The sequence below is a fragment of the Sceloporus occidentalis genome, unplaced genomic scaffold (assembly GCF_023333645.1).
Source record: "Sceloporus occidentalis isolate IW3139 unplaced genomic scaffold, rSceOcc1.0.p SCAF_56, whole genome shotgun sequence".
Classification (NCBI taxonomy): Eukaryota; Metazoa; Chordata; class Lepidosauria; order Squamata; family Phrynosomatidae; genus Sceloporus; species Sceloporus occidentalis.
The window spans coordinates 4,547,498-4,619,586 of record NW_028317036.1 but is presented as its reverse complement, the minus strand read 5'-3'; the positions used below and the strand labels follow the sequence as shown (position 1 = coordinate 4,619,586).

At 42.9% G+C, this 72,089-nt stretch overlaps 1 protein-coding gene across 1 annotated transcript; it reads left to right on the top strand.

Annotated features, from left to right (window-relative positions):
- The first annotated feature begins 24,422 nt into the window (after positions 1 to 24,422).
- Positions 24,423 to 69,935, top strand: LOC149287846 (formin-1-like). The gene is made up of 8 exons (XM_089492438.1): positions 24,423 to 26,196; positions 35,280 to 36,649; positions 37,206 to 37,323; positions 48,787 to 48,832; positions 53,371 to 53,389; positions 56,710 to 57,437; positions 57,753 to 57,897; positions 69,915 to 69,935. The coding sequence occupies exons 1-8, from the start codon at positions 24,423 to 24,425 to the stop codon at positions 69,933 to 69,935; spliced, it is 4,221 nt and encodes a 1,406-aa protein (XP_089348564.1).
- Positions 69,936 to 72,089: the final 2,154 nt, after the last annotated feature.

Below are 72,089 nucleotides of genomic sequence, written 5' to 3'. Positions count from 1 at the left end.
ATTGTGTCCCTATGAGCCCAGGCTGTGCATTTTATGAAAATAACATCAATTTTGCATAGGTGTCACATTATTCTGCCTCATTGCCGGGACTGGAAACCTGTGGACACCGATGAATACAGGAAACTTAAATGAAGCTGCATTCGCCATGCACAGGGAGGCGATAAATCTCTACTGCCCACAGAAACCTGTGAGTGGTGTTCACGGAACCGCAAAAGGTTTAAATGTAACCGAAAGTGGTATATCTGCTCCCATAAGGTCCTCCTAACTGGCTGACTCGCTCCCACTCCTTCCCATAGTGACTGCGAGCCGCGGCCGCGCTTCTAATGAATGACCGCGGCCGGGGCCGGACTGGGAATGAAAAGCAGTCCTGGAAACATTTGAAGACCAGCACCATATTTTAGTTTATCTCGCGGTGAAGCTCATGTACCCGCACGCACCCCTAATACATACCCGAGTCACACTATTTGCCATACAAATAACTATAAACCATTGTTTTTATCACATTATTTGTATTAAAATGCCAGAAAGCAAAAGTTCCATTTTATTCAGTGATCACATTATTCTTCACGATATTCTTGTAAGAAACTTTTAGTTCTTTATTAATTCATTTAAACTATTTTTTAATATTTAATAAAAGCTATGATTGAGAAATGTTTTTTCTTGTTTTTATTTGCCAGCCTGCCCCCCCCCCAGTTATGCACATCTGCCCCAGGCTTGCCACTCTGCCCCCCAAAATGCCTTATACCCCCTATATGCCACTATGCCTCCATAATATGCCTTGTACACTCCTATATGCCACTCTGCCCCATGATATGCCTTAACCCCCTATATGCCACTCTGCATCCAGAAATGCCTTATACCCCCTATTTGCCACTCTGCTTCCAGAAATGCCTTATACCCCTATATGCCACTCTGGCACATCATGGGACAGAGTGGCATATAGGGGGATATAAGGCATTTCTGGAAACAGAGTGGCATATAGGGGGTTAAAAGGCATTTCTAGAGGCAGAGTGGCATAAAGGGGGTTAAAAGGCATATTATGAGGCCCTCTGCGGCCCTCTGCCCCTACTTTGCCTATAGGTGGCGCCGGCCCTGCCTAGACAGGGACACGGATGTGGCCTCAGAATACCAGGGGCTGCTGCGGGTCATCCCCTCCTGCTCTGCCTCCGGAACAATATCAGGAACTGAGGCAACAGATTCAAGGGTCACTATGGGAGGTGGCCCTCCAGGAGGCTATTATATGCCGAGGTCAGTGTATTCCAAGCTTCAGACAAAGGATTAGAGACCAGCGGGACCGATGGATGACATTCCTGGGATAGCAACCCCAGGAGCAATGGGTATCCGAATTGGACAAGCTGGTACAACAGGAGGTAGAGCTGGACAACCGATATCAGGCTCTGCAGCGGATTCACAGCAAGCATATTTGGGGACTGTGACAGAATGGTCTCCAGCAGAGCCAGCCTTAAGTGTTCTGGAGCCCTGTGCGGACTATTCCTCTGGCACCCCCTTCTCACTACCACCCGTCGCTTCTCACTATCCCCCTTTCTACCCCTTCTCACTATCCCCCCCTCTGCCCGTTCTCACTACCCCTCCTCTATCCCTCCCTCTAAAGTTCACAAGTACATCAGAGACATGCGCTGGTCTGCAAGTCAAGATAAAGCCACATATGAGCTAGAGTTATGCCAATAGATGGATAATTTACAATAGAATTTTTCGATAATATTGCATTGGATTAAAAAAATAAAATGCACAAGCCATGCATACTAAACATACCTACAAATCCAGCTATTTCCTTAAATATCCAGAACATTGCAAAACAATAGGCTTTATGTTTCGAAGGAAAAGACTCTAAATTGATCTTCTGCTGATCTCTGCTCGTACACTGGGAGACGTGTTCTGTGGTCTCATATCAAGCCTAGCTTGTAATTAAATTTACAGCAGCCATTTTCTTGCTAAAAATAAAATAGTTGAAGCACTGGGGGGTTTTACAATCTCTGGGTCAGGAGCATGGAGGCAATTTCTTTCATGTTACATTATGATTTAACAATATCTGCACATTTTACTTTTCTGCTGATATCTATAGAGATATTATTGAAACTATTGTCCCAGTGCCAGCACCAAAAGCACACATCACAGAGTTATTCACCCTGGATAACCCACTGAAGGGTTGAGCCGTTAGACAGCAAACCAGGGACTCTGATAATCCCTGTAATATGGAGGCTCAGGTATATGTAAATATTGAAGGAACTGAGTATAGGTAGCAAGGCACTCGCTGGAAGGACAGATAACTGTAGATAAGAGATACTACAAGTAGTTGCAGTACCTAACCTAACCAAAGAGCCACTGCACTGCGCTCCACTTCAGAGCATCACAAGAAGATCACAATGGGTCCATGCAACCGTGTGTACAGGGGAGGGCTGGCAGCATAAGGCCTGGGGGGCAAGTCTAGTCAAGTGGCCCATTCCGCCATCAAAGCAGCTGCGAGCGACATTGAAAGCGGCCACCGTCCGGCAGTCACTCCACCAGCGCCTAATGAAATTAAAGGGGCCGGCGTGCACCGTGCCGCCCAATGGCCATGCCTCAGCTCTTCATCCCACCCCTTTTAAGACGTGGGGCGAAGAGCACAGCCATTGGGTCTGACTGCCGCACGATGCAGGGGCGTACCTAGAGTATTTGGCACCTGTGGCAGATCCTGTATGTGGCACCCCCCCACACACAATTTAAAACTCCAAAGTTTCTAAGGTTAGGCAAACATTGACAGGGGTACAGCATAATTGTTATCATTATATACTTAGGGATTATGCGGTACCACCGTCAATGTGTGCCTATACATTGTGCCAGACACTGACAATACTGCAGTACAACCCCTATCACTATATACTAAGCCAAACATTGATGTGGTGTAGGCCTACCACTTTAGTGACTGGCATAGTATATGGTAGGGATGCACTGAAATGAAAATTCTGGACTGAAAGTGAAAATTCAGCATTCACTTGGCCAAAACCAGAAAAAAAAAAGTAACACCAAAATTAGACAAAAAAAATCAATAACAATATTAATATATATACATTATATATACATTATATATATATATATACACACATACATATATATAACAACAATCACAATCCTATCATGCTCAGGTTCTAGCATGTGCTGGCTGACTTAGCATGATAGGAGTGTGATTGCTGTTTGCAATTATATATATATATATATATATATATTAATACTGTTATTGAATTATTCTGTCCAATAAAAGTGTTAACACACCAAAGTTGGACTAAAAAAATAATTGATGACAGCAATCACACTCCTATCATGCCTAGGCAGCCACTACATGCTGGAATATGGGCATGAAAGGAATGTGATTACAGCCTCCCTATGCCATGCTATCCCCCCACACTTACACATCCATGCTATCGGAAACCAACATTCAGCATAACACCCATCACTCTCACACACTCACTAATCCACTCTCCCTGAATCTTGTCCTACCTTTCCTCTGTCACCGTCACTTTTCCTCCTCCTCTTCGTTCTTCCTCTTCTTCTGGGTCCTGTCCTTCCGGTGCACTGAGCGCGGAAGCCGGTGGGCGAGGCTTCAGTGTTGTGCGCGCATCGTTTCTGGAGGCGTGCCGGCACCCCTCAGATAAGCGGCAGCCGGGGCGGACCGCCCCCCCTCGCCAGGTACGCCACTGGCACGACGGCCGCATTCAATCCCGCTCGCAGCCGCTTAGCTTTGAACTTTGCGGCTGCGTTGAATGCTCGTCTGCCGTCCGTCCGGCCCGGATTTAGGGCGGCCTGGGGGGCAATTGCCCCCCTGCCCAGCCCGCCCCTGCGTGTGTATTTTGTAGGGCTGAAACAACGAATCGATAAAATCGATAATAATCGATAACGGAAATCGTTGTCGACGATTTCCGTTATCGATTAATCGAGTGATCGATTAGTTGTTGGAGCGCTCGGCTCCTTTTACTTACCTCCGCGAGCGTTCCCCGCTTCCGCTTCCGCTTCCGCTACACGCTCCGCCTTCTCTTAGTTGCGTGTGGCTCCGTTCGCACAGAGCGGTTCGCTCTGTGCGAACGGAGCCACTCGCACAGAGCGAACCGCTCTGTGCGAACAGAGCCACTCGCACAGAGCGAATCGCTCTGTGCGAGTGGCTCCGTTCGCACAGAGCGGTTCGCTCTGTGCGAGTGGCTCCTTTCGCACAGAGCGGTTCGCTCTGTGCGAGTGGCTCCATTCGCACAGAGCGATTCGCGGGGCTGGGGGTGGGGTTTCAGGGGATGCAGGGCAGAGTGGGGGTGGGGGGGCAGGCCAGGGTAGGAGACTGAGTGCAGGGCAGAGTGGGGGTGGGAGTGCAGGGCAGAGTGGGGGTGGGGATGCAGGGCAGGGTGTGAGTGTGGGGGCAGGGCAGGAGACTGGGTGCAGGGCAGAGTGGGGGTGGGGGTGCAGGGCAGAGTTGGAGACTGGGTGCAGGGCAGAGTGTGAGTGTGGGTGCAGGGCAGAGTGGGTGCAGGGTGTGAGTGTGGGGGCAGGGCAGAATGTGGGGGCAGGGCTGGGTGCAGGGCAGAGTTGGAGACTGGGTGCAGGGGCACAGTGCAAAGTGCTGGGTGCAAAGTGCCAGGGCTGGGTGCAAAGTTCTGGGTGCAGAGTGCTGGGTGCAGAGTGCTGGGTGCAAAGTGCCAGGGCTGGGTGCAAAGTGCCGGGTGCAAAGTGCCAGGGCTGGGTGCAAAGTTCTGGGTGCAAAGTGCCAGGGCTGGGTGCAAAGTGCTGGGTGAAAAGTGCCAGGGCTGGGGCAAAGTACTGAGTGCTGGGTGCAAAGTGCCAGGGCTGGGGCAAAGTACTGAGTGCTGGGTGCAAAGTGCCAGGGCTGGGGCAAAGTACTGAGTGCTGGGTGCAAAGTGCCAGGGCTGGGTGCAAAGTGCCGGGTGCAAAGTGCTGGGTGCAAAGTGCCAGGGCTGGGGCAAAGTTTCTTGAACAGTAATAGTCCACCTCTTTTCAGAATGTTTGGGGTTATTTTGTTTCATAAATATTGTGTTTGGGTTTTTGTACTTTGAAAATATTGTTTTTTTATTACATCATAACAAAATAAGAATGTTAATGTAAATTTTAAGTTGTTTTTTTAACATCCAGTTCATTAAATTATTTTAAATAAACAAAAAATTAGCATATTGGTTTTTTTTATCCGATTAATCGATTAATCGAAAAAATAATCGGCCAACTAATCGATTATTAAAATAATCGTTAGTTGCAGCCCTAGTATTTTGTATGAACTGGGTCGACATAAAATGCAAGCTCATGTTCAAATGATGGTCCCCCACTTCACTATGTTACCCAATAAGATGTCTTCCGCCAACATATGTTTTCACTAACCCCATCCATTTGTTTTCTGAGCACACTGTGACTGGTAGATAAACCACCAGGGCGCCATAATGAGTGTTTTTGTCTTGGTATGCTATTGTGGAAGAATAGGACTGTATTTCCCTCAGTTATTAACTATGCAATATAGTAATATGACAGCCTATATGCAAGTATTGCAAGAAGGCTTAATGTGGTATATCAACATGTGTTTGATTCTATTCCAGACCCAGATGTAAGCAATTCCACGCATGATTTTCAACCTGGTGATTGGGTCGTGATAAAGAAACACACAAGATAAGAAGTAGTTGTGAGGTGGCTGCATCCGGACGGGAAAATAGTGGTGAAGATGTAATACAAAGGCCTGCAGGAGTAACTAGTACTCCTGAACATATTCCGTCCAGAGGTCATCTTACTCACAAAAGGGGGGACTGAATACAGGATGACCTATGTCCTATATTTTGTTCTTCTAAAAAGTACTGTGACAGAATGAGCTGTCATACAGGGGTCCAAGGTAGTCAGAGATGGCTCCAGCCTGGCTGCCAAACAGGCAGGAACTCCATTGTTAAACTAATCCCATTAACAGGATGGCTACCAGGGGGATATTCAGTAGCTAAAGGGGATTAAAGGTTGGGTTGTCTACCTGTTTATCAATGTTAATTTATATTAATGAAGTTCTGTGGCTATATCAGTCTATGTTTTACAACAATAAACTGTTCATTCCTGCTGTACTCAGTTCAAGGTAGTTGTGTCTACTTATTGGGTACACATAGCAGGGTTCCAAGGTGCGCATGCTGGCTGGTGCTGGAAGTGATTCCGGGGACAACAGGAGGATACATGTGGGTGATCTCTGGTAGTTACTACAGCTCTCTTGGTGAACCCGTTACAAGTACGTTTCCACAGAATACTGACAAGACTAGTGTGTTTGGGTACTAAGTACAAGGTTTTTCTGGATATGTCAACAAGTGATCATCACCACCCCTCTTGGCTATAAACATGTTTACTAATAAGGGTACTGATTTAAGTATTATGACTGGTTTAGAATAGGGCATTATTTCCTACTTAATTGATAAATGATCACATATATATATACATATATATATATATATATATATATATATATATATACACACACACATATATATATATAATGAGTCATAATAAACAGGAATTTTATTTTACATACACTCTTGTCTGTGTGCCGGATTTCTCTACAATTTGGAACCCCAAGGTACAGGAGTACTCGGAAGTTCTCCGACACTATCATCAACTGTGCAACACGTGTTAATATAATAATTTTGCTGTTCCACTACTACTTTAATTAAAAAACAAATACACATATAATTAACACTTCGATAAAACCATGACCCTGGTTTAAACCTTTCAGACTATGGAATCTTAAACAATATTATAAATAGAAAAATATGTTTTGAAAAGTTAAGTGTGGTTATTTTCCAATCAGCAAGCAATCTTTCTTTAATATACTGTTCACTCATTTTTCTTTCTCCCGTCATACTGAGGCCTCTGAGGTCATAGGGAGCCGGCTACTTAGCCGTGTGGAAAAGGACAGGACTGGCAGCGTGTCACGGGCATGAGGAGACAAAAGAAACCATAAAATGGTTTTTGATTGCAAGTGATTAGTAAATGATGGGCTTGTTTTTAAAGAGGGCACTACTCTCTCTCATCCATTGACAAATCCTGTCACTTCACTGAACTCACACGCTCAATTTAACCGTGCAAACACGGCCTTAGCATGACAATCATTATATGTCTTTTCAAATGAATGGGAGTCATTCAGTAAAAACTTTTCCAAAGATAGTTTGCTATTATGCAAAGGTAAAGCTACAAGTGGTCAATTACTGGAACCACAAAAATGCCACAGACTGAATGAACCTCTTCTCTTTATTCGCCGTATTTTTTTATTATGTAATGAACATACCGCTCTGGCATGGAGCCTGCCAATTACATACATTAATGGTCAGCACAACAGGCTGTCGCTGTAAGATTTTTCAACATACCAATTGATGTGAAGAAGCCACTAACAGCAAAAGTAATCCTACTACCATTAATGACAATTTACAAGGTAGAACAATTATCCAACATTGTGCAAATTTCCAGCCAAAGTAACATTAAGCCAGTGTAAATATTGCCAATGGCATTTTTATCTTGACCAACATTAGGAAGGTATATATAGTACATATAAACCAAGGAAATAAACGTAGTGGCTTTAGAACATAATAGATATCCAACTTTTACCATATTAAATACTGGGAAATACATCTTTTCATACTACTGCTATAAGATATTTTAGGGCTTTTTTCTCACTTTTTACCATGCTAAGGAAAACAAAGGCTATAATATTAGCACTATTAATGTTGTGGCAAGATTAAAAATCAACAAAGCTACCTATCACTCAACCAGCAGTCCTAGCAATGTTGTAATGTTCAATGACACCAATCTATTAATCTAGTAATCTTGTTTTTAAAAAAACAGGTTCTGTGACTTTTCTCACATTTTCCAACACAAGCGTAACTTTGGAGATACTTAACATTAAAGTAAAGCTTATGTGACTTTCGACACTGCAACAACTGGCATTGAAGAAAAAAAAGCATGAGGTTATATCTGCTGTAAAAAAAATGACCACTTTTATTTGTCTCTAAATAGAGGTTATTCCAAACCAGAGCATGGAATTCCTACAGGCTACAGAAGTAAAGCTGATTATGCATCGGAAAGCAGATGACATTGCATTCTGAAAGATTAGGCTTTGCCTTCACTATGTGTCCTACTTTGCCATCCAACCGTGCAAGACCATGACCGCTTTCTTCTTATGTATAAGTAACATTTACAGTGATTAACCAAGTGCCGCCGCTATCAATAAACACAAGACAGCTGAACCTCCATTCAATTCACCAGAAACAAAACAAAATGCATGATGTGTACTTTCAGTTATAACGAATATGGGAATTCGTTGTACCCTTAATGCCTGTGTCTTTAAACAAAAACATATTCACAGAATTAGTACCTTGTGTAGTAGATTCATCTTGCCGGTTGTCCTCCCTGTTCCCCATAGTGGATCACCACGACCGCTTGAATTAGCTTTACTTTGTCACCCGGTCTTCATCCTTCTTGACAGCATCCTTGAAAGAGACCAAATTGTTGTAAGTAACTTTAAATCGCAGTCTCCTCCAATATACAAACAAATTATATGGATATGTAGTTTATGGATATGCATATATAACCTGCATATTGTGTTTTGTTGCTTTGTTCCAAACACAAAACTCTTGTCCTTTATAGTCTTCATAATTATATTGTATTCTACACCTGGTATTTTATAGTTCTTCTGATCAAGTTCCTCTACGTTTATTTGAATCTAAAAGTTACTATTGTACGCTGATATTGCATACCAATAGCTCAAGACTTATTCACGTTATAACTTGACTTGGTGAGTAATAATATAGTACTACATTTTCAAACAAATATTCAGCATGCATGTGAAAGAACAGTATGCATAATGAACTTTAAGTTTAGATAAATGAAGAGGAGGCAAGTTTCTCCGAATACCTCTTATGAAAAAGGGATTTTAATTGTCTAACCTGTAAATTGCTTGGCTTAAAGGAGGAGTGTGTTATCTGGCCCAAAATAAACAGTTTAATCTGTAATTAAGTTCTTATTACAGATCTGTGAGGAGTCAGTTGTATTATTTTTTATTAACTTAATTATCTTATTATATAGTACTTGTAATATGCACAATCCCCAAACTATCATCCATTTTCTTCAACCTGTATATTATCACATACCTGACAATTCTTCAGGTTAAGTCTTCTGCTTACTGGTTCTTCAAAATTACTAAAAAATAACAAGAGTGTATTGACATATAAACGTATAATAAAATATAATACATCTAACACCACAAGATGTTTTGATTATAAGAATGCAATGTTTTGATATACAATTTCTTAAGGTAAACAAATACATCTTCAGGAATTGGTTGTTTTGGTTTTTCAACGCAAAGCAATTGCATAATCCGGCTTTGAAGAAACACAAAAACCCCTAAAAATAAAATGTGATTTGTTCTGACATTGCGGGCCACCGCATCGAAATGACTGGAATTGGAATTTGAACGGGGTGGGTAATGGCCCAAGGCAAGCTCTGCTAATCATGTCTGTCAAGTGGGCTGAACCGGGGAGGAGATAGGGTACAGAACTAGGGCAAATAATGGAAAATAATATGAGGAGACGGGGTAAAGAACTAGGGCAAATAATGGCAAGGAGTATGAGGAGGCGGGGTAAAGAACTAGGGCAAATATGAGGAGATGGGGTAAAGAACTAGGGCAAATATGAGGAGATGGGGTAAAGAACTAGGGTAAATATGAGGAGACAGGGTACAGCACTAGGGCAAATAATGGCAAGGAGTATGAGGGGGTGGGGTACAGCACTGGGGCAAATAATGGCAAATATGAGGAGACGGGGTAGAGAACTAGGGCAAAAAAAATTGTAAAGGTTTTTAGGAGATGGGGTACAGGACTCTGGAAAATAATGGCAGAGTTTAGGGTGATTACAACTTTGCAAGAGAAAATGAACTATATTCGTGCTTTGAAGAAACACAAAAAACCTTAAAAATAAAATGTGATTTGTTCTGACATTGCGGGCCACCACATCCAAATGACTGTTGGAATTTGAACGGGGCGGGTAATGGCCTAAGGCAAGCTCTGCTCATCATGTCTGCCAAGTGGGCTGAAGCGGGGAGGATATGGGGTACAGAACTAGGGCAAATAATGGAAAATAATATGAGGAGACGGGGTACAGCACTAGGGCAAATAATGGCAAGGAGTATGAGGGGATGGGGTACAGCACTGGGGCAAATACTGGCAAATATGAGGAGACGGGGTAGAGAACTAGGGCAAAAAAATTGTAAAGGTTTTTAGGAGATGGGGTACAGGACTCTGGAAAATAATGGCAGAGTTTAGGGTGATTACAACTTTGCAAGAGAAAATGAACTATATTCGTGCTTTGAAGAAACACAAAAAACCTTAAAAATAAAATCCGATTTGTTCTGACATTGCGGGTCACCGCATCCAAATGACTGTTGGAATTTGAACGGGGCGGGTAATGGCCTAAGGCAAGCTCTGCTCATCATGTCTGCCAAGTGGGCTGAAGCGGGGAGGATATGGGGTACAGAACTAGGGCAAATAATGGAAAATAATATGAGGAGACGGGGTAAAGAACTAGGGCAAATAATGGCAAGGAGTATGAAGGGATGGGGTACAGCACTGGGGCAAATACTGGCAAATATGAGGAGACGGGGTAGAGAACTAGGGCAAAAAAATTGTAAAGGTTTTTAGGAGATGGGGTACAGGACTCTGGAAAATAATGGCAGAGTTTAGGGTGATTACAACTTTGCAAGAGAAAATGAACTATATTCGTGCTTTGAAGAAACACAAAAAACCTTAAAAATAAAATCCGATTTGTTCTGACATTGCGGGTCACCGCATCCAAATGACTGTTGGAATTTGAACGGGGCGGGTAATGGCCTAAGGCAAGCTCTGCTCATCATGTCTGCCAAGTGGGCTGAAGCGGGGAGGATATGGGGTACAGAACTAGGGCAAATAATGAAAAATAATATGAGGAGACGGGTAAAGAACTAGGGCAAATAATAGCAAGGGGTATGAGGAGGCAGGATAAAGAACTAGGGCAAATATGAGGAGATGGGTACAGACCTAGGGCAAATATGAGAAGATGGGGTACAGACCTAAGGCAAATAATGGAAAATATAAGGAGATGGGGTAGAGGACTAGGGCAAAGAAATGTAAAGATTTTTAGGAGATGGGGTACAGGACTCTGGAAAATAATGGCAGAGTTTAGGGTGATTACAGGTTTACAAACAATTTTGCAAGAGAAAGTGAACTATATTTCGTTTTTAAACTACAAGGAATTCTTGCAATTTCAGAGAGGTCACTGCACACACTTTATCGCCTTAATATACATACCTGTTCTCTTAGTACATACAGACACTACCTCTCCTACCTAATGTAATTTGCAAACTGCGTCACAACTATTCCCTGGCTCCCCTGCCTTTTATCGCTTCGGCTTTTACCTCATGAACGCTTCTGCCCCCTGATTGGCTGATTACGCTAGAATGGGATCCGGGCAGAAGGGAGGCTGATGCTGCGTGAGGGGAGCTGCAGACACAGGCAGGGAGTGGAGGGGTCCGGGGGGCGGGTAGCTAGAGATGGGGATGTAGAGAGGGCAAAAAAGAGTATGGTGGGGAGAGGGCAGAGCAAATAGTATAGGAATATGTTGGGTCCTGGGTGGAGAGAGAGAGAGAGATGAGATACAAGGGATAGTGGAGTGAGGTGCCAAGCAGTAGAGTGACTGGTGAAGGGAGGGAGGGAGTGTCAGGGCAGGAGAGAGTGCTGAGTGCTGGTGAGAGAGTAACTGAGAGCTTTGCACGAGCATCAGAAACAGGAGAACACGAGAGGGATAGAGGAAAAGAGGAGAGAGGAAGATAAACAGAAGAGAGAAGGGTGCAGGAGGAGCAGCAAGCACTGGCATGGTGAGCAGTCATATATGTACATGATATATACATTAATGAGGGCAATGTTGGCACCCAGTGCATGTGCTTATGTCCAGTGTCCTGCCACACAGCTAATGTTATGGGATTTGGGGAAAGCACTATATAGAAAGTGGAATTAGACACTTGTTCTCTATATATATGTTTTATAAAATCTATAGGAGCCTGCCTCAGGCTTATAGATCACCTACCAGGGGCTGTGTGAGGTTTGAGATTAACATTGAAATGATGCAGAGAGGAGGCAGCCGACAATACTCTGCATTCTATAGAATGAATGGGACTGCATAGGGGATGGGACTGCTGTGGCAGATATAGGGTTATATTATGATGTTGCTTTGTGCTGTATATTGTAGGATAACTAGAGCTCTTCATTATGTAAAGTTTTCCACAAAAAATTCTGTAATTCAGATAGATTTTCTGTCTTTTGTAATCTAGGGTCGTTACCCAAGGTATAAATTACCTGGCGTAATGTAAGATGCTTTGTAGTATAAAGTGTTTTATTTACCGTCATTCTTCCACATTGTAAGATTATGTCCCATTCACAATTCTTTTGGCCACAATGTTTATTTGGTATGTTACAGAAATAAAAAAGCAGTCACTAGAAGGTTGTTGCCATAAAAAATAAAACAAACAAACAACAAAAATCAAAACAGAAAAAGCCTCCTAAAAGTTTGGGTGGTTTTTATACGATTATAGATGTGATTTTTCTATGATTAAACCCGCAGGCGAATCTATACATTGCAGATTTACACTCCGCATACTGGAGAGTGCAATCAGTGGAACAGCACCTTAAGGAAGCAGAATTGAATTCATGCAATAGGCAAATGTGTACGTTAATAATCAGATCTATAGATTAACCTGTTGTGGGATGTATCAGACTCGGTAATACGGTTTGTGTAGGGGTGCGTGGTGTTCCTCGTCATTACTGAAGCCTGTGGGGGCTACGAATCAGCCCATGGAAAGGCTTTACAAATAAGCACTGTGCAAAAACACATGATTCGGAGTAGAGACGCGTGTCTAATCAAGAGAGCGAGGTCCTAAAATGCACAAAACATCTGCTATAATGTATTGGTGGTTTCTTCTGCCTATTCATTTCACATCAATGTATCGCTGAATACACCTTTAAAGGTATAAAGCCCCGCATTACGATACTGGGAAACCTTGTTTATGGAACTGATGCCAAACGTTTTGATCCTTGGAGACAGACCCATGTAGGGTGTAATATTGTAAATCCATGAACGCAGAACAATAGGATAGGCTTTGTTTTGCAGGGAGTTGGCAGATCTTACCATTGTTACTATTATGTATTTATTGTTTTATATAGCGCCATCCTATCCTGTAGCGCTGTACAGCGGGTAGACAGGACATTGCAAGTAATATATAACAACAGTTTGACTTACAGAAACAACAGTTGAGGAGGGATGTTGTCACCGTTTATTATTATATAAATTATTAGTTTGTTGTGTGGCTTTACAGTCCCTTCAGTAACTTATTTAATCATCCATTTTATTTATTTATTTATTTTAGAATGCGAGACTTTTGGCAGTCTGCTGAGAACTCCAAATCCTATTATGGTGAGGCAACAAATAGTAGCAATTTGGTCTCACACTTTCTAACAAACTAGAACACAATGAATTCCTTTAAAGGGGGCATCCAACGCATATAATGACCCAGTGTCCTTTTTTTAATAGTTTTTTCCTCCTTGCAGATGTTTGGAGGGATCCTGCAGAATCCTCCTCGGTGCATTTGCTTGTTTTTAACCCCCGGCTCCTAGGCTGGCAGGAGATGTGTTCAGCCAAACACATCTTTTGCTTCCCAAAGCATACATGCGCGGCACTCCCCACCAGCAGCGGAGACTTGCAGAACAGTTCAAAGGGGTCAAAAGACGCACCGTGTGAACGTTCTGCATTGGTTTCAGTGAGAGTGCTTCCCGACCATCGACGATAGCGGGCGAAATTGGGACTATGAAGGGTGAAGCCTGCTGCTGCTTGTACTAAAGGCAAGTCAATTTCTGCCCCTAAAATACATTATTAATTTGATGGGGTCGCAGTGGGACACAAGAAGTGTCTTTATGCTATAGTTGATTGTGTTGACTTGTCCGAGTGCATTTTCTGTGATGTTGGTTTGTGTATTATTGCTTCTTAACCTAGATATACAAAAGATGAGAGTTGGTACCGTGTTAGCCCTAGAATTACGGGAGTGTGAAAGATTCCCTTATTGGCTAACTGAGTAAATATGATATATGCAAGCTTTCAAGACCTCTCAGGTCCCTTCATCAGGCATGTTATCAAGGCAAGTCTGGCTTGGGGACAAGTACACCAAAGCAGGGCCTGGGCCACAATGAATGGTCACCTGCTTGTATGATATGTGTATGTATGTCCCCATACTATAGTCGGAATTGCATATTCCCTGCAGTGCTACGAATGTGGATGTACGCACACTTACATAAATAATACTTAAGACTTACAGTTTACCCATTGTACAGCGCTACAGAACTTGATGGCGCTATATAAAACAAGAAATAATAATAATTCAAATGAAGTAAATGGACATTCAGCTGGCTTACTTGCAAGCAGCTGCAAGTTCCGGTGACATACACCGCAGTGCATGCGCAGGCAGCAGAGAGGCAGACGGGCCTCACTTTTTCTATAAAATGAACTCTTGCATCAACGTGCATGCAGTAAATCGTCACGTAAAAGAAAGAGACCGGGACTTTTAGTGTCTCTCAGACAGATAATGATAAAATAGATAAAGATTTGTTTCCGCACGCTCGGTGCGTCTGGATTTTATATCTCAATGTGACTCATTTGCTGCCTCACATTATTTATTCCGTATCTTGCTTTAATACCGTTGATTCATTATCATCCTTTGCAATCTGCAGGAAAGTGAGAAAAGTAACAAGTGGTTATCACGCCGTAAGAATCTACTCGTGAAATTAAAAAATTGGTTGGTTGGTTGCTATGACAGGTCCTGGTTCTTCAACCATTAATAGTAATAATAATACCTTATATAGGGAATACCATACAATTAAGTGATGGAAGGGGCAGTAATATGCATGATTTACCAGGCAACACAAGCACTCCATAGATAGATCAGAAAGCTTTATATAAGTTCACCAAATAGTACATCGCTTTCCAATACCTCGGTCCTAAGACTTACAATTCTGAACCCTCACTATCCCGGCTCTAATCAACAAGCAAGTTCTAGCTCCTTACTCATACCTCCTTTCAAATGCTTTCAGTTCTTTTGCATTGAGAGTCCTGGATTCCTAGTCGCAGGCACTTAAATAGTCAGCGAATACCCCATGTCGTCGTCGTTGTTGTTCTAAAGCAAGATCAATCTCCGTAAAGAGCTTCTTGGAAAGGGCTCCTTTTGAAACGATTCACTGAATACGTGTTACATTTATGAGTCATACACTTGGACTTTCTTGCCAAAAAGCCATCCTTTTTCTCCTGGTTAATACGTTTTCAGATCCCTTATTGATGGCCCTACATGGCTCATATCATGCGGCACAGAGCTCTTCATGGTATAAATAATGCTTTCTCATATACGCAATCGAGGTAGTATGGAGCGAGGAGCATATACGATAGCAGATGTATCAGTCTTTGAGTGTTATGTAACACACACACACAGTCACATATCGGTAAAAACTAGGCACAGCAGATGGGCTTTCCAAACAGCTGGGGACTTCTATAACCATTTATTAAGTGGGGGGGTAAGCTGCCATTAAAAATCACATAAATAAGCTTCATTTAATTTAGTTTTATACCACGGGTAGAGCTGGGTGAATTCCAGCATCCAGGACAAAGTGGCTCTTAAAATATTAGTAATGGAGACAGTGGCAACTCTAGAAACAATATATAGGGGGGGCACACAAGATACCACAGTCAAACTGGGGGGGGGGCATTAATAATTTCCAAAAGTAATGTGCTATGGAATTATTCTTTTGTTATTGGGCTAAAATAATACTTGATCATTCAACATGGGAAGCCTGAAGCCACAATTGAGTCCGACTAATCCTTGAAATAAATATTATAACGCAATAAATAACTTTTCCACTAAATGATTTCAGGGCCTTGAACGTTTTGTCCCCTGAAGTCACTACAACTTCAGGAGGGCATTTTATCTCTGGATAAATATAAATTAAATAATTCCTACTGTAAGTTAAGTGCCAGGAAACAGATGACCAAACACACACACCAACACAGGCTCTGCCACACCGACACCCAGACACACACACCAGGACAGGCTCTGCCACACCGACAACCAAACACACACACCAGGACAGGCTCTGCCACACTGACAACTGAACACACACACCAGGACAGGCTCTGTCACACCGACACCCAGACACACACACCAGGACAGGCTCTGTGACACAGACACACACACCAGGACAGGCTCTGCCACTCCGACAACCAAACACACACACACACACACACACCAGGACAGGCTCTACCACACAGACACACACACAACAGGACAGGCTCTGTCACACCGACACACACACCAGGACAGGCTCTGCCACACCGACACCCAGACACACACACCAGGACAGGCTCTGTCACACCGACACCCAGACAAACACCAGGACAGGCTCTGTGACACAGACACACACATCAGGACAGGCTCTGTCACACCGACACCCAGACACACACACCAGGACAGGCTCTGTCACACCGACACCCAGACACACACACCAGGACAGGCTCTGTCACACCGACACCCAGACACACACACCAGGACAGGCTCTGTCACACCGACACCCAGACACACACACCAGGACAGGCTCTGCCACACCAACAACCAAACACACACACCAGGACAGGCTCTGCCACACCCACATCCAAACACACACACAAACCAGGACAGGCTCTGACACACTGACAACCGAACACACACACCAGGACAGGCTCTGCCACACCAACACCCAAACACACACCAGGACAGGCTCTGCCACACCAACACCTATACACACACACTGAGGACAGGCTCTGCCACACCAACACCTATACACACACACCGAGGACAGGCTCTGCTCCACTGATAACCAAAAACACACAAACAGCAGGACACAATCTACGTCACAGACGTCTACATCAGGATGGATTTTTCACACTGCATTGTCGTTTATACCCCCCCTTAGTGTTTTTGCCCCCTGTGTATTGATGCCCCTGCTGCCCATATATATTAACATTAGCCCCAGTTGCCGATAGCAGGTATAGATCAACACATTAACACACAAACCAAGCTTTGCATGTATAGATCAACTGAAATTCACTTGTGATCTCAAATAAACAGAATCAGACATACAAATCCTGTATTTGCAGGTATACAATAGTATATGAAACGTAGCATTGCAGGTATAGATCAAATAAATACATGGAAACAGCATTGCAGGTATTAATCAACTGAATAAGACATATTAACCCTGTATTTGCAGGTATACATAAATAATGTATGGAAACATAGCATAGCAGATATGGATCTACAGAATAACACACAACCCCAGCTTTGCAGGTATAGATCAATTGGAATTCACAAAAAAACACGTAATTAAAAGGTATATTTAAAACCCCCTAAATTACAGGCGTAGATCACAGGTTGCATACCCCAAAGCCAGCCCTGGCATCCACACTGCAATCACACTCCTATCATACCCAGGCAACCAGTAAATGCTGGTACCTAGGCATGATGGGACTGTGCTCGCTGTGGTTGCTGTTAGCAATCACACTCCTATCATGCCAAGTTTGCCAGTACATGCTGGTACAGGGTGGCTGTAAGTGATGTGTAGACCCCATACTGCTGGCAGCATCAATACACAAGGGGGGCAGCTAGCTAGGTTTCAGCATGTACTGGCTGACTTGGCATGGTAGGAGTGTGATTGCTAACAGCAATCACAGTCCCATCATGCCTAGGTTCCAGCATTTACTGGTCGGATGTGTAAGTGCTGGAACCTAGGCATGATGGGACTGTGATTGCTGTTAGCAATCACACTCCTATCATGCCAAGTCAGCCAGTACATGCTCGAGGTGCGACCCGCACCTCAAGGTCTCGCGGGCCGCATGTTGGACGCCCCTGCCTTATCACTTTCTAACCCCCTCTCCCTCCCTTATCACTTTCTAACCCCTCTCCCTACTCACTATCTACCCTCCCCCTTTGTAGTTCTCTCACCTTTAAGTCCAGCGACGGGAGCACGAGGCCTCTGTTTTCGTTCTCTGCTGCGGTGGCCGCTGCTTCACTGCTGAGCACCGAAATATGACGTCATATTTCGGCACTCAGGATGAAATGCCGGCACCGCGACGGAGGTAAAGGCCTCGTGGAGGAGAATGGGGGGCGCCGAGCGGTTGCTAGGCGCCCCTCTCTCTCCTCCACATAAAAAAAAAAAAAAAGACGGGATTTAAAGTGGCATTGCGACTTTTTTCCAAATTCGGCAGGGGGGGCAAGGATTAACCTAGGGGGGGAAATTGCCCCCCTGTAGCGACGCCACTGAATGGAGATTAAAAGGTATGCTTTTTATATTAGTCTGTAGACATGTCCCGTTGTGGCACACAAAACACTGTTTTGGCTTCTAATACCGACTGCCTGACTCATAGCTTATACATCAAGCTTAATCCCACCTTGAGTACGGATGCATTTCTTGAAAGGCATAGTATTTTTTATTTGCCGATATGATATTTGACTACTTCAACATTACCGTTTAAAAAAAAAAAAAAAATAGTTTAGATGGCTCCCAAAAGTATATAAATACTTTTCTGATGACTACAGGTTGAAAAACATATATCATTAGGTGTATACCATGGAAGATGCAAACTCAGGATATACATCTCCCTATTAAGTTACACTGTGTAAAATTTCCCACTGAAACTCTCCAAAATCTTGTGGAAATCCTCCCCAGAAGAGTGGAAGCTGTTATATCTGCAAAGAGGGGACCAACTACATATTAATGTCTATATATTTAGAATGTGATGACATCAAAGTCTCTGTTGGTGTAATGGTCAGGTGTCCCAATACTTGTGTCCACGATTAGATGGATTGGGATCATTGTTGATCAGCAATATACATATTTCTGCATAATTGATTTAGATTATGCATTACAATGATAAAGGCAAAATGTACCCCAACATGAATCTTAAATGGTTATCAATATCAACTCTTTATTCACTGTATCTTTGCTGCTGGAAAATACTTGCTTATAGAATGGATCCAATACTGCGCTGTAAATGTAGCAATTAGTTTTGCCCGCTTGCCTGAAATTGTTACATTTGACAGCATTAAACATTACAGAATTTTGCAACAGATGTGCAAATATATATTTAAATCTTGATGTTTTATGCATACACATTCAAATCCTTTCTGCGTTATAATATGCAGAGAATTAATCGTAGGATTTCTGTGTTAATCCTCTTCTTAAACACTCTGCCTCTTATGCTCACATCACTCATCTTGCGTTGCCTACACTTTAGGAGAAACGATTTGGCTAAGCATACATCAGCAGACTGACATCGCCAATTTATACTTCAATCAGCTTAATGTTTAAAAAGGTCAGATTAATGAGTAGTGTGGTCGGAAGCCCTGCCAGTACATGCACAGAATTACTAGGATCTGCATTAGTCTATGGTATCTGCATTATTCTTAATATATAGCGCTATCATATTCTGAGGCGTTGTACAATATTCTTCATAAAGGTCATTCAATGAAGACCGTGTTCAGTTAGCCAGTCTTAGTTAATCAGGCAGAAGGCCGGGTAACCTTTACCTCTTCCGTCAGGAGGTCTATCAGTTTTGTGGTTCATTGGGCTGTGGCATAACAAGACAGAAAGAGTAATATTACCTTTTCATCATACCCCTTAACTTTGTTAATAGCAATTTTTGTAATATATTCATAGTTTATCAGATTTCATAAGAATCAGCAAAATGTTATATTATCTAAAAAAAAATAAAAAAAAAAATCCAAGGAACCACAACCCCTAAACATGTTGCTTATCTTCTGGGAATCTAGTGCTTGTATTGTGGATTTGTTCGAGATCTTTAACGTGATTTGTGTGTAGTAGTAGTAGTTATTGTCCAACTAAATGTCTTCTTCTCTGGGTACTTGAGACAGTTTGATTATCATCCAGATGGGTTGAGCATCAGTCTAGTCTTCCAGTTCGACGTGGCTGTCGATTAAAGTGCTCTTTATTGACCCAACTAGTCCTAGTTCTTTAAAGAGGACTTCAAGGATTGTCTTATGACATCATACATGCTCCTGGATTGCAGAAGCCAGCTCTGATTGATTTGCTTTATACTGATAAAATAAAGCAGCAGTAATCATTCAAAATAAGATACTTCTATCAAAGAATTGTCCCCAACCAGTTTGAGAAGGCAGCTTGTACTTTAGAAGCTGCTGTAGTGGCTGACAAAGTAATTTATCAAGATTTATCTAGTTAAGAACCCTTCTACCATTTATGAATCACACAGGACAATCCTCTCCGCAGGAGCAATGAGAGATCAGGCTGCCAGCCCCTGGGCCTAGCTGATTGATATCACCAAATCCAAATGGATGGAAGGACTTTCCTATGCGGCGGGAAGCGTGGTTCTGTTTGCATGCAACTTGACAAGCAGGTCCCAGAATCTGGCCCTTAAATTGCTTTATGCTGCTCTATTGGTTGACTGGACCTTCCTAGTATTAGGAGGTGGACTGAAAAATACATGCCGAGGATACTAACTGTACTGGGTAGTTCTGTAACATCCAAATGAAACACGTTGAACATGCCTTATGTTTCTAGTGTTAAATAAAGCTAGAAGATGCCTTCTTTCAGACAGATGCTTGGATTGTCAACATTCTGTTAAAACAGTGGGAAAGAACCTAGTTATTTTAGGATCAAAGAACGTATTTGTTCTGAATACTTGCCTTTGGAGAAATATGAAACATCCCTGTGTCTGAATGAAACATGGATTGTTTTACAAGAGATGAATAATTAATGATGCAATATGTGCATGATCTCAAATGACCAAAAGAAAAATAATAAAAAAAAAAAAAATCAGTAGGCCTTGAATGTTTGAAATGCTAATTATAATTAATGACAAGTATAGGTCGCAGTTATTTTTTGTGAAACATTAGAATATCAAACAGGGGTATTGGTTGAAGATTCGGGGCAGATCCAATAAAAAGTCATTGCAGACAAGGATTTTTCTGTATTAATGTGGAACAGCAGGCTTTTTTCTTTCCTGCTAGAAACATACGGCAGGACAACACGTTACATATGATGGTGAGCAACATATTATATATGCGTGTGTCCTGGAGAAATGATTGGTGTGATCACCAATTGTGTGATTTAAACACACACAGGGATTTACATGGATTAAAATAGTTATATGTGTATTGAAACATGCAAGCAATTGCGACAAACAGGATTTGTTAGTATGTGGAATTACCTCTGAAATCCTGTGCTAGACGCAGAGATCGGATGGCAAAGGCTTCAAGTGATATCATGGATTTAACCGCTTGTGGGCAGTGAAGCTGCAGAGAATCAGATTAGCAGAGTCTGGGCAGGAGGCTATAATGCATTTATAAACCAAGGTACATTTCATTTGCCTGTGCCTAATGTAATAAGAGGTAAGGATGGCCTGTAATTATTATTAGATTTTTTTTAATGCCCCCCCCCCCACAACTCCCGGTGTCCTTATTTCACCCGGTTCTCATGCTGCAGATTAGAATCCGAAGATTATGCCCCCCTCGCCAGCTCACTACCTCTCTCTAGCTCTGCCGCTGCTGCATTGTCTCATACATTAGCTGTAGGTCATATTCACTCAGAATTACTGCCAATATCCAGCCCAGACACACCACAAAGTGCCCCGTGCTTACAGATACCCCACCCAAACAAAGCAGCCAGTGTGAGGGCTGTCAGCTTCTTAATCTTGCGGTTATTCTTTTCTTACCATCATAGTTAATGGTCGACAAAAGGACATCACTCCTGGCTTTTTTTCCTCATACAAGCATTCTCTACATGGCAGCAATGGTGAGTGAGGAGAGCATAATTCTATGTGTGATGTTGGTGTGTGTTGTATGTTACTGCTGAGATATTAATCCTTTCGGCTGTCTTAGCATGCAACATGTTGCTATTTTATGTAACATTATCATGTTTGCCGCTGTTGTAAGTAAGAATCTCCCAGCAGCGCAGGTTTTCAGGATCTCCTCAGACGAGCAAAAGTCGTCCAATCCGTGCCTGTCAGGCCGGTGCCTGTTTAGGAATCACCTGTGCTCACCCAGGTCACAGAGAAAACATGTACTGTTTGGGAAATGCCATACCGGGGCTGAGAAACGTATGATGTAGATGGACTGGGATAGAAGTCAACAGAGAAATCACATTAGTGTTTACTTACTGTTTTGTACTATATGGTCTTGAAAGGAAGGTTGTTTGTCAGAAAGGCGATACAGATCTTTCATCCTACAGTCTACATAATCTTTCTCATTAACTCATAATCTTCCTTCGGCTATAATATCCACAGGGTTGTCTGTGGAGTTTATTCACTAAAGGGAGAGCTGTCAGGAAAGTTTGCAGGAGGCTTGTGGTTTTAGTTCTCTTGCTTTATTATACAGGACCAGAACTGGCAGGTTTCTTCTTCAGTATGGGCTGTAATGTAGAAGTCAATGGGGGAATTTAACTATACATTATACAGGGCCAGTCAAGTTCACCCTGCAGCAGGAGCTCGCTGGAGTTGGACATTTATACTGTGTGATGAAGTGAAGGGCTTGAATCACAACTCTTTTTTAGCGAATAGGCCCTTGTGTCTCGTGAAATTGTGGATTTGTTTATTATATAGCGTTGTACGTCTCTGAAAATGACTGAGCTGTGAACGGGGTAACTCATGAACATAACCCTCATAACCAGATTATTGTATTGATTTCAGCACAACCCTGCAGAAGTAATGTCATGATAAACGCGGTCTCTTTTTGGCACAGCCACTGTTCCACCTATTTCTTTACCCAAAGTTAGTTTCATGCAACGCATCCCAGACCTCAAAATGAATCGGCACAACAGTGCTGCATCCATTACCAGCGTTTTGTTTAAGGCAGTCGGGTAACAAGTTCAACCATGCCACCCAAGATTTCAAATGGCCAAACAGACTTTTGTTGGGTGGGGGGTGGAACATCATCCAAAAATGTAATGTGTCATTGTGACTTACTTATAGCTAAAGTCCTACAGCGGGACTGTTCCGCCCAAAAAAAGAAAAAAGGGGCGACTTGAGAGATATTACTGGTGGCATTACTGGTGGAATAGATCCCCTGTTGACTCACATTCCCAGTGAAAATACAGATTTATTTATTTTTTAGTGACATTGTTGCAGAGTTAGTTTTTCAAATCAAAACACTTTAAAAGGGACAGTTAAATGTCCCCGACACCCCCAACTATAGAAGAATGCATACTAAAGCACCCCGTGTGAGTACTTTAATTCTCGCCTTCTGGGGGGGGCAGAGCTGCTCCAGCGGCTACCCTGCTCCTCCGTAGACTGACATGCATACAGTGGTGAAGCCAGAGCCAGTGCTGGGGTTCACTGGAGGTAAGTATACCACATACAGAATCCCCTATGCATTTGTAAAATGGGACAACTTTAAAATATAAAGGGGCCACAGATATCAAATGCATTAAAGTGCACATGATGACTGGGAGTGTCCCTTTAACAATTTGTGTCAAATGTTGCCCCATCACAGTCTGTAATGTCATAACTGTAGGTCTGCTGGTGAAAGATTCTGGTGCTTTATAAACATACAGTTATATACAGGTTTGCAGCATTATGGTTTCACGCTGCATTATTAAGGGCCAAGCTGCTGCGACGGCCCCCTCTTTCATCTCTGATTTATCTTTGCGTTGAGTGAACTTTGCACAGAAGCTTACTGGATTGAGCTTCTAGGTTAGTGAACAAATCCCATCCATCCTATAATTGAATACCAATCATCTCGTAGACTGCAAAAGAAATATACGAGATGGAAACCATAGACAAAACATATCTCCTTATAGTAATTCTGGTGCAAAGTGGTAAAAGTGGAGTAAACAGTCCGGGCCTTGGATATTATCCAAAACCCAAGCCCATAACCCAAAATGGTATTTTAAATCTGGAAAGCGTACATAGCATTTGCAAATTATTTAGAGCCAGTTAACTATTCTTCTGTGATGTAACAAATCTACTAACTTGAACCAAATCGTTATTAACAGGTATTGTCGCAGTCTGAAGAACACAAGCCCCCCATTCTTGGTTTGGGAATACTTAATAGTGCAAAGAATACTTTGCTAGCATTTGATTTCAACGTCCTGATGTCTTCATTGTGAATTAAAGTATTTGAAATTTCTGCAAGAATATTTGGCGTGCTGAAAGCCTAATGATTTCATTTTCTTGCTCTAACAGGCTGCAGTATGATGGTTCTTAGTCAGATGACTCTCCGCCTGGTTATCACATGCTGTGTCATGAAGCACAGAAACATTGACCACATTTAAATCCTGGAATAATTAGAGGCGTATAATGGAGAGCACACACTCTGTCCTCCAATTGCACAAACCCATTATGGAGCTTTGCTACGTCAGCTTCTACCTTCCTGGGGGTAGTGTCAGGGGATTCACATACAAGCGCTGTGTAACTCGAGACAAAGCCAGAACATGTTTTGATAGCTGTTATCGGATCAAGGAGGAGACAGAGGCTGCAGAGCACAGGGATCCACCTTACGAAAGCTTTACAGAGGCCTTAAAGGAAACCACAACCCAAAACATCCTTACAGAACTGTATAAGCTCACGGCTGCTAAAAACAGGTTGTTGGTCCATCTACTTCAAGCCTCCAGGAATCCAAAACTCATAATGGGTAATCAGGAAGGCAAATTTCAAGACCTGCCTCCAGGTTCTAGCATCCCGGAGGAAGATGTTTCTGGCCGTATGGATTTCCACGAGTCGTGGTCTGCTTCAAATGAGAAAAAGGTTTCCTCGTCTAAGGTTAAAAAGAACAGGAGATTCAGTAGGAGGAAGGAAAGTATAGAAGACTTTGTGCAGAAGAAGACTAAGTGGAAAGGGGGTCCGGAGGCTGGAGTGATGCATACGAGAGACAAAGCATTCGCAGCAAGGCCATCTCTGACCAACTCTGTAGACTCCTTGTCACGCCCGAGACTGCAGTCTGTAGAGAACAAGGAGAGTTACACAACGGGTTCCTCAATAAACAGTATGCAGGGTAAGCTTTGTGAAAGCTCTGGGATGCTGGGTACTGAATCAGCGATGGGCAGCTCGCTTTCTGTGTATGATAATGATGTATTTGATGATTTTTCTCTGCTGCCTCATAGCGACAGCCTTCTGGGTGATCTGCAGGGAGTCATGAAGATCATGCAGGAACAGAACAGTGCCCCCATGATTCAGGGCAGTAAAGCAGAAAGAAGATGCACAGAGTATAATAACAGTGACGAACCGGGTAGCAGGAGGGGCTCAAGGACCGTCGTAGCTAAAGTTCAGGATATCAGCCCCTGTGTTCAGAGAGTTGTCACCTCATTCAGTTACCCAGAACATAGCGTTGATGATGCGAGGTGTGAAAATGTCACCACTGTGGTATCTGCTGTACCAAATGAGTTTATCTCTCAAGCAGATGTGCTTAAGCTTTGTGATCCTCCTGACAGAGATCCGCAATCCTTAAGAGGCAGTGAGACAGACCAGGAGGTGGACAGGGCAAGTGAGAGACACCTGGTCCTACCGCTTAATGATGATGCATTGGTGTCGCATGGATTTGTCAACAAAAGTCTCATAAGAGTTCTGCAAAGTGACAGTGTGGAGGAGACTGAATATTGGTTGGGACAACTGGATCACAAAGGAGACAGAGCTGCTGTGTGCCCCAACCTGCTGAAACAAGCAACCAAATCTTTAAATCCAGCAAAGTTTGTCCACCAGAGTACCAACATTAAAGCAGGGGAAAAGCACCCCGCAACCCTTTCTTTTACCTGTGATGTACGTAATGAATCCAGCCAGCCAAGTAATATCAAACGAAATTCTATTTCCCCGTCTCCTTTATCTTCCCGCCTTCCAAGCCCGCAGTTTCATCACAGGATTCTGCCGTTATCCACCAAGCTGTCTGAGGACATCACAGACTTACCCCAAAGGGACATACAATGGGATACCCCATGTGACAAAAGCTCTTCACGTCGGGCCTTGGGGACTAAAACTAAAGATCCTACCTGGTCAGAGTATTTAGCTTCTGATGAGCAAAGGCAAAACCAGTCTACAACTGTGAAATACAGCACCTTACAACCTGATCTACCTCCTCCAGGTTAGTAATTTTGTATTTTATAACATAAATCAGATGTCTTTCTAAACGTTATCCTTCTACCTCAAAGGTGCCTTCCGATGAGTGACAAACCAACTCATCGTAGGCATTTCATCATCATCTTGAGAATTTTTGTACCCCTTGATCTGCATCATGGAACCCATTTTTAAGCTTTCTAAATTAGCAGTGGGGCAGTACTTGTAAGTTAACCTGTCCCTGAGCCATATATATAATATATTTCTCTACCGAACAAGCAAGGACTCAATTCCCTGGGGGTAGTCTCTCTGGGTAGAGAAAAAGGTTTGTAGGTTTAAGCAGCTCTGAAATATAGACACATATTCAGTACCTGTATCAACCTGATTCTATGATTCAGTTGTTGGCAAGAAAAAGTATCACTGAGTAACCTGTGTTGCTACATCAAAAAGGGTACATTAACCCCTCAGCGCCCAGTCATCACTCTTGTTAAGACAATGTACATTTTATCAGAGAATTATCTTAAAATGTCACATCTTATAATGGATGTAATGCTTTGTAAATCCTGCATTGTATTGTTCAGGGCATTACGCACCTATGTAATGTTGTAATATACGTATTAAAACCCAAGCTTATGTGGGTACATATCCCTGCATGATTTATTTCCCCTTCAATTTTATATTTGTTCTGGATAGTTGTTGATTTGCTTATGTATCCTTTGTAAAGGTAAGGTTTATAGAGACATTTTTTTTTTTTATTAAGATAGATGTTTGTGTCAGATCTTGCCACAAAATTTTTTAATTTTAAGTTAAATACTCTTGCAACAGTCAAATATCTGGAAAAACAAAAAGCACAACCTTTAGCCAGTTTTGGTTACTTTTTAAAGCTTGGAAATTCCTCTTTAAGCATTTACATGTTTCAGGAACAAATTCACTCATTGGGCGTGAATGGTTTGGCTTATTGCCCAATTGGTACCCATTTTCATACATGAACTGTGAGCACTTCTTTAACCACAACCTATATTGTTTCAGATATCAAAGTAATAAAGTCCATGAAGAGATGGATGTGTAGGGTTTGGCTCTCACTGAGTATTGAAGCCTTTTTGTTCCATTAAGCCCTCCAGTTTGGCTGTTTAGAAAAGTTTTAGGTTTCAAGAGGGTTCTCATGGAATCTGTAACAGGCCAGGAATGGTATGGTTAAAGTGGGGCTATCACCTTTCTCAGGGATACCCTGGGACACATTGAGGTAGCGTGATCACATAAAGCAAAATAACGTGATCCTGCAATAAAAGCGATGCTATTCTCACAGAGCGCCAGAAAGTAAACTGCTAGTAGGGTAAACAATGATGAAGGGAGGGGAGTATTTATGAATGAATGTATGTTAATTATAATGAGTGTAAGTGTGTGTGAGCATGTATACGTTGTGATCCTGCACCCACACAGGGTACCAAACAGCACGGTCCTCTAGGGTATTAACACCACATCTCAGTTAGGTAATCAACCACGATTTATTTGTAGTCCACGTATGCAGCTATATACAGAATTTCATAGTACACAAATTCCCTACAAACAAAAGCCTAGCTCGTCTGAGCGCTTACTAACATAGAACTCCCTCGCTACTCAGGGTCTAAAACTAAACAAAACGTAATCCCACCAACCTTTTTGATGGTCTCTCTTGTGCAAAGCAAGCCCTGCTGCTTCCAAACAAACTCTCTCTCCTCTCCCTCTGTCCAACAGGTCAGGCTTTACTGCAGTCAGTGCAGCTCATTACTTGCAGCTGACCAGTGCATTGGAGTCAGCCTAAACTCCTGGCCTGGATCCTGTGTCAGTCCAGGTGCATGTAAACTGCGGGGTGGAGCACCAGCCTGCCCTATATGTCATATAAAACCCTACAAAATCGAGGGGGAATGTATACCCCTTCCACAACAACACCCCGCACCTTGCTACAACGTGTACAAACAGAGAAATTTGTTAGATTGTATGTTAATGTAAGTTTGTGTTGCGTGAATGTTTATACGTATGTGTACCAGTGTGTATGGGGGGGGGGGCAAGGGGCCCATGGGCCAGAAGGTGTCAGCTCTCCTCTGTAGATAAATATTGATGTATCTATATATGAAAACCCACCTTATATACATCCCATAGGACCAGCTATCTTCACTTCTCAGTCTGCATATTTATCCCTCTCCGTTATTGTACTGTTGTTCTTAAGATAGTTGCTGATCGGTTCAGACAGCCTTTCTAAGGTGAGGAAGAAGGGAACCTTAATGAGTGCATTTTGCAATTGTTACCATATATCGAACCATAACTTCCCTTTTTTTGCGTACCCACACAAATTACAATTTCTTTTTTTTAAAGATGTACTGTATGTTCATAGATATGTTCTCAATACAGTACAGTCTCTCCTGCCATGTGAAATACTGCCAGTCAGGTCCAGTGAACATTTCAGGGGGTACTAACGTGACCACCCAGTGACTGTGAACAGAAAGCCCCCCAAGAGCTGTCTAAGGAGTGGTAAAGGTTGGTCTGGGCCTGCTACAATGTAAGCTGTTAACTTTATATGTACACAAAACTTATACTTCACTAACTGCCTATTTCAACATTTAAATTCACTTTTAATTGCTTTTTAAATGAGCCTCTTCTTACTCAACTTCTCCATTCTGCTGTTTCTGCTGACAATTATGTTTTACTTGGTATCGCTACAGCCCAAATATTATTTCTTCATGGCTTTTCCACAGGAAGTTTTTGACCTTAAAAAAAAACAACCTTTACCACTCCTTAGACAGCTCTTGAATGTTTTCAATGGCTATTCCTACACACCCCGGCCACTGGGGACAGAAGACTTGGAAGCCTGGTTTCTGTTATTTCTTTTTTGTTAAATCATTTTTTAATTAATCAAATTATATCAAGAATAAAATGGAAAAGTGATTTTTCTTAATGCACTTTGAGAGGAGTCGGGAATTTCAGTCCCTGTGATGATCAGAATGTTCCAAAGTGAGGAAAGCAGTGGCCTAAGCCATAAAACTAAATGCCATTTTTGTTATCCAGACCTGTATGCTTTATTGGTGACTCTAGAATAGAAAGAAATCCTTTATGGAAAAGAAGGTACAACTACAAGGTATGGCCTTTTTTGGTCTGGCTCCCAGATATAGAGTATAAATAGTGTGTGCACAAGTTATATCATAGAAAGTTTATTTTATAAAGAGTTCATGGGGCAACATAGACACTCTGTAGCAGTAGATCGATACACATCTGCTCAAAACTTTAAGCACCGGAAGTAAAGTGTATCCAGTGATGGACTGGCGGTGATGGACTGGCGGTGATGTGGCGGCCCTAGCACTTCAAGGCTGAAGGCCGGCTGATGACGTAAGTGCGTTCCGTGGCTTAATATAACTGCTCCCTTACTTGGAACATTATGCCCATTATATCTCCATTTGTGCTGAGAAGATAAATATGGGAACAGCTGCCCCAAGCAAATTGATAAGCTAAGCTTCTTTTCTCACCTCTCATGATACACTTCTCATTTAGAAATTTAGATCAGAAATGATGCTACCATCATCATAGGTAAAGAGTGTGCTCAGGAGTCCCCTCATTGAATGTAGTGGGGTTAAGGTACAAATCCCTCAAGTTAGATCACAAAGAGTAACGTTTTTAGAAACAAGCTTGTGATCATTAGTATTGTGTTCCTTAGCTGTATTGCATTTGAATGTTTACTTGCTGCTTTCCCATTAAGGTTTTCTGTAATTTTACTCCTGAACTTCATTATGTCTTGCAAATATTTAAAAAATAGAGTCCATTTTTTGGTGTTTTAGTCTTAAAGAGGTAGCCATGCCCCCTTTTTGTCCTCTCAGACGTAAAAAAAAAAACAACTAGTGTTGTCTTTGCCAAATGTTGCGCAGATTTCCTCCTTAGACTTGGGTGTGAAGGGAGCCCAAGGTTGAGAGCTTGCCCTAGGCCCCATTAGATATAAAGATCCAGGATTACGAAATGTTTAGGAACCTTAATACCTAATTTAACGAATTCCAGGAAATGCATCATGTGACTGATCTTTCTAAAGAACTTTGTAGGCCAGCTTGGTCCACCTGCTCAGGTTCACCCCTCACCTGGTGGTTTCAGTGACCTCTTTGTCAAGAGGTTCTATTTTGTGAAGCATTTTTCTATGTTGAATGTGTGATATGGGTGAAGCTAGTTGAGGTTGTGGCTCTGGTGGTCCCACCTGGTTTGCCTGCTCTTAGATCACAACTGAATAATGCCTTGATCTCCAGAAGGTCTTCATACCTCCTTTGAAGAGACGAACCACACAAACTCAACACTTGGAAACAAAATAGGAAACCTATACTGCTGCCAGTGAAAGCACTAAACATAAGATTATAGCGTTTGTGTTTGTTTATGCTACAGCTTAAATATTTAAGATTATAGCTAAAAATTCCCCTTTGGCGTTTAGTTATTGAGCAGCACAAAAATATGAATGATTGTTGTGTATTTTGCGCTAATGGATCTGGGTCATAGTAGGGGTCAGCAGCCGTCTTCATGCAGGTTCCTGCCTTTCTTGAAGATACATCCTCATTGTTTCCATCCTGCTGCGTTCAATTTGTCATCCTGTACCCAGTATTACATAACCGGCGCCTGTGGATGGCCAGGCGTTCTTCTGCGCAGGTCCTCCTGTCAGTTCTGATTACTTTTGGTCACTGGCCTTCTGTGTTTACTCCTGCAATGAATTCTCTACAATGCCTTTACTCCCACAATAATTTTTTATCTTGGATTTTTACAAAGCTCAGTGGGCTTCACCTCTGTACTAAAGCAAATTACTGCTTGTAAGTAACATTCTAAGTTTCGTGTTGTTCTTCAGACGATAATCCGTAAGCAAGACAATAATTCTCGAGATTTGTTTTATAGTACTGAAATATGAAGCACCGGCTTTAAAAGAAGCCGCTGTGCTTTGTGCCAAGTGCTTCCCTGAGATTTAAATTGCCAACCACCGCCTCTTCCAGGACTTGAAACAAGTCGGGTCTCCAGAAGGCTGTGTAGTGAAGTGTTACAGACCTCTCAATCGTGTGAAGATGCTGTAATTTGAGTGACAACCAGCAGGGGCAGTGTTGGTGGGAATTCGCATGAGTCCGGAAGGCTGCCACCAAGTGGCCCTGTGATGCAATACAAAGGATCCTACATTCCACTCCGAATATGCGTGGTCTTATCTGTAAGGTTGGCCTTACTTGTAAGGAAGTTGAATTTAAACGTTTCTATATGGATTCAATGATGCTATTGAGTTATCTGTTTAAATATATCTGGTAATGTCCCTTCGATTTATTTTACAGTGTTATGTAGAACAGACACCAGTTACTTCTTTATACACTGAAGAAAGGAGCTCACTGTTCCAAATGTTAGTAATCTAACTCTGTTATGGATTGATCGCGGGTTATTTTAATTTCATTAAAATTCCTGTATTCCGTGCTCAGGTTCTGTCTTTCTTTTCGTCTCCAGATTAGCTCCACATTTATATATTTCTTTGCACCAGGGGACACATATTGCCTTAATATCCACAGATAGTTTTTTTGAGATATAAGAATCATGTCTATGATGCACTGCATGAAATGTAATAGGTCAGATGGGTTTTGTAGAACATATGCCCAAATCACAAAACATCTGCATTTTATACTAATCTTGTGCTGGTCCATATTATACACTTATTTATTGCCTGGAAATATTTAACTTATAGGATAAAAATCAGCCAGTGGTGTTTTAATTTCCGTTGCTTGGAAAAACATAGGAGGGCTCTTTGCCCTTTGGATAAAGGATTCTCCTCGTTAAATCCAGAACCACAGTCTCTTTCTTTGCTTCGCAAAATTATGCCTTCTACCCAACCCTCTTAGATTTCCATGTAACGTACAATTTGTCAAACTGATATCCGTTCACTGTTACCCAAATAACCTGTACAGATATGGTAGCCATTTTTAAAAGAGCTTGATGAGATGGACTTCAACGGTGCAGCTCCAGCGAAGGGAACAGCAATGTAACTTGTCTCCTAGAAGAAATATTTAATACTCTTCAAGAAAAATATGCTGTCGCTATCCATAAACATTAATAAAGGTATAATTGTGTTTCACGCAAAAAGTTTCCCTTTTGAGCTGTTGAAGACCTCTACTTGTCTCTTAACGCCATTGCCTGATCTTGTAGCTCCATGATCCATGGTTTGGTACAGAGCCTAAATATGTAAGCATTTTATGTATACAGACTTTACAAGGTGGCAGTACTTTACACATACTACTCGATGAGTGGGCAGAAATAGTAGGGGTACCAAAGGCTGGGCTGTTTGATGGAGGTCCGCCATGGCAATGGGTGCATCTCCTTGCATCACTTCGGTTACGGCACTATCGTGTCTAGAGAAAAGTAAACATGGGTTTTGTACAGCCTTGTCTTTTGGGCCCTGCATAGTGTATAATTTGGTCTATAAGAAAACTTTGGAAAAAATCTACATATTCCAGAATATATAATTAGAATACAATTGTAAAGGAAGCTGTTACAGTTCCCCAGTATAGCCCAGAAACCATAGTTTATACCAAATGGGACCTTTACAGCCACTAGTTCTGATCCACATGAGTCTCGTGAAGTACAGAGGTCAACACCCGGCCACGCCAGATGCTAATTTTTCTTGAAAGCAAATGTGAAGTACTTTGGAACATTGCTGAATTTTTAAAAGATTCCCCCTCTTCATCCTTGGGTTGATTAGTGAATTATAGTAATGTATCCACTGTTTGCATATGTTTAATTACAATGTTTTTTGTGCAGGAGGAGGGGTGACACAGAGAGATACTTTGGCTACATCTCCTGGTTTCCAATCTTGTGTCAATGAAGACATCTCCTGTGTGGGCGATACTAGGCCCGTTACAAACCGGGACAAGCCGGGGAAACCTGATAGGAACGCGCTGCATCTTAGTCTGGAGATACTGGTGAGTGTGCTTTTAGCATTATCCTTTGTCAAGTTGTGTGCCAAACATAAACCACCATTTTTAACACATAAAGAAGTTCATTAGAAGTAATATGAGAGATATATAGAGGCAAGAAGGTATGCATCCACTGAGATCTGTCTAGCACAAAAGGGGAGAGAGCACTAATAGTTTAGGAGCCGGGATACCCTGATAAATGTATGGCGGACGCTTACTCCCTTCACCACGCTTGGCTGGCAAGTTGCTACCTTGATCACCTACGTTCACAGAGGAATCCCCATGATTTTCTTGCAATGGGTGATTACCCAAACTGGGTTCAAGTACTTAAAATTAGTTTATTTTAATGGCATTAAAATAAAGTATGAAGGACAATCTATATCTAAAGAGTTGTTTTTCATAAGAGCTACACACTACGTCTACTTACAGGAAAAGAATGCAGCTCAGCATAACCCATATCTGGATAGCTACAGTTGCAATAAGAGCAACTGGTCATTGCTGCAGAATATGATGAAGATATATAAATTGATAAATAATAATAAAGTTGATGTATGTAGAAGGGCAATATGAGTTTACATAATATATATATTATAAATATAATATATATAATAATATAATATATAATAGAAAATAAACAGAACCAAACCCCTCTGCACTATGTTACACCATTCATATGCGTAAACTATGCCCTTTGGATAGACCATCTCTGAAGGTCGTAATGCATTAGCTACACAGCCAGAAATTCAGAAGTGATACGTGCTGACAAGCTGCATCCGTGGGCATTTAATAGGTTTATGAAACAGTGAATCACCATAGGTGGCGTATGCTGTTCAAAGAGAGGGACTAACACCATCCCCTATAGTTTACCCTTTTTAATCACTTTACTTGTTAATGGTTTAGCATAATTTTATGCACAACAATCTTGGCTTTGAATTCCTTTACAGTTCTTTTTCCACGGGAAGTTTCTTCCTTGTATCTTCCACCCTCTCTGTATTGTAGTTATTATTTTTTTTTTTATTTGTATTTTTTTAATTATTATTTTTTTTTGTACTTTCCCTGATATTTTCAAATTGTATAGAATATTGCTGTGCGCATTTTAAGTATCACACTCTTCAACGCAGCCCAGCTGGAAACTATCACAAATATTTACACAAGTGACAAGGCTCCAGCGTCTCATTGATATGAGGTGTCCGGCTGATTCCCGGTCAAAGAGGTTCTCGTCTGTTTGCCTTCCCTCCTTTCACAGGCAGTGGGAGTGGAAAAAAAGCCTGCTGTGCATACCTGTTACCTGAAAGCAGGAAGGTAGGGTAATTTGAAACCAGCCCTTTTCATGCCGTCTCTGGACGGTGACATTTGCATTCTTTAGAAAAGCTTCCACAACGCGGAAGAGAACGATTTCACCCTGTTTTCAGCTGAAAGGATCCGTCTGGCTGTCTGCAAAGCAAAGACGTCATTTTTAGCACTGCTGGTTTTGCGGTAAAGGTTTTTTTTTTCTTCTTTCTCATCCCGCTCTGCTAAAGACATGCTGGCTTCATCTGCAAAGTTTGGATTTCACCGGGAGAGACCTGAGAAAGACCTGAGGCTAGAGTGACACAGGAAATCTTTTCAGAGTTGTCATGCCGGCTTGGTGCTCACAAAGACGTTGTTATTTGCGTGTAATTAAAACTGCCAAGCGACCGCAGAGACTGCTTTACAAGCAGGAAGCAGGAATCCAAAGGTCTCCGCTGCAGAGTTTCCAAAAGGAATAACAGACTTTCTACCTCTGTGTCTTTTCATTCTACAAAAACAGATTTGGGATGACTTGGTTGCCGAGGCTAACTTGTACAAAGGATATGTTCTGAACTGTCTTGGTGTTTTTTTTGCCTGAAAAGAATGAATATTTAATTTAACTTAAGTTTTTTTGTTTGGTCAAAGTGTAAGTTTCAGTTTATTTAACAACACGGTGGAAAATCCAGTTTTATTTTCTTTTGGTTCTTGCATTGTTGTAAATACTGTAGCCCCTAGGTCCAGCTCACCTAATACGGTTACAGGACATAGTTATTTGGGGATATGGAACTAAAAGCCAATGTTCCCACAGAGTCCCAGGCTCCAGCGGTGGCGTCGGCAGCTGCACACAATGAGGCTGCTCCATCTCTGCTAGGCAAATTTTCCATAAAGTCATTTTTTGGATTTGCAGCAAAGCCTAAAGAGGAAAATGCAGTCCTGAAAGCATTCAGATCCACCGGGAACAAACCAGAGGTGCAATCAGACACCCTCGCCTTTTCCCAGGAGTCAAGCAACACCGAGTTTGAAGCACAGCGTGACACATCAGAAGGAGGAGCTAATTCTTGTGAAAGCTTAAAAGAAGTGGCAACCATTAGAGATGAACAAACGAAGCAGGTAGAGCATTCAGAGTTGATAGAGGTTCGGGATACGGATGATTTACCCAGTGAAAAAGAAATAGATTCTCAAGTCTCCATGAAACAAGTTAAACCTGCTACAAGTGAGAAGGTCCACAGAGTACCACATCCTCCGATGGATAATCTGGGTGGGACTGAAGTCCAGGTTTTACAAGAGCAAAATGATGAAAAGAAAGGAGTACACGCGCAGCGTCTGGAAGCCTCAGATATTCACAAGGATGCAGAGACGGCTTCACGTATCATATATGACACCACGGACTCAGATGTTTGCATGAAGGAAATCTACGACCAGGATGGTATGCTTGTGCGTGGAACTCTTGTACATACAACCAGTGATACGGATTCTGACAGCGAGAGTCCTGAAGAAGTCACAGGAAAACAAACAACAAAGACCCCAGAGTCCCAGGATTATTCTGAATCTCATGTACCACTTAATAGTGTCCCCATCCAGGAGCCAGGAACCCAAGAGCCGGGTAATGAGGACTTTGTAGAAAGGGACAAAGATAACATGTCAACACTGGATAAGGATACAAACTGTCCTGATGTCACAAGCAATCCAGAACCTGGTAAAGACTCTCTACTTTCAGACACCCAGGACGAAAAGCCTTTCCAACTGCCCGCTATATTTAGCGGCCTTCGCATACATAAGAAGGGAGCTCCTGTACAGGAGAATGAAACGGTCACGGTAAAGGCAGGGGACACCGACCTGGCGATGTTAAAGCTGTCCCAGCCAGTGCAGAAGGCAAAGTTGCCTGTGGGTTCGCCGGTCAGAAAGCAGGAGCCAAAGAAGACGGCAGAACCCAAATCCAGCTCGAAGTTCATGGAACAGCTCTCCCAGCTGCTGAATTTTGATCTCCCAAAGCAAGATGAAAAGGAGGTAGACATACCCTCAGAGCAAAGCCAAGAAGAATGTGTGGAGCAGAGCACTGAGGTCATCACAGAAAAATCCCCAGAGCCTGTACCCCAGGATTCTGCCCTGGATGCCTTTAGATCTTTTTTCACCGGGCCTTCCAAAAAGGTTGCAAAGCAAGAGTCCCCTGACTTGGAGACTGTGAAGCGGAAACAAAAGAGCGAGAAGGAGTCTCTGAAGGCCATATTTGACAAAACCAGGCATAATGATGGTGATGACTCCTCTGATAAGAAAAATGTAAGCTTTCTATACCCCCCATCAGAACAATTGTATGTGTAAATGTGCTTGTGATGACCTCAAAATACATTATTCAGCTTCTGTAAGGTCAATGTGAGCCTTTTAGCCGCCTTCATTTTCCTAATTTTGGTGAATGTCATTCTGGAACTTTTTAGCTGTCTCGATACATCTGGACAGTGGAGTGATTAAATACTTTTCACTTTAAAAAGAAAGACCATAGCAGATTAGTTGAGTTACATCTTAAGCACTGGCAAATGTTATTAATTTGAACATTTTTTCACAATTGTTTACTTGCACTAACAATGAGGTTTTATATTGCAAAGAAGACATTTTTTTGTACAAAACTGCGTTCTAAAGTTAGTAAAAAAAACCCAAAAAACATCCACCTATTGTTGTGTCATTAAATATAGACTTGCCTGGAAACTAGAATTCCATAACACGATAGTTGGGTATAGTGCTGCATTTCTAAAGCAATGTTGGAGCCGAAATATAATTGCGATGGATCCTCTAAACCATCTTAATATGGTATATGAAACGATATCTTTTATTATTGCAGCCCGACCATAGCCCATCTGATCCAGAAGACAGGACTCCAGGGAGACTTCAGGCTGTGTGGCCACCCCCAAAACCCAAGGATGAGGAGGAGAAAGTTGGTTTGAAGTACACTGAAGCAGGTAGGGGAGCATCGGTGAGAATTGCATTTGTTGCTGTTTGGTACAGAAGCTTTTTACGCCAAACTGGCGGATGGCTGATCCACAATTCCTTTTGTGTTTCTACTATAAATTTAGAGATGCTGCTTGAGATATTGAGGTTTATTCATAATAGCTTAAGGTGCAGGTGAGTTGAAACATTTCATCTCACTGGGGTTGGCCTTTTGTAATGCAGCATTAAATTGGTAACGATGACTGATTAAATGGTTTGACTCGCCTGCAATTTGTGATTTGCTGACTAAATTGCTAGGTGTCCTTTGTTCATTTTGGTTTTAAAATGTGTTGAAAGGTAAGTCCCTTGCATGGCAAGACATATGTAGCTTGTATTCGGAGGAGATTGGAAGTTATTGGGAGGGTGCATGTGTCATAAAGTCTACGTGGTACACGGTCTGGGTTTTTTGGGCACTTGGAAGTAAAAGTACCTTAGCATATTAAGAGGACATGCAGGGGGGCAATTGCCTCCTGGACTGGCCCAAGTTAAAGATCTTGGGCCACTACCTGAAGCTTTTCTGGGAGTTTTATAGCCACCAGGCTGTATAAAGTAGAAAAGACTTTAGATGGCGTTCATGTGATGACTCCACGGACAGGATGGAATAGTTTAATCGAGCATGTTGCCTACTAGACTGTTTTCTGCCACTTTATTAGTAGTGCACTTGGTTGCCCACGGGCTGAATGTTGCCAGACCGCCCGTGAGGACGAGAGACGTGTTCTGTTAGGTGAATGTGCTCTTGGTGTTTAGGAACGGGCAGTGTGATTCAGTTACAGGTATGCTAGGTGGAGTTGTAATGTTTGTGTACAGTACCTGATATCTGTTTACTAGGAAGAGGTAGGATTAATGCGTCACTTTACTTGTTTTAGCAGGAAGTTGGGAGGTTCATCACTGGCTGGTTTGCATTACAAGGAAGAATAATTAGTGTTTGTGTATGTATAAGGAGATAACAAGTCTTTGTTGTGCGTTGGTGGGAAGCGCGACACTCTTGTTTCTGCATTAAGTAGCGCTGTCTGATATGTTCTCCAACGTCTATGGATTACGAGCAGATTACGCAGATGACGTTTGTACGCTGCATTCAGAAACAGTGAGAGTTGGTACCATGTTGGCCGTAGAAACACAGGAGACGAGTAGAGTCAAGTTGATACCTTTATTGGGTACCTAGTCTTGAATTCAGGTTTGGTATGTATTTATGTAGGGCAGATAACCAAACCTTATCACCGCGTATAGTCTTTGCTCCAAGTATCTGTAAAACATTTTGTCAATTATTGTGCCAAACAGGCCACTGGGGTGCAGAACTCTTTATTAACCTTGAGAGAGTCAATGGATACATCTACCAAATAAAAAGACGCCATGATCCTTGGCATACCATCGTTATTGGAAAGGATAGCTGTTGATTATAGGAGTTGGAGTCTGATTTAACCATTTAGTATCCATTCAGTAGGATAAGAAGTGTCTCCGATGAGCATCTCAGGGCAATTTATTCATCATATGCGAATATATTTGTTGCAGACATGCATATTAAGGCAGTGGAACCAGTTTTTCCACATAATGATAGTTTGTTAGCTGATTCATAAATACTTCGTCACACCGTACTCTTATGTTAAACACACCCAGCTCCCAGTTAATACACATTACCTAATTTCTAAATTAGTTACTGTGTTTAAAGCGGATGTGAGAGGTGTGAGCTGTGTCAAAAGGAGATTATTTCCTTTAATAGGAATCCAAATAGCTAGCAAGCTGCGGCTTCTAAAAGTTCCTGACCTTTTATAATACTACTTGTAGCCGAGCCATGATTTAACATAGATTGTTAAGCCCCTGATCTGCTAATCAGCCAGGTGGGGGAGCTTTGAGTATGGGATTTCGGGGACGCAGAGGGTATGGCCTTCATTGACAGATAAATGTTCCTGTACATTGACCTGTTGATTTATTGTGTTAAAAGTCATCTGTGCAAGCATGAAACACTATCAGAATCTGCACGTGCACAGAATGCACGCTTCAATTAGTTACGTTAACTTCCTTTCCCCCTCTAGCTTATCTCCTATCCCCTGCTGCCGAGTGACCTTGCCCATTCACTGCACCCCAAACCCTGGATTCACCAACCTTGTCCAGGTCCTGGTGCTTCTCCTCTGAGTCCTGCTCTGGTTTGTAGTGGCATGTTGGAGGGGAAGGAGCGTTGAAAGGCATAGAGCTGTGAGCTTGGGGTTTTAAAGTGTTAACCAGCCAGGAACTCCAAAGTTTTACAGTCTACAGTGTCTGCTCAAAAAAATCTCCAGGTGCTCACATCAGCGGCTCAAAGCAATCTGTATTCCAAGGAAAAAGGGGAGGCACTCCGGAGTTACTTTCCCATTCATAAAGTATTTATTTCTTTAAGTATGAAGCCCAAGGAAACACTGAACGCATTCTCTGTACCACCTCCTCCAGTACAGCAGTGCAGAAGTACGTAAACACCAGCAGACACCCACTAGCAGCATCTGCAGCACTCGTTCATCCCCAGACTCTTTATGGTCCTGTAAGGACTCTCCCCGGGACCATGGACAGTTTCAGATGAGAAGTGAAGCCTCCATGTGAGTTGCTTACATCATGTTTATAGAAAGGGCAGGTTGTGGCAGAACATTGTGTAGGAAGTTCTAGAATCTTGGAATAAAAAGGTGTTAAAGTGTGCACGCAACGTGGCATGATGTGTCACCATTGTAAAGTTAGTGTCCATTACCCATTTGTCTAATTGCATTAGCGTTCTAAGTCTGTCCCTGGCATTTTAGGTTCAGCGCCACTAAAAGCATGGGCTCTTTTTTCAAATATTTCAAGCCAACCTTTTAAAATTTTAGTCCAATGCAGAACCAGGTATAAGACTAAGGAGTCTATTCCAGTGCGCCAACCTGGCCTGAGAAATCATTTAAGAAAAATAAAATTCACTTTGGGTAATCTTGTTTGGCATTTGTCCAACTCTGCCCTTGTCGGTGATTCACTGTATTTTGCAGCCTCGGACCCTAGCTAGTCCACGCTAAATTTATGGAAACTGGAGGACCACGTGTTATGACCCCAGGAGAGGAGTCTGCAGCTAGCATAACTTGCAAATTACAACCTGTGAACTATGATTAGTACAAGATAGCATGGCTTGGTTTCCATCAAACTATTACGTCTCCTTCATCCCTACCAATAATTTAATTTACACGGTTGTGTGATTACCTCTAATTTGCTTCATGAGAGCAGAAAAATGTTCAGTGTTCAAGCAGTGAATGTTATATTCAGCACTTTAGAAGGTGCATTCACATCTAAATACTCTTCCCCTTACCTTACCTGGTAGACTAGAGGCCTTAGTGCCTCTGTTGCCCCAGATACGCATGCCCCATGCCTCTTCTGCTGTATTTAGCCTGAGCATCCTGTGCACAGGGATATAAAGTCCGACACTCTGTCCCGGAAGCAGTGGCGTCTCCAGGTTTCATATTTAGGGGGGCACATGGGGGGCCAGGGACCAAAGTAGGGGGGCCAATTATAAAACGGTACATATACACTATATATATATATATATATATATATATACACACACACGTTAGACGTGCATTTTTAACTACATAATATGCACTTATCTCTTTGAAGTAAAGACTGTGATTAAAATATGATTTCAAAATAACAGCTAAAGTGACAGTTATTTTTCATTCTTTAATATTAGCCCCTGCTGACAATATATATAAATATTAGACCCTGCTGCAGATATATAGAAATATTACACCCTGCTTCCGATATATATTAATATTAACCCCTGCTGCGGATATATATTAATATTAGCCCCTGCTGCGGATACATACTTATATTATACCCTGCTGCCGATATACATAGAAATTATACCCTGCTGCCAACATATATTAATATTAGCCCCTACTGCCGATATATAGTATTAGTCCCTGCAGCCAATATATATAAATATTAGCCCCTGCAGCCAATATTTATTGATAATAGGCCCTGCAGCCAATATATATTAATATTAGCCCCTGCTGCCGATATATATAAACATTAGTCCCAGCTTCCGATATATATTAATATTAGCCCCTGCAGCCAATATATATTAATATTAGACCCTGCTGCCAATATATTTGCCACACTGACTGCAGATCAGGGGAAGACAGTGAGAGTCAGTGCAGTGTTCCCTCCTTCTGACTGCACCGTGACATTGAGAAGTCCTCTCCCCTGTAATCATCCCCAGAGTCCCTTTGTCCCCTCATTCACTAAACCATAGCGCTCTTTTACTACACCCTGTAGTTCAGGTATAGATCAAATAAACAACACATGGAAACAGCACATGCAACTGAATGAGATTAAAAAAAAACTTGTATTTGCAGGTATACATAAATAATGTATGGAAACATAGCATTGCAGGTATAAACCAACAGAACACACAAACCCAGCATTGCAGGTATATATCAACTGGAAATCACATGTACACTCAGCACTGAAGGTTTAGATCAAATAATCAACAGCACTCCAGGTATTGATCAACTGAATAAGACATGCAAATCCTATATTTGCAGGTAAACATTAATAATGTATGGAAATATAGCCGATACAGATCAACAGAATGACACAAAACCCAGCTTTGCAGATATAAATCAATTGGAAATTACATATAAACTCTGCATTAAAGGTATAGATAAAACCCCTTAAATTACAGGCATAGATCACTGGTCACACACCCCAAAGCCAACCCTGGTGTCCACACTGCCCACATAGAACCTGACCAGCACCTAAGTTACACATTATGTCAACTTTGTCCCCAAACAGCTGAACGTACGCCGTTTTTGTCCCATAAAGACCTCTCCCTCCCAATCTATCCTATCTACCCCCTCTCCCTCCCAATCTATCCTATCTACCCCCTCTCCCTCCCAATCTATCCTATCTACCCCCTCTCCCTCCCTATCTACCACATCTGCCTCTCTATCTACCACATCTGCCTCCCAATCTATCCTATGTACCCCCCTCTCCCTCCCAATCTATCCTATCTACCCCCTCTCCCTCCCAATCAATCCTAACTATCCCCTCTCCCTCCCAATGTATCCCATCCACCCCCATCTCCCTCCCAATCTACCCCCTCCTCCCTCCCAATCTATCCTTATCTACCCCCTCCTCCCTCCCAATCTATCCTTATCTACCCCTTCTCACTTCCTATCTACCTCTTCTGACTCTCTAACCCCCTCCTAACTTTCTAACCCCCCCTTTGAAGTTCACTTACCTTGGGCTTGTCCAGCGGTGAGATCGCGAGGTCTCTGTATCCCTGGTTCTGCCGGCTTCACTGCTGGGCGCCGGATATGACGACATATACCGGCGCTCGGCTTGAAATGCCGGCACTGCGAACCAGGAAGAGGCCTCGCGGTCGCGGAGAAGAGTGAGAGGCGCCGAACGGTTGCTGAGAACTTATTCCTCAGCAACCGCTCGGCGCCTCTCACTCTCTCCTCCGGGTCTATTAAAAAAAAAGAAAAAAAAAGACGGTGTTTCAATTGGGGGGGCACACCGGGGGGCACAGCATGATGTAGGGGGGGCCATGGCCCCCTCTGGCCCCCCCCTGCCGACGCCACTGCCCGGAAGGCCGTGGGCCGACCAGATGGAGATGTTCTCCCCAACGGCTCTGGTGTCTAAGCTGTAGCGGTACTTGGGTGTGATGCGCTTGCCTTAACTCGCCCGTATGTTTTGTCTCTACAGGGACATATCCTACCATAGATAAAAGCTGGAAACATAGTCTTGCCTTCCCCTCTGTAAACTCATGGCTACATCATGCATGTCATGGAAACCATGTTCTGCCTGGGATTATCTCCAACCAAGAGGTCACAGTATATAAACCAAGCATTGCCTGAGCCCTGATAATGTACAGATCATCCAGTATACAACGGATCTTATCTTCCAAAACATAAACTGTACCTACTGCCCATTGTGACAGGACCGACCTGTACCCCGACTGGGTACGCCCGCCGAACGTTGCTTCCTTCGCCCCATGGCCACCGGGGCACCAGAGACTAACCCCTTCGCTGTCTGTGGCTAGCCGAAACTGAGCTACACAGGGTGGCTATCGTCCTGAAAAGGACAATACGCGATCATAGCAGAGAACACAGCTCTTCAGGAACCTCGGCCGTACTGTAGTATACCGAAGTATAGCAATACAGCACCCTACCGCCCTAATAAGGGCAGCACCGAGGCTTACCTCAATAACAAGACAGGACTCGTAGTGAGGTAAAACAGGAACTCCCTTTATTTGGGAACACAGGGGCATTTAAACAGTACAAGGGGTTGAGTTACGTCCAATAGACACACAAGGGAATTGCGTCCAATAGACACAAGGGAATTGCGTCCAATAGACACAAGGGAATTACATCCTGCCCTCCTTTGCATATGACTGAGCATTAGCCCTCAGCCCAGTAGGGGGTCTCTACTGTAGTCTGTGTAAGGAGGGAGGGGCAGGACATGTGGCACCTGGACAGGGTAGCAAACAAGGGGAACAAAAGCACACACCATAATCACAACATATACTGGGAAATGCAGGTATCACAAACAATAATTATTACAGACGGTACCGATTAACCCGGGGCCGTCACATCTCCCCCCCCCATAGTCCGGCAGACCCGGCTAGACCCCTAACGGGTCGGCTTGGGGCTGTCCGGGAAAGATAGGTGGGCATTAGGTTGTCTCTGCTCCCCAGTCTTTGGAGTGTGGCGCTCTGCACCCGGGCCCATAGTCTGTAGGGAGAAGGCTGGCACTCAGGCCCCTCCAGAAACCCATGGCATGGAGGCCTCTGTGACAGTCCCCTAGCTCGATTGCTCCTACAAAGGTAGCGCTTACCCGGCCAACGTCTGCCTCTCCCGGTGCGTATACCATTCGCTGGAGAGAAGTGCCGACTGCCCCTTCTCCCTGGAGGGTACCCAGCCTCTGGGGAGGGATGCCGCCTGCACCCCCTCCCTGTTGCTCCCTCTGCCGCTGGGGAGATGAGCCGACTGCCTTATCTCCCTGGATCCCTGTTGTAGGTGCTGTGCAGAGGCCAGAGGTGCTCTGCCCTGTTGCCAGCGCTTCTGCTGGGGCTAAGGGATCTTCGGGTCCGGCCTGCAGCTGGGGGGAGGGAACGGTGTCCCTTGCTATCATCTGCTGCTGAGGAGGGAGGGCAGGTTCCTCTGCTCCCGGGATAGTGGGCTGCCGCTGGGGAGACTGACCAGCTGCGCCATCTCCCGGGTCCTCACTCAGCCGCTGGGGAGGAATGCCGCCTGCACCCCCTCCCTGGCTCTCCTTCTGCCGCTGGGGAGATGGGCCGGCTGCCGCATCTCCCGGGATATCTGCCAGCCGCTGGGGAGGAGGGACGATACCTTCAGCTCCCATCATTGGGATCAGCCGCTGGGGAAGAATGCCGCCTGCACCCCCTCCCTGGTGCTCCTTCTGCCGCTGGGGAGATGGGCCGGCTGCCGCATCTCCCAGGATATCTGCCAGCCGCTGGGGAGGAGGGACAATACCCCCAGCTCCAATCATTGGGATCAGCCGCTGGGGAGCGAGGACCGGTTCCTCCGCTCCCGGGTCTGTGAGCTGCCGCTGGGGAGACTGACCAGCTGCGCCATCTCCCGGGTCCTCACTCAGCCGCTGGGGAGGAATGCCGCCTGCACCCCCTCCGTGGTGCTCCTTCTGCCGCTGGGGAGATGGGCCGGCTGCCGCATCTCCAGGGATATCTGCCAGCCGCTGGGGAGGAGGGACAATACCCTCAGCTCCAATCATTGGGATCAGCCGCTGGGGAGCGAGGACCGGTTCCTCCGCTCCCGGGTCTGTGAGCTGCCGCTGGGGAGACTGACCAGCTGCGCCATCTCCCGGGTTCTCACTCAGCCGCTGGGGAGGGATGCCACCTGCACCCCCTCCCTGGTGCTCCTTCTGCCGCTGGGAAGATGGGCCGGCTGCCGCATCTCCCTGGATATCTGTCAGCCGCTGGGGAGGAACGCCAGTTGCCCTTCCTCCCATGATTGGTGACGGCTGTTGGGGAAATCCAGATGATGGGGATGTAGGCGGGGCAGGGCAGAGGTCAGCAACTTTCTGCCCTGTCGCCAGCTCTTCCGATGGTGGGTCCCTGCTAGCAGGTGGGGACCCTTCGCTGTGGGACAGGTAGACACCAGCAGCATTCTGCCCTATTGCCGGTGCTTCAGCCTGAGCGAGGATTGCTGATGCAGGACAGATGTCAGCGATGCTCTCTACAGGTGCCAGCGCTTCTGCTGGTTGGTCCTCGTTAGCCGGCCGGGACACCGTGCTGGGGGATGAGCAGAGGCCAAAAGCACTCTGCCCTGTGGCCGGCTCTTCTGCCGGTCTGGCATTTTGCGGTGCTGGGCAGAGGATCGCGTTGCTCTGCCCTGGTGGGTCCCTGCTAGCAGGCGGGGACCCTTCACCGTGGGGCAGGCAGAGGCCAGCGGCACTCTGCCCCGCTGCCAGCATTTCAGCCGGAGTAGGAGGGGCGCATGGTGATGGGCAGAGAACAGCGTCCCTCTGCCCTGTTGTCAGTGCTTCAGCTGGAACTGCAGGATCTGTCGACTCCCGTGTCATGGAAAGGCCGCCTTCCAGCAGCCCTAAGTATTCCATCTCCAGGCACCATTCCCTGTAGACTAGCCCTTCTAAGTCAGCTGCCAGGGTCAGTTCTTGGGAAAGCGGCAGCATTTCCTCGCGGTCCTTGTACAGGTCCCAGAACCTATAGCTCTCCGAACTACCAAAGTCGTCTTCTGCTTCAAAAGCTTCCCAATCTAAGCCAGGGACATAGAGGTCCTCACCTTCCGGAGAATAGTGATTTCCGGACCCCCACTCCTGCTGGGCTGCAGCCCAATATAATGCTCGGTATAGGTCCCCGAGCTCGAGCTCCTTCGCCACCAACTTCTCCAGTGTGGCTACTTCCTCCTCGGTGGGCTGCCATCTCATCCGGCGACGCCGCAGCTTAAACAGCTCCCCGAAGCGTTGTTCTGGGGTAGGCAGGTTCTCGCTTCTGCAGTTGTACCAGTTTTCCATGGCATCTTCCCACAGCTCTAGCCGAATCAGGGCTCTCCATTCCAGCCGTACTTCCTCTGGAATCGGCCCTCCCTGTATCGTCAGGGCGACCTTAACTCGAGTCTCAAAGTCCCATAACGGAGCTTCCCACTTATACTCATCAGCTCCTCGTGACGCATTCCTCTGTAGATCCAGGTCCACCTTGAACTGCCGATCCATTTCCATTACCGTCCTACAGACTGTTTCTGCAGATGGAGTGGCTCCGTAGAATGCCATCCTCCTCTGTAATCTGTTGCGGAACTTCTTCGTTGCCTGTTCCCGACACCGGCTCAGTTCTTCTGCCATAGCTGCCGCCGATGTGGCTGTACCTCCGTGGTCAGCAAGCCTGTTAGTCCCAGTAGTGGTTGGGCTGTCTCTGTACTGAGGAAGCATCCCACCGCTGCCACCAATGTGACGGGACCGACCTGTACCCCGACTGGGTACGCCCGCCGAACGTTGCTTCCTTCGCCCCATGGCCACCGGGGCACCAGAGACTAACCCCTTCGCTGTCTGTGGCTAGCCGAAACTGAGCTACACAGGGTGGCTATCGTCCTGAAAAGGACAATACGCGATCATAGCAGAGAACACAGCTCTTCAGGAACCTCGGCCGTACTGTAGTATACCGAAGTATAGCAATACAGCACCCTACCGCCCTAATAAGGGCAGCACCGAGGCTTACCTCAATAACAAGACAGGACTCGTAGTGAGGTAAAACAGGAACTCCCTTTATTTGGGAACACAGGGGCATTTAAACAGTACAAGGGATTGAGTTACGTCCAATAGACACACAAGGGAATTGCGTCCAATAGACACAAGGGAATTGCGTCCAATAGACACAAGGGAATTACATCCTGCCCTCCTTTGCATATGACTGAGCATTAGCCCTCAGCCCAGTAGGGGGTCTCTACTGTAGTCTGTGTAAGGAGGGAGGGGCAGGACATGTGGCACCTGGACAGGGTAGCAAACAAGGGGAACAAAAGCACACACCATAATCACAACATATACTGGGAAATGCAGGTATCACAAACAATAATTATTACAGACGGTACCGATTAACCCGGGGCCGTCACACCCATGTTGGCAAGAGATGCGGATCCGAGTCAAACATATTATAGTAGATGTTCAGTTTGCTGTAAAAGGATCAGTAGCCGGGACCTGCTGGTAGTGGTGATAGAGGAGCAGTTGGTCCTGCCATCTGATATACATGTATGGCGTGATAGCCTTCCAGATATTGCCACAGTGGCTTTAGGCGTTCTAACTTTTTTTGGCTAGTATGTATTGGACATGCCAGTGTTCCGCAGCCATGTGTGTGAAATGCTTTGGGGCAATATAGTTGTGTTTGTTTTCAGGTCGATATTAACCAGCTTGCCGTGGACATGCTGACATAGTCCTTTTGTATGAGCATCTCATTGCACTGAAATATATGAGGGTGCATTAACAAACGCTGATCATTGATTTGAAAAGCCAATTAATGTAAATGAAACAATTTAAAAGGAACCAGTGATTTAGGCAGTAATACAGACCCCTGGCCTCTGCCTTAGATCTAGACAGTAGAGGTTTACCTTTATCCAGAGCTATTTTTGCATATAGCATTCCCCTTGTATGTGGCTACTAGATAAAACAGCAGATTGATCCTGAATATACAATGATTCACGAGAGATAACATGGGAGGTGTGCTGAGCAGGGATAGATTAGGCTGACACCCTGTTCTGTTTGCAAAAGGAGTGATTTCAAACTTGATGTTGTGGAGGCTCAGCATGTTCTAGACTTTGATTCTCACTTATTTTAGAGAAGTCAATTAGATGGCAACACCGGGAAGTGGGAGTGACCTGCGCACATTGTATTCAGGGTTCTTTCTGCTTTGATGCATTTGGTTCAGATTGACAGAACACCAAAGGATTGCTTACAAGTTCCTTTCCAAATGCATCTAAATGTTTTACTATTTGTCTTGTTGAAGACGATAAAATGTCTTAAGCATCAGACACTGTTTCTCTAATTGGGGCATTTTATATGATTAGTAGCTAGCCATGAGTACCTGGGCATCACTGGGTGTCCAGGTAGGATTATTATGTGCCATGGTTAAGGATTCCCAAAACAGTTTGGGTCTTAGTGAGATAGTTGTGTGTAATTAATATGTCACATAGCCAGAGCCTACCACTTTGTTCAATAAACATCTAGCGTGACATTAAATAATGCAGTGATTTACAGTGGTTGACTCCCCATAGGTTAACCCAAATTTGCTTACTTTTGGTTAATTCATGCCATGAGTGAGGATCTTTGGAAGGAAGAGATATATTCGTAGCAGACTTGAATATCATGCTTTCCAAGGATTCTGCATGTGGGAAATACGTTTTTCCTGTGCATTCAGTGTCCAGTATAGCGGAGTTCAGCCTGTATGCTGGGGCAAAACTAATAAGACTTTAGATCAGGTGCCTTAGTGCAGTTAAAATGGCACCATAAAAAATGGCCAGGTTCATCTGAATCTATTATCTGTGGACCTGTTCCTTGAAACTATTGTTCAAAAGCCAACTCCAATTAACCTGCGAGATTCAAAACCATCTATGGTTCTCCGGAAAGGAGGAAGCTAGCTGAATAGTTCAATACCTATTTATTTTTGGGGAATACTAATCATAGAAACATAGAATTTGAGAGCAGATAAGAAATAGTCAACCCGTCTGATCTGCCCATATTTCTGTGCCATAGAAACCTCAAACCTTATCTGGTCCCGGAAAACGATAGTGAAAGAATAATAGCCAGAGTCCGTTAAAGTACAACAAAGTAATTTGTAAGCACAGTTGTAATAACGTGTAATAGTTAAGCGCATCCTATTTAGTGAAGAAGTAAAGTATGAAGTATTATGTGTGAAGAAGTAATTATGGAGAAATCACAGGTGCCCTTAACCAATTAGTGTTCATGTATTTTTTAGCGAGCCCTGGTGTACAGTACAAATTGTGGAGTTAAGATCCAATAAATTCTCTCTGAATAGATACAATTTGAACCAGAGCTCAGAGCTTTTGGATACCGTTCTGATTGCTGAGTTTCCGTAACAAAATAATGTGATCACGCTTTCACGTCTAGGTTTGTTTTGTGTTTCCTTCTTTCCGTACGTTGGCATAGAGGAACGTGAATGCTTTTTAAAATACGTTTTCAAGATTGCTTCCCCCAACAACAATGTTAATGTTCTGGAATCTTGTTTAATGGGGAAGCAACTTGTCCTCTCAGTTATCTTGCTATTCGGATAAATAAACTCATGAGATGATGTCGCGTCACCCTTTGGATGGTCTGTGGGACATGGAGATGTGTTCGCAGTTTAACCTCTCTGTTTATCCTTAGGGTTACCGCAGACTTGCTCTAAATTCTGTTTATGGGTGTACAAACATTGATGATGCGAAATGGAACAGCTGGTACCTGTATGAGTTTTTTTTAACTAGCCATTTAGGTGTTCATGGCCTATTGGGCTGTTTATAACACATTAGGTTAGCAACACTACCAGTGCCCACTATCCTGGCCCAACATTTTAAATTGAGTAGTCTGATTTGGGTGTTGACTCCATGATGTCCTTGCCAGCCCTTCTCTGTTGGCAGCAATAGGTGGTTAGTGGGTAGATTGTAACCTATGACTGAAGAGGTAGTAAGTGTCAGTTCTAGCTTTAAAAAAAAAAAAACTTCCTAAAATTTTGTTTTCTTCATGATAGCTCTTGAGATTGTTTAGTAATCATAATTATCACTCCTTCAAAAATGTTGAAGAGTCCTGTTGTGAAGCTGAAGCTCTGTCCTTGTTGAAGAATAGTTAAGGGCTGGTAAATATCTGAAGGTTAATGTGAGCATTTATGATCTTTGAGCCGTGAAGGGTAAAGCACCAGGCCAAAGATCCTGTTTTATAGTTAATATCTCCTATCACGCCATGGACAGCATTAATTCTTCATTGTTGGGACCTACTTTCTTAAGAATCTTTACAAACCTCCATATTTAGCATTACTGGGCACCTCTCAGAGAACTTTACTGCCACTTTTAACCCATTTTTGGTTGGTTTGATCAGAGATCCAGTAGAACCTAGGCACCACGATCTCTTTCAATTACCAAATCCGCTTTTAGACATGAATGCACTTAAAAAAGATGGTGCCATGACTCTTGGGAGCAGCAAGACATAGTGTTATGTAGTATAGCATATACTAATCTTTCTGGAGGCATTTAGCCAGCTCTGTGATGGACATCGCATGTTCCAAAGTAGCCCATTAAACATAGTCTTGCTACTTTTGTTATCGAGTGGTGTGGATTTGGCAGTGACTGGTAACCCGTTTCACACCACGGTGCTCTGTGAGTCTGATCTCTTGGCCCACTAATATTTTCTTCATCCCAAACTTGGCTCTGTTATTTGGGAGCTGAGCTTTTGATGAAAGCTTTGAGAGGCTGCTGTGCTTTATATCTTTCACAGTTTGCATGTTTAATGGCGGTTGGCGGTGGATTTTGTTTGGATTCCTATGGTTTTAATGATACTTGGAACATCACAATGGATTTCTTGATAACAACTCTGTATGCTGTCCAGAAAGTAACATTTGAAAAATCTGCAATTACTTGTTGTTTCCGCCTTTTTTCATATAGTGTTTAATACAATAGATGTCCAATGATAATGTTGCACGGATAAAGAATGCTTTTCATCTGCTTTCCCATGTTCTCATAGGGAATTTTGTTCACATTAGTGTTTGGTGCCTCTGAGGGGGATACATTCTGCTACGGGAAGTTCAAAGGTGTTTTGTATTCTAATAAATGTCATACTACCATACAACATTTCTAACAATCTATATTGGTTTTTGTCTAGGTAACATCACATGTTTAGAGCATATGCGGAGTAGCATTAGTCTGTATATTCCCTTGACAATACTCTTCTACACACTCTAGGACCCAGGCAGTGGTGTATTCTGGCCTATGTAGATCCATGGATTGTGGGGTTGATACACTGCAGAGGTCTGCACTCTGTAGCACTCATCCCACACACTGCGCGTCCTTCAGTGATGGAGGGACGGGATGGGACGTCAAGCCCTAGCATCCAGAACAGATGACGCGAGGCTTTATGTAGGACTTGGGAGGCATTTATCAAAGCTACTCTGGGCCAGTCCTAGGGCAGTCGCCCCTTTAAATACACCATTACATCTGGGTTTAGTTTCAATAAACCATGAGTTTACATAGGAAGTTTAAGCTCCTTGATATCGCCATAAATTTTGAAGGGCCAACGCCAGTGAGCTTCTCTTGCAGAAAGATGCTCCAACCGGTAACTCCTCGCATTATTGCCGTAGCTCTCTGATCTTGGTCCTTCATCAGGCATAGTAAAGTCAATGGTTTGAAAAGCCCCGTGCAAACTCCTCGTTTATTGGATTGACCCCACATCTTTTGATTCAGTTATTTAGTGAAATATGTTCTTGGAGCCTCTCCAAAACTCATCGTGAGAGCCAACCTAAAGCTCTTGGGCAACTGGCTCGTGGAAAGGTCACTGATTAATTCAACATGGCATATTTCCATAGACATTCATCTATACTCCAAAATCGCATAGATCACTTCTTAGACGCCTTGGTCTGTTAAATCTAAATAGAGATATGTAAGACCCCCGCTTCAAAGGCAGTGCTTTTACCAGTGAAACACTTGCCCCAGGCTCCCTTTTTGCATCTTCTTTGTTCTGTTGCGTGGAGTTAGTTTGATTTCTTCAGGTGCCTCGAGTCCTTTTTTCATCTTTCTGTACAACATTGTTTAATCTTCTGTAAGCACCATTTCCCATATATAGTTCCACTTTCTTTTTAACATATCAAAGTATAGAGCTAATTTCATCCCCTTTCTTCCCAGAGGGCCTGGACTTCCCTCCAGCACTGCAGAGGTGAAGCTCCCATGTGCATCTGATCATAGGGTCCCAGGTACTTGGACGCAACTAGCCTCATTTTATGGATGCTGGCTGAGGTCTGATTGCCTTCCTTCCAAATGCTGGTATTGTGACCTCTGATTGGTGTGTTTTTGATTTTCTAACAAGCATGTTTTCTTCTGGAGCTGATTTTGGCATTTATTTTTATTGATTTCTTTCCTTTTATTTCTTTGTACATACTCCCAGTTTACACACTGGTCATACACAGATGTTCAGTGCCAGAGTTTAACAAACTAGCAATGTGAATTTTCAAAGCAGGGGGTATCCATATTTTTCTTTTGGGGGGGGTCGATATCTTTACGTTCTTTTTTTGTTGACCATCTTGCATAGGATCTATTTTCAAAGTTTTATGTTTATAGTGGGATCGGATGAGCACCTCTAATTAACGCCTTATCTCAGTGATGATGTGCGACTCGTAACCCGGTGCTTACGGGCTTTATCCCTCATTGAGAACCGTTCTTGTTTTCTGTTGAGTAGCACAAAGCAGATTAAACTAAATGTATGTGAAACTTGATTAGAACCAAAAAACTGTTTACATGAAGCCCATCTGGAAATTAGAAGAAGGAAATGTGTAATAGTTCTCATACCTTCTAAAAACAGATCTTTGGTGGAGCGCTGAAGAAGGTTCTCTTCAGGACAATATGTCTGTTCCAGAATGTGTCTCGGGCGTTACCACTTTCTTTTTTCCGGCCTTTTTATTATTTTTTTTTGTTGTTTTGGATTGAGTCACTAGGATTTATTGACACAGAGTTTGTATTTATTTCTGCTAAATTCTTTGGGAGTCTTTTGTACCCTTATTTTCCATGAAGGGGGTAGAGGTTGGACCGCAAGAGTATGTGCGTAACCAACGAGACTCATAAAGTGCGGCGAATCAGATCACTTAATAGGACCATTTATCAAAGAATGTTCCAAAGAACTGGGCAGTCTAGCCGTGATTTCGACCACGTCATTGTGTTGGATGAAAAACGTATGTATTTCCACATGAAGTTCTCTATTGCTCCGAGCCACCTTGCACCTTCTACCCAAACATCACCACGGCTTTATTATTTGTTTAGGTCGTTTCTCAGTGTATTTTGTATTCCCTCAAATGGAACTAGAATAGAAAAATTGACAGTTATTGTTTTATTAGATGAACTCCATGCATTGTGTAAACTTTCTGCTGAATAACTTGCATTCATTATGGGCAAGGGGCATAATTCTTCTGTGCTCCTAGCTTTTGGGCACTTTAGATGGTTGCGGTGGTAAAGATTATGAACACTGCTTGCGCAGTTCAGTATGATCCCTAGTGTTTTAGGAATTTAATAGGTTCAAATAGGTAACATTTCAGAACTATTCTGCTTGATATATGTGCCATTTGTCTCTTTGTGGAGAGAAGATGGGGGGGGGGACTCCAAAGGTAAACTATTAAGTAATCTACAATATTTCTTATAATGTGTACCCTTTCATGTTTCTCATAGATTGCCTATAAATTATGCCATAGACAAGATCCTTAACCAACACCAGGTGTTCCGAAGAGTCAACATTCTCTGCCTATGACTGTAGACATGATAGAATCAGAATATAAGATGGATCTTCGTACAACTGTTACAAACGGTCACAGAGCATAAATATTCTGATCGAACTATGAAGTTGCGTTGGTATAGCGCCTTTGCCATTTAACTTTAGTGATAGCGTGCATTTAACAAAACTTACCTTTTTTAGAATGGGTTGCTATGTTTTCTAAGCAGAAAATGGTTACTACCCTTAACTCCAACCAGATGCACGTTGTTTAGTCTCTTGCCAAATGCCAGATAGACGTTATTAATTGAGGGCAATTTGATGATGATGAGAAGGCCCCGCAGAATTACCATTTAATGACCCATGCCGTATTACATAGGTTTTCCTTTTCACAAATAGATTTGGGGTATAACTACAAAACGTTGTTGGGAAAATATGATGAATTGTTAAGTCCCAACAAAAGGGGGAAAAAAAACGCTCTTTTTTTTTTTTATCAGCAATTGATTAATCTGCTCTCCAGACTCCTAATATGTTGACTTCATTAGAGGAGGATAGATTAGCGTTAGAAGGAACGTTTACAATAAAGAAAAAGAAATCTGCTTTTGTTTTTATGCAGCGCTGCCAATGTATACAACGCTGCACATGGCAGAGGAATTCACACACATTTAATCACTAGAAACCACCTAATTAATCTCTGTCCCTCCTCTTGCGGGGCTCTGTTGATAAATGCAGCGATTATCCTCCAGTGTCATCAGAACAGCACAGGTTGATGATGATACCGGAAATAAAGGTCAAGTTGGGGGTTTAAACAGCATAAAACGAACCCATAAAATAATCCGGTAATGAAACCATCGATTAATTGTCTTCTTCTTGTTAGTGATTCAGATTTATGTTTTCCAGCATTACGTCATATCTGCCTCCACAAAAAACATACCTAGTGCGTTTCATACAAACGTCCCTTTTTTTCCATGCCCCCCCCTCCAGTGCAAATCATATTGACGTTCTACTTTCATCTCAAGTAGTTCTTGACTTTTCATGGACTCTTTCTGCGTCGTTCTAGACAAACTCTCTACACAGCTTACTTACAGTTGTGTGGCTGCTGTCCAGAGCTATTATAATATATATATTATTTTTTGGGCAAAGAAGTAATTTTAAAATATATGTGATCCCACACGCTACTTAATTAGAAATAAGTAGATGTATTACTACTAAAGTGAAAAGAAAAATATTATATTATTTTGTATATAAGAATACTAAAGAAAAATATGACCGTTCCTCTATACTGTAAAAATATTTCCATATTTAATGGTAGTGTATGTAGATGTTAGAATATGCAGAAATTCCGTTTTGAAGACTTCTACAATAAAATTCATAAATGCTGTATGTGTGTATATATATATATATATATATATATATATATATATATATATATATATATATATATATGTGTGTGTGTGTGTGTGTATATGTATGTATAGATACATACACACATGCATACACACTGTTTATATAGTCACAGGTAAATGCCCTGGCAGGTAGGTCTCTGATTTTGTCAGCAGGGGGCAGTGTTTAGTTTTTATGATGGCTGCAGCGATAGGTAAACATTAAAACATCATTTGTTCCAGTTCTCTTTCACCCAAACACAAGCTTAAATAAATTGTTGTAATTGTCACACATGCACTTTTCATGTTTATAGCATTAGGATTTAAGGCCTAAACTAAATATAGCAGTATTTTCCGCTGGCCGTGTTAACCTGTTGTTATAGCACATGCCGATTTGCCAGAATACTGTAGGTTAAATATAGTTTTATTTATTACATATACATATAGTCTGTTAAGTCCTAATTCTCTTCTTTCTCATTTGGCAATCACACACAAATTATTTGTGTTTTGTTTTTTTGTAAAACATGTGCACATGTATGTTGCCCAAACTTTAAAATTCCTAAAATATTTTTTTCAAAAAAGTTAAAATTACACATTTTTATCTGATATATAAAAAAATAAATGTATCACCAAACATCATTTTTGGGAAACTGTAAGTTTTTCTAATAGAAGGTCTCATTTGGTCTTGTTTCATTGCTGAATTATGCTTAGATTCCAAAATGAAACACACACACACAGTGCCTTTGGTGTATTTAAACATGGCCCACAACTTAACTTAATCACAATTAAAAATATAATATTTTAGTATATTTGATAGTGTATGTCAGGGTATGAATTTGATATTTCTTAAAAAAAATAAAATAAAAAATATAACTACATGATGTCTTAGGATCCACAATTCTGTTGAAGAAAAGTACCATATTCAGTTACTGATCCGCTTCACATATGTCCAGGTTCGGGGATTTACTCGGTTTTATTACTGGATGCTGTGGCAAGGGTCTTTCCTCTCCGACTATCTTGGGAGCTATAAGCCCCAAAACACTTGGTGCCGTTTGTCTCATTTGATACTTTTTTGTCTCTTTTTCTTGTTGTGTATTATGTACTTTCTAAATTGTGTCAAGGTCAAATGCAGTCATAGTGGGATTCCAAAATGGTGTATGCCTTCTCTGCACTATACAATGTTGCAAAGATATCTCAACTATTATCTTAACTATTTTTAAGGTGTTTTTGTTACTTTCCCTCAAACTACCCCTAAATTTAACAATTAACCACTAACAAAGCCAACTTACTAATTATGTATAGTTGCTTATTCAGTTTATTTTCATTATGCTGCAAAGCCTTAACTTTCTAGGCTACCTTAGATAATGCCTGGTGACCCTCTGCCCCCCCCCCCCACACTGGACATAACGTGTAAAAACATATTGGATGAACTGCTCAAATTGGCTGATTTTTTCTTATTTGAGGTTGGTCAACAGTGGCTTTATCTTTTTCAGGCATCAAACAGTTTATGTTGCTTATGTTAATGGTTCAGACTTTTCTGCTTCTCCTCCTCAGTCTCAGTTTGAAGTGGAGATCTTCAATGTACGCGGGGAACAGGCAGTTCAGACAACAAGACTTGAGGAGGCAATCCAGAACCTTCAAGAACAGCTGGAAAGCAAAATCAGTCCACGAAAAGGGGAGGCCAGAGATGTCTGTGTGTCTACAGAGGATGAGAACCCACCAAGGACCTTTCGCAGCGTGTACATTCAAACTGACAGAGACACATTCCTGAAGCCCAATGAGGAGGACAGTAGGACTCAAAAGAGTAACCAGATTCTACCCAAGAAGCTCAATATCACCTCACTGAACCAGAGCCTTGCTGGTCCAAATGAGACTCAAGCCCTACCTCCTCCACCACCGCCTCTCCCACTCACAAATTCAATCCAACCATCGCCACCTCCTCCTCCTCCGCTCCCAGGAGGTATTTCTATTCCACCACCTCCACCACTACCAGGTCTGGGTCCCCCTGCACCTCCACCTTTACCTGGCTCTGTGCCTCCACCTCCTCCACCGCCACCTTTGCCTGGCTCTGTGCCTCCACCTCCTCCACCGCCACCTTTGCCTGGTTCTGGTCCTCCACCCCCTCCTCCTCCTCCTGGCTCTGGTCCCCCGCCACCTCCACCTCCTGGATTCATATTTGGTGGCAACTTAACCTCAAGCAAAGCCCCTCGGAAACCCCCCATAGAACCTGGCTGCCCAATGAAGCCACTGTACTGGACGAGGATACAGCTCAAGAGTAACGGGTACGTTTTTGGAGATTAAAATGGGATAGAAAATCAAAAATGGTTATGTCATATGTGTTCCTCTTCCTAAAAAAGTACACATGCGTGGTGGGGTGCCTGGTGATGGAGTGAAACAAAGTATTCTTCACTCATCCTTGAAAAACAAGCTCGAGCTTGACCTTTAAATCATGGGGTATTTCTGCAGCTACTGTTACAAAATGTCAGTACTTATAGTTGATGCATCAGCTTCAATCGAGGGAATTTTGGGAAGTATTTGGCTTACAACCAGTTGTTAAAAAAGTTGTAACGTTCACACATCTCTGTACATCCAATCAGTTCCAATCCCACGTTATGGGAATCGCTGAGTGAGCCCAATATCGCTGACCCCAAAGAGTTTGAAGATCTTTTTTCCAAAGCGAGTCTTCAGCCGAAGAAAAAACCATTGTCGGAGACCTATGAGAAGAAAACTAAAGCCAAGAAGGTATGTTTTTAATTTTCCCCCGAGCCATAGCGTCTGCATTATGTGTGGGCTTCGTTGTACAAATTATGTGTCTAATGCAACATGCATAGTTTGTGAACAACATTATTAAGTGACAGCGTTGTATATATACCTGGGCATTTCTGTTAACTCTATGTCTAGTTCACGCTGTGTATTCGGACAGTGTAAGTTAACAACATATGTCTGTTTTTAAATGCAGACCAGAGGCCTTAATCTACAGAGAAATTCTGCAGTAAATATGTTAAGAAATACTCTGAATTTATGATCATAAACAGTGCCTTCCGTGTCGAGGGAAGGTGAGGGATCCATGGAGTTATAAGGGGCAAAATGGAACATTTTTGTTAGATGCTTAAAAGCCCCTCATAGTTACTTTATTTTATGTATGCCATATTTTAAGTAATATTTTTATAATGATAAACCTCACTGGGTGTGGCAAATGATTATATATATATATACGCTCACAAACCAGCAGCCAATATAGCTAAGCTATAATGCACATGTATCATTGTGCCAGCTAAAGTTGTTTAAAGGTTGTGGGAATTGTTGTTAAGCATGGAGAACTCACAAACGCTCTTTGTGATATAAAGGGGTGATTTAAATCTGATTCCTTGATTCTACCTGGCGTCACTTTTGTATGGATGCATCATTTATGATTCCTTTTAAAGAATATGACCCCGCACGGGGTATGCATTGCTGCATTTTGCGAGTAGAAAGAAAGCTTTGTGCTGTGTGCGATGGGGTGCGCTCGTTCTGCAACAAACCAGCCCTCCAGCTCCGGAGATCACTATATTGCATCGTAGGTATTGGGGGGCAGTGACTTTGTCCAGGTTTGGAGTCAGTTTTCTTCCCATTGATCTGCTGGCACTGCCTGAAGATCCTAACGATTCCAGAGAGACAAGAATCGAGCCAAAACTAGGCAGGGATATCGATGTCTATGAAACCTTGCGGAGCTCTGACCCCAATGCGCTGAGAACCACAATGGGGACAGAACATTTATCTCTTTAATCTCTCTACATCTCCTAAACTCTGCATTGGCTCTGCTAAAGCGATGGCTTTGTCATACGCGTTCTGTCTACACATCTTTATTCTTGTTTCATGTAACTTTGAAACGTACTCCTATTTTGTTCGTGTGATGATGCTTTTGCATTTTCACTTATTTGGGACCCATGCTTCTAGATAGGGCTAGCAGGCCCGACACATAAAACTGGACGGATTCCCGTGGACAAGTGCAGCAATATGTAAAACATTATATCGAGTTAGTGTATACGTTTTACATGCTGTCAGATAACACTTGGACGACAGTCCAGCAGGATATAGAAGCCACATGCGGCTTTAAGTGGTTGGTCCAGCAATGCTATACATTTTGTGGTCTGTGCTTTCATGTCGCGTTGCAATGAGTTCTGACACATGTCAGTTTCTAGCGTAAACGTGTTTGAACTTTAGCGCAAATTTGCTGAACTGAACATTTTAACCTTGATAGGGTCTCTAGGTAGCGGAGTCCCTGCCAGATTCTTCGTTACTCCAATAGCAATCAATTTGTCTCCTTGTACTATGTTTGCTGTTATTTGGGGCCACGTTCGGCTGAGATCCCAGATGAAGTTAACATGGACTCTGCCAATGGTGAATATTTCTTACTGACCTTCAGAAATTAGCAAGTTGTACTTAGTTTTAATGAACGGGATACAGAGCACTTATGTGTCATTTTAGGGTTTAAAATTTTCCAAAAATGATGTTTTTTATTTGGTTATATACACCTCATTTTCTGTCTCTGCCAGTGACAGACGATTGGCTGATGCTAGAGGTGAGCATGTCAGCTGAGGCCCTTTTCTCACGGCTCCTGCGCTGGGGGGGCACTAGACTTGCGCATTCGTCTTCGGGCGAACATGAAAACGAGCACGAAGAGGCCGTTTTTTTGTTCGTTCCGAAGACACGCCGAAGAGAATACAGTGCCGGCAAAACGTAGGAGAAGACGAAGACTTCGTTTTTGCCGCGCAGCCGCCAAAATTTCAAACAGGAGTGAGCTGATCTCGTCTGTCCAATCAGCTCACTCTTGTGACGTCACGCTAAGGGTCTCGTCCAATGCCTGTGCTGCTGTTTTTTTAATTCTGAAGGCGCCTTTATAAGACCAGAGCTTGCCTGAGAGATCCATTCATTTTTCGCTGTGACTGCTTTGGCAACACTGCTGTGCTGCATCCGAGCGTTACAGAGAGAGATTGTTCTGTTCTGTGTGAGACTGGTAAGCCTTAGCCTGCCATTTCTCACAGTGTACTTCATCCTCACTTCAGTGCTACTTAATATAATTAATAATAATAATTTGATTAATTTAATTTTTTTTATTTAATTTGTCATCAACTGTAGTGTAAGTGCTGTTGAGTTGACAGTGCACCCAGTGCCTCAGTGGCACTGGGGTGCCCTTGCCCTGGGCTGGCACTAGTGCCTATTGCCTGTCCTGCTTAAATAAATTAAATAGAATTTATAAATAATAATTTAATAGAATCTATAATTTAATAGTTCATTATTATATATATATATTTGTCAGTCATATATATATATATATTCTATAGTATACTAGTGTAGAGTGTACTGTAGACATTCATCTACTAGTGTCTAATTTAAAATCAGTAATATTAATTAATATAATTAATAATTGAATTCATTATAAAATTATATATATATTTGTCAGTTATAGTTAGTAATAGTATACTAGTGTAGAGTGTACTGTAGACATTCAAGACATCTACTAGTGTCTAATCTAAAATCAGTAATATCAATAATTCTATAATTCTTTCTTGTCTTAATAGTTAATTAAATTAGCTATAAATAAAAGTAATAATATTAAATAATTACTACTAGCGTATAGTTCAGCTAATCTTATTAGTACTGGTGCTGCAGCTCTATAGTTTGTGCTTTGTTTTAGCAACAGCAAGAGACCAAGTCAATTTTTCTTAATTAATCTTTCATTTTATTTCATTTGTTTTGCTCACCTCAGTCCATCAGTGAAGTGAACTTGTTGGGCTAGTGAGTGCAGCCGCATAAGTGCTGTGTTTTTTTTTGATCAGCAAGCAGTGACGTTAACTGTTTTGCAAAGATTTTCTCATTTATTTTACATTTTATTTCAATTTTATTAAAAGTACCCTTAGTGTTTTGCTCACCTCAGTCCATCAGTGAAGTGAACTTGTTGGGCTAGTGAGTGCAGCCAGCAGTGAAGCTAACTGTTTTGCTGTGACATTTTATTTTATTTCTAATTCTTTTCAAGAAAAATTGACTGTGACGAGCTGTACTAAGCAAAGCTTCAAGCTACTAGCTGTAGTACTAAAATAATTCTAATCTTCTTTAATCTTAATCTATAATATATTATAAATAATATATAACAATATAAATTCTAATTCATAATCTATAATATAAGTAATTCTAATTCTAAATTCTAATTCATAATCTATATTCTTCTATCTATAATACATAATATATAAGTAAATTATTTCTAATCTATTAATATTATATAACTTAATATTAATTAATAAATCATATACTGAATCTGATTTAACCTCACTTTAGCTTAGTGGGTTTGAGAGCGTCTGCCTAGAGGTAGACTTATAGTAAGGAAATATAGCTTTAGGCTAGCATAGTAGTAGGCTAAGCTCTTAGGCCCGTGTAAATTCAAATTAAAAATAAAATACTGCTAGTTATTAAATAGTTAATCTTGAGTTAATAATTTAAATAACTTTAGCACTTTGGCAGATTGCACACAGCACAGTACAGTAGTGCATAGCTTTACTTTTTAAGCAGTAGCACTGAAGAGAACTTCCTCTAATTTTTTGTCTTTAATTCGTTTTTCCTTTTTTTTTATTTTTATTTTTTTTTATTTTTTTTATAGTTTTTTAAACACTACACTACACTACACACACAACACAAAATTTGAAATGGATCCTCCTTTTGGGACTAAGGAGGGACAAGCTCCATCTACCACCGCCACCACCAGCACCACCACCAGCACCACCACCAGTTCTAAGATGCAGCCTTTGCGTCAGTCTAGTCGGCCAAGTAGGCCAAGCTCTCGCTTATCATTTGGGGAAGCATTGCTTGAAGGATCATCAAGTAAAGGAAAGGCACCAAAAGCAGGCAGTAGTAGTGCGGCTAGGCCCACAAGCTCTATGGTTTTTTACGGAAAGCCTAAAGCACCAGAAGCACGTTCAAAGTTAAAGGGTAGCACAAGTAGTACCAGCCCAGTGACTAAAAAGAAGTGCCTTTTGCCCCAAGCAGCATCTTCCCCATCCACCAGCAGCATGCAAGGTACCAAGCAGAGCCAAATTAGCAGCAAGACTCAGAGGGGTCCCAAACCAAAGCGATCTCATTCCTTTGTAGGGAAAACCACCACCACCACCACCACCACCCCCACCTCTACCGCCTCTACCACCACTAGTGCTGCGCCTACTGTTCCCACTGGTACCGCCACGCCATGTCCTCCTAGTACCTCTAGCAAGCCACCAAGTCCTTACAAAATTTTTGTAAAGACAGTTAGAGAGAGGGCTACACATAGTGGAACTCCACCTAGCGAGGTAGCAGAGGAGCCTGAGACTGAGAGGCCAAGTGCAGAGTCTATTCTTCCTGCTCGCACTACTACTAGTCACGAGTCTCACGACGATATCAGTCTTAGCTCCAGCCTAGCAGGAATTCCATTCGATCTGGCTAATGAAGAGCTAGACTATGAGCCAGAGGAAGTAGAGGAGATGAGTGGTCAGGAATCAGATTCCTCAGGGAGCAGTGTCCAAATGACTAGTGCACAATTTTCCCCTGAGCCTCCACCTTCTCCGCTACGATCATCACCACCACCACCAGCAGCAGCAGCAAAACCTAGCAAATCTAAAGCAATTAGCAGTCCCACTATGGCCAGTACTGTTACCACCAGTCCCACCACCACTAGTTCTGCCTCTGTTCATCCACCCCGAGCAGTAGGAGCAGCACCCAAGGCACACTCCAAGGCTATGCGCGCCCCAATTTGGGAGCACTTTGAAAATGTTGAAGAAGGGCGCTATGGAAAGTGCAAACATTGTGGGAAGCTAATAAGCAGAGGGAAAGTGTCTGGCCATTTTACCAGTGCTAGCATGAAGCATCACCTCAGCACTCAACACAACGCTGTGCTATTGGGGAAAGATGCAGAGGGAAAACTTAGTGCAGGCAGCATAGCTGGTGGCCGTGGAAAAACCCCAACAGCTTCTTCTTCTGAGCCAATAGCAGCAGCAGCAGCAGCAGCAACTAGTGCTGGCAGCCAGAGACCAAGGCAGGTTGGAGCACTGCATGTCCAGCCCACCCTGGAACAATTTGTGGCATTCCAATCCAAAAGGTCAATGCCCAAACAGCAGGCCAATAAAGTAACGCGACTGATTGGTCAGTTCATTGCTGTTGGAGGGGCATCCTTCTCTATGATCGAAGGGGAGCCTTTCAAACAATTGATGGTGGCTGTGGCTCCACAATATACAGTTCCGTCACGTTCCACTTTCAGCAGGAACATTGTCCCCTCATTGTATCGGTCCTGTGTTGCAGCAGTGAAAGAGGAGCTTTCCAAGGCTGCTGGTCAGTCTGTTCATTTCACTACAGATTTGTGGAGTGCACCTAGCGGCCTGCATGCCTTTCTTTCTTTGACAGCACACTGGTGGCAGCCCGGTGTGTCTAAGGAAGCTGCTGCAGCAGGCTACCGATCTTTCCTTCTCCATGCAGAAGTGATGGATGAAAAGCACACTTCCCAAAACATTCTGCATGCGATGAGGAAAATGTTTAGCCTTTGGGTGGGAGCAGAGGCGGGCACCAATGTTGAAGTTGGTTTTGTGGTAACTGACGGAGGTGCCAATATGGTGAAAGCGCTGCGAGATGGTCATATTGTTGGTGTGCGCTGTGCAGCCCACATCATCCATCTTGTAGTGAAGGCAGCAATGTCAGAAGGAACTAATGTGGCAGCAGTAGTTCTGTCCCGCTGCAGAAAGATCGCTGGGCACTTTCACCATAGTGTTAAGGCTAGCCAACTTTTGAGGGAAGAGCAAGAGAGGTCAGGTCTTCCCGTACACTGCCTACGTCAGGATGTCAGTACACGGTGGAACTCCACGTTAGACATGCTCGAGAGGATTTTGGAGCAGCAGAGGGCAATCCATAATCTTGCCTCAGAGCACAATATTGGGATTACCTCTCCATTGAATAGGGAGGATTGGACAGTGATCGCCCAGCTAGTGGCAGTCCTTAAACCATTCAGGGATGCCACAGAAAATTTAAGCTCAAACACTGCCAGTCTGGCCCAGGTAATCCCAGTGTTCTCCCATCTAGGCAGCAAGATGGATGTGTTCCTTGGAAACCGTGAGGCTGTTCAAGGTGGCACTCTACATCCTGACATAGCAGCCATAGTCAGGAAGCTGAAGGATCTGCTAAAAGTACACCTTCGCAAACGAATGGAAGAGAGTCCCGAAATGATGCTAGCGTGCCTTTGCGATCCAAGAATTAAGGGAAAGCTAGCTTTGAAATTTAATGTTCTCAGTAGCTACCGGGAGCAATTGGTCAACAAGGTGCGTGACTGGCAGCGTAAAATGGGAATGCTGTCCGAGGAGGGAGAGGTGCAGGAGGAGGAAGAGATGATGTGGTCTGCTACTCCTAGCAGCAGCATCAGCAGCAGTGCCACAAGCAGCACAACACAGCTGAGTGGAGCAGCTGCGTTTTGGGAAGAGGCACTTGGGAGTATAGTTGGACCATCTGACAGAGCTAGCAGCAGAAAGGAGAGTAGTGCTGCTGAAATGGTCAAACTTTACCTCTGTGAAGTTCCTTCTGCGCCTAATGTTGATCCTCTTAGCTACTGGGATGAAAAGAAGAGTGTGTGGCCTGCACTCTCATGGGTTGCGCAGCAGCTACTATCATGTCCGCCAACCACTGTTCAAAGTGAGCGCGTGTTTTCTATGACTGGAAACATACTGAGTCCACAGCGCTCACGCATGGCACCTCATCTGATGGAGCAGATTGCCTTCCTTAAATTCAATCTGCCCAAGTTGGGTTACCCAGCTCTTAGCTTGGAAAGTTAATTTTTTTTATCTGTAATGTTTAAGGTAGTTTCTCCCCCTGGTTGCACGTGTTTGCGGTGTGGCAACGTCTGCTACCTCCGCCGGTGTAGCCAATTTACGCTAGGGCCTAGTGTCTGAGTTCTGGAAGTCCGCTCCCAAACGCCATGGACTGACAGACTTTCATGCTTTGCCCTGGGGTGAAACAGGTGAGCGGGTCGTCAATTGCCCACTCATTCACCTTTTTCCTTTTCCAACGGTGCTGCTGGTGGTGGTGCCAGCATCTTTTGCCAGTTCGCTTCCTGGCTGAAATCATGCCTCAAATGTCCCTAATGGAGAGGGTAGTTTCTCCCCCTGGTTGCACTTGCTGCGGTGTGGCAATGCCTGCTACCTCCGCCGGTGTAGCCAATTTACGCTAGGGCCTAGTGTCTGAGTTCTGGAAGTCTGCTCCCAAACGCCAAGGACTGACAGTCTTTGGATGCTTTGCCCTGGGGTGAAACAGGTGAGCGGGTCGTCAATTGCCCACTCATTCGCCTTTTCCAATGCTGCTGCTGCTGCTGCTGCTGCTGGTGGTGGTGCCAGCGTCTCTTCTCTGCCAGTTCGCTTCCTGGCTAGTGTCATGCCTTAAATGTCCCTAATGGTAAGGGCAGTTTCTCCCCCCTGGCTGCGTCTGTTTGCGGTGTGGCAACGCCTGCTACCTCCGCCGGAGTGGCCAGCTTACGCTAGGGCCTAGTGTCTGAGCTCTGGAAGTCTGCTGCCAAACGTCTAGGACTGACAGTGTTTGGGTGCTTTGCCCTGGGGTGAAACAGGTGAGTGGGTCGCCAATTGCCCACTCATTCGCCTTTCCCAATTCTGCTGCTGCTGCTGGTGGTGGTGCCAGCGTCTCTTCGATGCCAGTTCGCTTCCTGGCTAGTGTCATGCCTCAAATGTCCCTAATGGTAAGGGCAGTTTCTCCCCCCTGGCTGCCTCTGTCTGCGGTGTGGCAACGCCTGCTACCTCCGCCGGAGTGGCCAGCTTACGCTAGGGCCTTGTGTCTGAGCTCTGGAAGTCCGCTGCCAAACGTCTAGGACTGACAGTGTTTGGGTGCTTTGCCCTGGGGTGAAACAGGTGAGTGGGTCGCCAATTGCCCACTCATTCGCCTTTCCCATTTTTCAATGCTGCTGCTGGTGGTGGTGGTGCCAGCATCTCTTCTCTGCCAGTTCGCTTCCTGGCTAGAGTCATGCCCAAAATGTCCCTAGTGGTAAGGGCAGTTTCTCCCCTCTGGCTGCGTCTGTTTGCGGTGTGGCAACGCCTGCTACCTCCGCCGGAGTGGCCAGCTTACGCTAGGGCCTTGTGTCTGAGCTCTGGAAGTCCGCTGCCAAACGTCTAGGACTGACAGTGTTTGGGTGCTTTGCCCTTGGGTGAAACGGGAGAGGGGGATCGCCAATTGCCCACTCATTCGCCTTTCCCAATTCTGCTGCTGCTGCTGGTGCCAGCGTCTCTTCTCTGCCAGTTCGCTTCCTGGCTAGTGTCATGCCTCAAATGTCCCTAATGGTAAGGGCAGTTTCTCCCCCCTGGCTGCGTCTGTTTGCGGTGTGGCAACGCCTGCTACCTCCGCCGGAGTGGCCAGCTTACGCTAGGGCCTTGTGTCTGAGCTCTGGAAGTCCGCTGCCAAACGTCTAGGACTGACAGTGTTTGGATGCTTTGCTCTGGGGTGAAACAGGTGAGTGGGTCGCCAATTGCCCACTCATTCGCCTTTCCCATTTCCTTTTCCATTTCATTATTTTCCTTCTGATACACAACCAACCAAACATAACACACACAATAACACAAATAACACAGTGACATAACACATAACACACATAACACATATAACACAGTGACAAGTGACAACACACATAACACACATAACACATACACGTACAATGCAAAAATCACAAGGACCTTTCCTCTTGTTATTTGTCCTGGCCTTCATTTCTACACTCACTAGCATTAACGCTATAACTCACACTTCATACTATAACATTTTTCCATCCACATACCTGCCAACAGACCCAACTTTTTCAGGGACAGTCCTGCTTTTTTCCAGTCCTGTCCCATCTAATTTAGCTAAACTAGGTATGCAAATACACGTTGGTAGTTATAGCTCGGTAGGTAGCACTAGTATAAACATTAAATAAATATAATAAAGTACTAAATAATAAATAATAAATCTAACTTTAAAATACATTTAAATAAACCCCTAATTTTTTTTTAAAACCCATTAAAATTAAATTATTATTTAGACATAATACATCTTTAACCAAAGCAGTGCACTGCTACTAATCTTAAACATAACCGTACATTAACCCTAAGCTATTTTTTAGTTCTTGTCCAACATTTTTCCATCCGCATACCTGCCAACACACCCAAGATTTTGGTGGACAGTCCTGCTTTTTTCCAGTCCTGTCCAGTAAAAGTTGGGTTGTTGCAAAGTATGCCATTGTAAATAGGTAGCAAATGTTAGGCATGTATTACAAGTGGTCCAAAATCAATTTAAAAATGTAAAATAATCCCTATTCTTTTATTAAACATCTATGGATGTGTGACTGTGTATGATAAACGGAGGCCAAGTTCCTTGGAGCATTTGTCTCTAGGTCATTTTGTGTACAGTACACCTCAGTACGTGTGTGCAACTCTATTGGTCGTTTCGGCAGGGGGCTGGCCTGCCATCAACGAATGAAGTGCGTTCTGCAATTCACTAGTTGATGCCAGACCAGCCCCCTGCCGAAACGACCAATAGAGTTGCACACACGTTCCTTCACGGCAGCTGCTGCTGCTCCGATGTGTTGTTAACCCCGTATTAACCCCTGCAAGGCAACCGGGAAGGATACGAAGATTAAACGAGCACGAAGAATGTCCGCGAATATTCGCCCGAAGAGAAGACAGGAACGGGCGAGTATTCGCAGAATACGAAGGTTTTTTCCCCCCCGAAGACGAGCACGAAGACGAACACGAAGAGCCCCCTGGTGCCCAAGTCTAGTATTTAGCGACATCATATGCCTCAAGGCAAATATTATTGTATATTTTTTAAGCCTGCAGCCCAATCTAAATATATATATATCTCATAGGATCATTTAGTTATTTAAAGGTCCTCTTTTCAGCAGCTTTAAGACCTTCAGGGAAGTAGTGCTCTTGACCAGTGGTTGATAAACAATAGGGGAAATGGGGCATTTGCCCTAGGGCACGTGGTATCAAGGGGGCCCACTTGTTGCTGGCAGTGATATAATTTGTGTAGTATAGCCGACACTTCACAGAAATAACTTGTGCTGGGTGATATGGAAGGTCAAATTGGGCCCATTAGATGCATGCAACAGGAATATTTGCAGAGTTATCAGACAGACTCCATTATGGGTGTATGATCAGTGATGGCACATCTAGCTTCATATTCCCTTTCATGGATAGGGTCAGCCAGTAAGAAGCTGCTTTGTTGGTCACATGTTGCAGTTCATAAGAGCGGAAGCTGTAGGGCTGTTTGCATATAAGGGAAGGGCAAGGACCAAAGTTACTGTGTGAGGATCCCTCAGGCAGGAAGCTGCATCTACAGATAAGAAGATACTATAGAATTAGGAGCTTTGATCTGTATTGAAAGCAGTGTGTGTATATATGTGGGATATCTCTGTATGAATTCAGGTGGTTGTTCCTAAAATGCTTATCAGTGTATGAGTGTATATGTACATGCATTATACCTTTGTGTGTATTTGAGTGCAGCAGCATAATGACAGACGTAGCTTCCATTGTGTTTGTAAAGGTTTAGTTCAATGATTCTACTGTCCGGAGCATTCCAATCCAAGACTGAATTGTGCTCTGATCTATTGGTGAAAAAAAAGCACCAGAATTGTAGAAAGGAAATATCAAAGCAAGAAACAATATATTTACGTTGCATCTACCTCACGCCCAACCCCCTCTATAATATATTACAATGTCGTATGATTTTACTGTGGAAATTTAAATATATAGCGTTACACAAAAACTACTACCACAAATTTTGACAAAGGCTAGTGGTAGAAATAGGTCTGGGGTGTCTAGTTTTCAAAAATATATTATTTGATTGAGGAAAATTAAATTGGCCGGCTACAAGGATGTCTCAAATAGGACATGGGCACAGGGTGACCAGATAAGCTGGTATTTGGGACTCTATATCTTTACATATTATATTGTAAGATATCGTTGAGTGGGTACGTGTGGCACATTTGTAAACATTTTGGGCCAATGGGAGATTTTTTTTATGCCCCTCTTCAGTCATAGTTATAGAACACAGGGCAGTCTAACTTGGAAAGATTTAAGTTTTTGTTGAGTTAGGTGAATGCAACATAAATATATTGGTCCAATGGGAATTTTTTTTAATTTCATCCTATACATAAATATTGGAAAATTTGAAAATCAAGGAATGGGCTGATCATACATGGTCATATCAAATAAATTTGGCGCAAACCCAAAAGTAATTGAGCAAAGGGATCCCCCTCAAAGGCTACATGTCTATCTTCATTGTTATTTTTCCATGACTCAGTATTTCCTGAGAGTCATGTTGTCAGACAACATGCTGCCTAACTGACTTATTACTGTTCCTCTGTGTTGAAATATTTACATTTGCATGCATTTTAAAGAGGAACTCACACCATAGTTTTTATTATCTTCATGGTTAACAATATTAACTTAAAAAAACAGTTTTTACAAAATAGCTTATGTCAAAAATTTGCTTTGTTAACTTCAAGTTAAGCATACTAGAAAAATACTTAATGTCGACTAATAAAGTTATCTAGGGAATATCATCCTTAAATCTACATGTTTATGAACAATGCTTCTCCTCTCATGCATTTGTCCCCCCCCAGTATCTTTGCTTGTGAGAGATATGTTTAGGCGAACACATTACCTGCTTGCCACTGTTTACCAGGGTCCTGTGCACTGCAGCCACTCATAAGGATAAGTGCTTATTTTTTGCTCTTGCAGGTTAAAGAATGCTTAATGTAGCACTTACATTACTTTAATATGCATTATTCAATGGTGGCGCTGTATGGGACACCAGACTGTCTCTTTAACAAGGGAACATTTGGCCATAATTGGAACAGAGTGGATTTGAGCAGAAATTCAGTGTCAAAAGGTATAGTATTATTGTGTTTTTTTTTATAATGTTTATGTGAAGATTAGGGTGGTAGACTGCTAGATACGTTGCCAGATACTGTGAATCCTAAAGAAAAGGTAATACAGGAGCAAAATAAAGGAAAAATACATTGTAAGAAGCTCTATATGTTTTAGATCCAACCCTCATTGACACCCTAACCAGCTCTGTCTCTCTTTACTACACTTAGGAAACGAATACTGTGTGTACATGAAAAAGACAGGAAGAACAATGGTTAATGGCAGCTTAACATATTTACATGTTATTAAAGTAACCACCCAAAAGAATAAATGTGGAACCATTGATTATTTAAATACCAAAGACCACCTAAAGGGCATTCTATTAACCTAGTTAACCAGCTGTTTTGTTATGACACTCATAATAGCAATAGTGCCCCATTATGTTGTGAGTTTTCCTGCACCACAGACTAAAATGTTCTGTATCTGTTCTGCTCAGTGACAAGTCTTTGTATCCTTGAACCTGTTACCCCTAGCCTGTCTATGCATGCTTGTAAAGTTTGTATAAATCAGCATTTGTGTGTATGTTAGTGTATGGTGTAAGCATGAGTGTGTGTGTGATGGCATTTGGTGTCACTGTGTGCGTGTTAGTGACAGGTTTGAACCAAGGGGTAATGTAGGGTGAGTTTGCATGTTAGTATGGCTGTGGGGGGCCAACCCTACAGCCATAGGGTGTTCAACCCTAGACTCAGCCCTGGAACAGTATATACATGTGTAGACATTTTAGAAAGTCTAACTAAAATGTAAGCATTTAAAACATGCTAATATTCTGCACATCTCAATGAACCTCTTTAAGTGAAGATGTTTCCTATTGTTTTTATTGTAGCTCCTTCTTTAGTGGGCAGTCTAGATTTTACAACTGCAAACCTGTCATTAGTCATGTATTTTTATGGCAAACCATGCATTTTTCACTACCTTAAACAGCAATTCAAAAATAAACAAACTCAGGGATTATTTTGTATTCATTGATATTTATTAATTTACTAAATTGGCTGAATGATTCATATCTATCATCAAAATTTAAGTGTTTACATGTTTCTAAATCAGCATTTAAGCTCTTTCAGCTCCATTCTTGCCTTATACACAGATGAGTTCAAAGACAGCTACTCTCGGTTGCTGAGTCCTCCACCTGGAGAATCCAGGGAGAACCCATCAGATTTGTGAGCCACTTGGTGACTGAATTAACCGAGACCAAATTGTATACACCAAGATTTAGCTGTCAGGAACTATTCCCATGCATAATTCTGAAGACCGTCTCCTTAAACTCAAGTGAAATTGATTATGAGAGAGAATGTTCTGCTCTGTAATTCGCAAAAGCAGAAGCTCATGCTGTGAAAAGTGATTTCCGTGATATATTCGATTATCCCTCAGTGCTGGTTACGATCCAGAAAATCTATGGAAAAACCTAATGTTTTAACAGTCTGGGATTGATATCAGAATTGAAAAAACTGTAGACCATGGATGCTCAATATGTATATGCTATAGTATACAAAATGTTATATGCATGATAATATGTATAGTATATGTTCCAGATGTAAATTGGTGTTCTTAGAATTTACTCATGAATGCTGTTTGATCTACCAACAGAAGGCATGAAATGTTGGCTGAAGATACTTCTTAGTAGAAAAATAAATCCCCCGCAAAGTAAAGGAAAAATTGTGTCATGGCTGAACAACCCAACATTCTGATGTTGGACTACAACTCCTACTGCATGAAGCCAGTTAAGGCAAACATTTCCTAACCTGTACATAATTTTTTGTACAATATTGGTAATATTGGTAGCATGACACATAATGTTTACAGCAAATGTGACAAGCATTGTTATAGGGGCCTTTCCCATAATATTATGAAATATATATATATATATATAGATATATATAGATATATAATTTGTTTTTTTGTGTGCTTTTAACACAACAGAGATTCTAAAGGCAACAATGTTTTGTGTATAGATCTGCAATACTGCATTTAAGTAGTTTAATGGCACAA

Bases quoted from the DNA above. Each gene is read 5' to 3' on its own strand.
- LOC149287846 (XM_089492438.1), top strand. From the start codon at position 24,423: ATGGAGAGCACACACTCTGTCCTCCAATTGCACAAACCCATTATGGAG. The intron at 36,650-37,205 runs GTAAGCTTTCTA...TTATTATTGCAG, and splicing joins ACTCCTCTGATAAGAAAAAT to CCCGACCATAGCCCATCTGA. The intron at 57,898-69,914 runs GTATGTTTTTAA...TTGCTCTTGCAG, and splicing joins AGAAAACTAAAGCCAAGAAG to GTTAAAGAATGCTTAATGTA.